The following is a 71,455-nucleotide window of genomic DNA, read 5'->3' as shown; positions in this document are numbered from 1 at the left end:
GCAAGAGGCCGGTCCTTCCCCAGGCCGCGCGTAGCTGCGGACACATCCGCCTGATTCCACTTCTCAGCGTAATCAAGCAGGTGCCCCAGCTCCTTGCCCTCGCGCTTCAGCTCCGTAATCCGGCCAAGGAGGCCGGTAGCTTTCTCCCCAGCTACGGTAGCGGCGGGACCGACGTGCAGCACCAAGGACTGCGGGCCGACAACTGCGGTGCCGGAAGCCGTTGTCTTACCCTTAAAAGGTTCCGACACGCGGAGCCTGGCGCCTTCTGGCGGCGGAGTCGCCTTAGCCGCAGAGGGCCCCTGGCTTGGCGGCAGCGTCGGCGCGGACCTGCTGGGCTTGGCGGTAGGAGCTTCTGGCGGCGGTGTTGGCGTGGCCCCAGTTGGCTCAGGAACAGGAGCCTCTGGCGGCGGCGTAGAGCTGGCTAGCGCGGAAGTGTCCGGCACAGCCTTGGAGGGGGAAGAGCGTGAGTTCTTCTTCTTTTTTCTCTTCGGAGCGGAAGGAACCAAAGGTTCCGCCCGCCCGGCAGCTTCAGTGTCAGCGCCAATGTTGCTGGCGCCGGTATTTTGTGTGTTTGGAGGGGGGACAAGATCCTCCTCCGCGCGGTGATCAGAAGTTGTAGGGGCCGCGCGCCCCACACTTGGAGTGCCTCCCAAAGGGGAGGCAGAAGGGTTGCTGGTACCTAGGTGTACCGGGCTTGAACGAGGAGGGGGCGAGGTCCTGGCCATTCCCTCGGAGCTCCCCGGCATCGTACCGGTAGCGCCCTTGGAGAGCGAGAGCGCAGGGCTAAAAAATAAAAAGAGAAAGGATAAGGAAAAACAACCAGAAGGAAAAGTTTGAGAAGCCAAGCAAACAAAGAAACAAAAAACTCACCCGGAAGAGACCGGCATCGCTTTCCCCTTGTAGCGCCTCTTGCCCACTTCCTTGCCTCCCAGGATTTCTGTCCGGGGGCGCTTGGCGGGAGGGGCTTGGGTTGATCCGGCATCTGGTGCCGGGGCCTTGTTCTTCCTGCCCTCGGAGGCGAGCTTGTCCAGGAATTCCTGGCCAACCTCGGCCTGCAGGGGAACCACGCGCTCGTGGACCTGTGGTTGGGGGCCAGTTGAGGAAGCATCTACAGAAAAAGAGTAACAATAAAGCATGAGAGGCCGGAAGAGAAAACTACCTCAAACACAGTGAGATCATCGACGGAGCCGGGAGCTTCAGACGAAAAGTTACCGGGGCGCGAGGTGTGCGTGCGGCCCATCTTGAGATCCGTCCAATGGACGTAAGGATCTGGGTCAACCTTGTCCAAGGGGCGCTTCCGGCAAGGGCCTCGCATATCTGCGAGGGAAGCGTTGCTTAGCCTGAAAAGAAACCAAAAAATAGTTAGCCACAACACAACAGTTACCGGTATATCGACCCGGGTTGCACAGTTTCTTACTTCCTCGGTTGGAGGGTTGGTAGAGCTGAGAGGAAGGAAGCCCCACTCCCAGTCATCCGGCATGTCTGTTTGGCAGATTTGCTTAGCCTTGAGGACTACATCTGCTTTACTTAGAGGGAGGCCGGTGATCTTGGTGGGATCGCCGGGACCATACATCTCGCTTAACTTATGAGCCCGGCGCTTAAGGGGAAGCACCCGGCGTGAGATGAAAGCGCAGATGATGTCGTCAGAACAGATGTTGGTCTCCTTCATTAGCTTCTCCATGAAGCGTACGACCCGGTTCGTCTCGATATGATTCGTCCCAGGGAAGTAGCCCCAGTTGACCTTGGTGGGCGGCGCCGGGTTGAAGGCCGGCAGGTTGATAAGATCCGCGGCACCGTCGTTCTTCACGTAAAAGAACATCGTTTGCCATAACCGGCATGACTCGAGGCCGGAGAACTTAAAAAAGGGGCTCCCTTGGCGGGAGCCGATAATACAAGACCCGCATTGGACGGGGGGTTTGGGCTTAGGAATGTCCCTGCCCTGGACCGAATTGATCCGGAGAGAGAAGAAGCGAGCAAAAGTCTCGCGGGTGGGGCGGATGCCGATGTAGGCCTCCATGAAAGTGGCATAGCAAGAAAGGTAAAAAACGGCGTTGCCGGGAAGATGGTGAGGCTGGAGTTGGTAAAAATCCAGGACTTGGCGGAAGAAATCGGAGGCGGGAAGGCCGAAGCCACGCTCAAAGTGAGCAAGAAAGACCACGAACTCACCGGGATTGAGTACCGGTTCGGTTTCATCGCCGGGGAGCCGGCAGGATACTCCCTCCGGTATCCTCCTAGACCGGTAGAGCCAGTCGATCTCGTGTTGCGTAACGTCAGAGCCCTCCAGGCTCCGCGTGTGATACCGGATAGATCTTTTCCGGGGGCGTGGCTAGAACTGCCGGCCTCTTGATCTTTGCCGGCGTCAGTTTCCATCCGGGCAAGATCTGCGGTTAGCCCGTTGGATGTTTTACTCTCTTGGCTACTGGAGGACGAAGCAGAGAGAGACTCTTCTCTAGACATACGGATCCGAGAGACGCCAGTATCTACCCGAAAAACAGATTTCCCAAGAACTAACCTCGCGCGAAGATCTACGAGTAATAGGAAAAGCAAAAGAAAAGAGGAAGTAAATACTCTACCGGCCCAAGATCTGGAAAACAAAGAAAAGAGAGGTAAGCGCGTTGATACGTCTCCGACGTATCGATAATTTCTTATGTTCCATGCCACATTATTGATGATATCTACATGTTTTATACACATTATATGTCGTATTTATGCATTTTCCGGCACTAACCTATTAACAAGATGCCGAAGAGCCAGTTGCTGTTTTCTACTGTTTTTAGTTTCAGAAATCCTACAAAGGAAATATTCTCGGAATTGGACGAAATCAACGCCCAGGGTCCTAGTTTTGCACGAAGCTTCCAGAAGACCGAGGGGGAAAGGAAGTGGGGCCACGAGGCGCCGCCACAACAGGGCGGCGCGGCCCAGCCCTAGGCCACGCGGCCCTGGCGTGTGGGGCCCTCGTGTGGCCCCCCGCGTTGCCCTTCCGCCTACTTAAAGCCTTCGTCGCGAAACCCCCAGTACCGAGAGCCACGATACGGAAAACCTTACTGAGACGCCGCCGCCGCCAATCCCATCTCGGGGATTTCGGAGATCGCTTCCGCACCCTCGCCGGAGAGGGGAATCATCTCCCGGAGGACTCTTCACCGCCATGGTCGCCTCCGGAGTGATGAGTGAGTAGTTCACCCCTGGACTATGGGTCCATAGCAGTAGCTAGATGGTTGTCTTCTCCTTATGTGCTTCATTGTTGGATCTTGTGAGCTGCCTAACATGATCAAGATCATCTATCTGTAATTCTATATGTTGTGTTTGTCGGGATCCAATGGATAGAGAATACTATGTTATGTTGATTATCAATCTATTACCTATGTGTTGTTTATGATCTTGCATGCTCTCCGTTATTAGTAGAGGCTCTGGCCAAGTTTTTACTCTTAACTCCAAGAGGGAGTATTTATGCTCGATAGTGGGTTCATGCCTCCATTAAATGGGACAAAGGACAGAAAGTTCTAAGGTTGTGGATGTGCTGTTGCCACTAGGGATAAAACATTGATGCTATGTCCGAGGATGTAGTTATTGATTACATTACGCACCATACTTAATGCAATTGTCTGTTGTTTTGCAACTTAATACTGGAAGGGGTTCGGATGATAACCTGAAGGTGGACTTTTTAGGCATAGATGCATGCTGGATAGCGGTCTATGTACTTTGTCGTAATGCCTAATTAAATCTCACAATACTCATCATATCATGTATGTGCATTGTTATGCCCTCTCTATTTGTCAATTGCCCGACTGTAATTTGTTCACCCAACATGCTATTTATCTTATGGGAGAGACACCTCTAGTGAACTGTGGACCCCGGTCCATTCTTTTACATCGCATACAATCTACTGCAATACTTGTTCTTTACTGTTTTCTGCAAACAATCATCTTCCACACAATACGGTTAATCCTTTGTTACAGCAAGCCGGTGAGATTGACAACCTCACTGTTTCGTTGGGGCAAAGTACTTTGGTTGTGTTGTGCAGGTTCCACGTTGGCGCCGGAATCCCTGGTGTTGCGCCGCACTACATCCCGCCACCAACAACCTTCAACGTGCTTCTTGGCTCCTCCTGGTTCGATAAACCTTGGTTTCTTTCTGAGGGAAAACTTGCTACTGTCTGCATCACACCTTCCTCTTGGGGTTCCCAACGGACGTGTGTCAACTGCACGCATCAAGCTAAATTTCTGGCGCCGTTGCCGGGGAGATCAAGACACGCTGTAAGGGGAGTCTCCACAATCCAATCTCTTTACTTTGTTTTTGTCTTGCTTTATTTTATTTACTTTCTTGTTTGCTGCATTATATCAAAACACAAAAAAATTAGTTGCTAGCTTTACTTTATTTACTGTCTTGCACTCTATATCAAAAACACAAAAAAAATTAGTTACTTATATTTGCTTACTTATTTCAACATGTTTCCTTTTAATTTTACCGTAAAAGACATACCGGTAGGACGTGGGTCTATAGTTGGGAGAAATAATATAGAAGAATTTTTCAATCATGTTAGTACCGTTGAAAATTTTGAAGATAGACACTTGGTAGAACTTGCTCCTACTTATGAAATTGCTGCTGCTGCTTTAGTTCGCATGTTGGAAACTAAATTTGTTAATCTCAATCCTATAATCCAACACATGTTTCTTACGCTCGGTGATATGGAAGAAGGGGAAAAGAAAGATTTTGTTTTAGAAACCCTTCTTAGAGAATTTGGTAGTATAGCAAGAGAGGCTAGAAAGGTCTTTATTAAATATAAGATGCTTGGTTCTTGCACCAATTTTGTTAGTATCCTTGAAAAGATGGACATGGAGAGAGTAAGGTACACTAATAATATTAATGATGGTGGGGATATCAAAGCACCAATACCATGTAAGCTCCTAGCGATGAATGAAGCGCTAGAAAATAACTATGCTTGGCTTGTTCCTGAAAATTTGTTTGATGAGAGTAGCAAGCCCAAGACTAATGAAAAAGGAAGCCGCTGAAACTTATATATCCAATATACTATGCATGGTTGAGAAAACTCCCAACACCCCTGGTAAGAATGAAGATGCATCATCTTTCGACAAAACTTGATACACACTTTCTGCGCCTAGCTGAAAGGCGTTAAAGAAAAGCGCTTATGGGAGACAACCCATGTTTTTACTACAGTATTTTTGTTTTATATTTGAGTCTTGGAAGTTGTTTACTACTGTAGCAACCTCTCCTTATCTTAGTTTTGTGTTTTGTTGTGCCAAGTAAAGTCTTTGATAGTAAGGTTCATACTAGATTTGGATTACTGCGCAGTTACAGATTTCTTTGCTGTCACGAATTATGACCTGCCTCTCTGTAGGTAGCTCATAAAAATATGCCAATTTACGTGCGTGATCCTCAGATATGTACGCAACTTTCATTCAATTTGGGCATTTTCATTTGAGCAAGTCTGGTGCCACTTTAAAATTCGTCTTTACGAACTGTTCTGTTTTGACAGATTCTGCCTTTTATTTCGCATTGCCTCTTTTGCTATGTTGGATGAATTTCTTTGATCCATTAATGTCCAGTAGCTTTATGCAATGTCCAGAAGTGTTAAGAATGATTATGTCACCTCTGAAAATGTTAATTTTTATTGTGCACTAACCATCTAATGAGTTGTTTCGAGTTTGGTGTGGAGGAAGTTTTCAAGGATCAAGAGAGGGAAATGATGCAACATGATCAAGGGGAGTGAAAGCTCTAAGCTTGGGGATGCCCCGGTGGTTCACCCCTGCATATTCTAAGAAGACTCAAGCGTCTAAGCTTGGGGATGCCCAAGGCATCCCCTTCTTCATCGACAACATCATCAGGTTCCTCCCCTGAAACTATATTTTTATTCCATCACATCTTATGTGCTTTGCTTGGAGCGTCGGTTTGTTTTTGTTTTTGTTTGAATAAAATGGATCCTAGCATTCATTGTGTGGGAGAGAGACACGCTCCGCTGTTGCATATGGACAAATATGTCCTTAGGCTTTACTTATAGTATTCATGGCGAAGGTTGAATCTTCTTCGTTAAATTGTTATATGGTTGGAATCGGGAAATGCTACATGTAGTAATTCTAAAATGTCTTGAATAATTTGATACTTGGCAATTATTGTGCTCATGTTTAAGCTCTTGCATCATGTACTTTGCACCCATTAATGAAGAAACACCTAGAGCTTGCTAAATTTGGTTTGCATATTTGGTCTCTCTAAAGTCTAGATAATTTCTAGTATTGAGTTTTGAACAACAAGGAAGACGGTGTAGAGTCTTATAATGTTTACAATATGTCTTTTATGTGAGTTTTGCTGCACCGGTTCATCCTTGTGTTTGTTTCAAATAACCTTGCTAGCCTAAACCTTGTATCGAGAGGGAATACTTCTCATGCATCCAAATCCTTGAGCCAACCACTATGCCATTTGTGTCCACCATACCTACCTACTACATGGTATTTCTCCGTCATTCCAAAGTAAATTGCTTGAGTGCTACCTTTAAATTTCCATCATTCGCCTTTGCAATATATAGCTCATGGGACAAAATAGCCTTAAAAACTATTGTGGTATTGAATATGTACTTATGCACTTTATCTCTTATTAAGTTGCTTGTTGTGCGATAACCATGCTTCTGGGGACGCCACCAACTACTCTTTGTTGAATATCATGTGAGTTGCTATGCATGTCCGTCTTGTCTGAAGTAAGAGAGATCTACCACTTTAATGGTTAGAGCATGCATATTGTTAGAGAAGAACATTGGGCCGCTAACTAAAGCCATGAATCATGGTGGAAGTTTCAGTTTTGGACATATATCCTCAATCTCATATGAGAACACTAATTGTTTCTACATGCTTATGCATTAAAGAGGAGTCCATTATTTGTTGTCCATGTTGTCCCGGTATGGATGTCTAAGTTGAGAATAATCAAAAGCGAGAAATCCAAAATGCGAGCTTTCTCCTTAGACCTTTGTACAGGCGGCATGGAGGTACCCCTTTGTGACACTTGGTTAAAACATGTGTATTGCGATGATCCCGGTAGTCCAAGCTAATTAGGACAAGGTGCAGGCACTATTAGTATACTATGCATGAGGCTTGCAACTTGTAAGATATAACTTACATAATACATATGCTTTATTACTACCGTTGACAAAATTGTTTCATGTTTTCAAAATAAAAGCTCTAGCACAAATATAGCAATCGATGCTTTCCTCTTTGAAGGACCTTTCTTTTACTTTTATGTTGAGTCAGTTCACCTATCTCTCTCCACCTCAAGAAGCAAACACTTGTGTGAACTGTGCATTGATTCCTACATACTTGCATATTGCACTTGTTATATTACTTTACATTGACAATATCCATGAGATATACATGTTATAAGTTGAAAGCAACCGCTGAAACTTAATCTTCCTTTGTGTTGCTTCAATACCTTTACTTTGATTTATTGCTTTATGAGTTAACTCTTATGCAAGACTTATTGATGCTTGTCTTGAAGTACTATTCATGAAAAGTCTTTGCTTTATGATTCATTTGTTTACTCATGTCATTACCATTGTTTTGATCGCTGCATTCATTACATATGCTTACAATAGTATGATCAAGGTTATGATGGCATGTCACTCCAGAAATTATCTTTGTTATCGTTTACCTGCTCGGGACGAGCAGGAACTAAGCTTGGGGATGCTGATACGTCTCCGACGTATCGATAATTTCTTATGTTCCATGCCACATTATTGATGATATCTACATGTTTTATACACATTATATGTCGTATTTATGCATTTTCCGACACTAACCTATTAACAAGATGCCGAAGAGCCAGTTGCTGTTTTCTACTGTTTTTGGTTTCAGAAATCCTACAAAGGAAATATTCTCGGAATTGGACGAAATCAACGCCCAGGGTCCTATTTTTGCACGAAGCTTCCAGAAGACCGAGGGGGAAAGGAAGTGGGGCCACGAGGCGCCGCCACAACAGGGCGGCGCGGCCCAGCCCTAGGCCGCGTGGCCCTGGCGTGTGGGGCCCTCGTGTGGCCCCCCGCGTTGCTCTTCCGCCTACTTAAAGCCTTCGTCGTGAAACCCCCAGTACCGAGAGCCACGATACGGAAAACCTTACTGAGACGCCGCTGATGTCTACGTTCCCCCTCCTTTCCTGTAGACAGTGTTGGGCCTCCAAGAGCAGAGGTTTGTAGAACAGCAGCAAGTTTTCCCTTAAGTGGATACCCAAGGTTTATCGAACTCAGGGAGGAAGAGGTCAAAGATATCCCTCTCATGCAACCCTGCAACCACAAAGCAAGAAGTCTCTTGTGTCCCCAACACACCTAATAGGTGCACTAGTTCGGCGAAGAGATAGTGAAATACAGGTGGTATAAATAAGTATGAGCAGTAGCAACGGTGCCAGAAAATAGCTTGCTGGCGTGTAGTTGATGGTGGTAGTATTGCAGCAGTAGTAACACAGTAAAACAGTAAACAAGCAAATGATAGCGATTTAGGAACAAGGCCTAGGGATCATACTTTCACTAGTGGACACTCTCAACATTGATCACATAACAGAATAGATAAATGCATACTCTACACTTTTGTTGGATGATGAACACATTGCGTAGGATTACACGAACCCTCAATGCCGGAGTTAACAAGCTCCACAATAATGCTCATATTTTAGTAACCTTTAGTGTAAGATAGATCAATAGACTAAACCAAGTACTAACATAGCATGCACACTGTCACCTTCATGCATATGTAGGAGGAATAGATCACATCAATATTATCATAGCAATAGTTAACTTCGCAATCTACAAGAGATCATGATCATAGCATAAACCAAGTACTAACACGGTGCACACACTGTCACCTTTACACACGTGCAGGAGGAATAGAACTACTTTAATAACTTTGCTAGAGTAGCACATAGATAAATTGTGATACAAACTCATATGAATCTCAATCATGTAAAGCAGCTCATGAGATCAATGTATTGAAGTACATGGAGAGAGATTAACCACATAGCTACCGGTACAGCCCCGAGCCTCGATGGAGAACTACTCCCTCCTCATGGGAGCAGCAGCAGTGATGAAGATGGCGGTGGAGATGGCAGCGGTGTCGATGGAGAAGCCTTCCGGGGGCACTTCCCCGCTCCGGCAGCGTGCCGGAACAGAGACTCCTGTCCCCCAGATCTTGGCCTCGCGATGGCGGCGGCTCTGGAAGGTTTCTGTGGTTTTCGTCGAACGTATCAGGGTTTTCGATCCAGGGGCTTTATATAGGCGAAGAGGCGGCGCAGAGGGTCGAAGGGGCGACGACACCATAGGGCGGCGCGGCCAGGGCCTGGGCCACGCCGGCCTATGGTCTGGGGGCCCAGTGCCCCCCCTCTGGTCCTTCCCGGGTGTTCTGGATGCTTCCGGTGAAAATAGGAACCTGGGCGTTGATTTCGTCCGATTCCGAGAATATTTCGTTACTAGGATTTCTGAAACCAAAAACAGCAGAAAACAGGAACTGGCACTTCGGCATCTTGTTAATAGGTTAGTTCCAGAAAATGCACGAATATGACATAAAGTGTGCATAAAACATGTAGATAACATCAATAATGTGGCATGGAACATAAGAAATTATCGATACGTCGGAGACGTATCAGCATCCCCAAGCTTAGTTCTGCTCGTCCCGAGCAGGTAAAACGATAACACAGATAATTTCTGGAGTGACATGCCATCATAACCTTGATCATACTATTTGTAAAGCATATGTAGTGAATGCAGCAATCCAAGACAATGGTAATGACATGAGTAAACAAGTGAATCATAAAGCAAAGACTTTTCATGAATAGCACTTCAAGACAAGCATCAATTAAGTCTTGCATAAGAGTTAACTCATAAAGCAATAATTCAAAGTAAAGGCATTGAAGCAACACAAAGGAAGATTAAGTTTCAGCGGTTGCTTTCAACTTGTAACATGTATATCTCATAGATATTGTCAACATAGAGTAATATAATAAGTGCAATAAGCAAGTATGTAGGAATCAATGCACAGTTCACACAAGTGTTTGCTTCTTGAGGTGGAGAGAAATAGGTGAACTGACTCAACATTGAAAGTAAAAGAATGGTCCTCCATAGAGGAAAAGCATCGATTGCTATATTTGTGCTAGAGCTTTGATTTTGAAAACATGAAACAATTTTGTCAATGGTAGTAATAAAGCATATGTATCATGTAAATTATATCTTACAAGTTGCAAGCCTCATGCATAGTGTACTAATAGTGCCCGCACCTTGTCCTAATTAGCTTGGACTACCGGATCATCACAATGCACATGTTTTAACCAAGTGTCACAAAGGGGTACCTCTATGCCGCCTGTACAAAGGTCTAAGGAGAAAGCTCGCATTGGATTTCTCGCTATTGATTATTCTCAACTTAGACATCCATACCGGGACAACATAGACAACAGATAATGGACTCCTCTTTTATGCATAAGCATGTAACAACAATTAATAATTTTTCTCATATGAGATTGAGGATATATGTCCAAAACTGAAACTTCCACCATGGATCATGGCTTTAGTTAGCGGCCCAATGTTCTTCTCTAACAATATGCATGCTTAACCATAAGGTGGTAGATCGCTCTTACTTCAGACAAGACGAACATGCATAGCAACTCACATGAAATTCAACAATGAATAGTTGATGGCGTCCCCAGTGAACATGGTTATCGCACAACAAGCAACTTAATAAGAGATAAAGTGCATAATTACATATTCAATACCACAATAGTTTTTAAGCTATTTGTCCCATGAGCTATATATTGCAAAGGTGAATGATGGAATTTTAAAGGTAGCACTCAAGCAATTTACTTTGGAATGGCGGAAAATACCATGTAGTAGGTAGGTATGGTGGACACAAATGGCATAGTGGTTGGCTCAAGTATTTTGGATGCATGAGAAGTATTCCCTCTCGATACAAGGTTTAGGCTAGCAAGGTTATTTGAAACAAACACAAGGATGAACCGGTGCAGCAAAACTCACATAAAAGACATATTGAAAATATTATAAGACTCTACACCGTCTTCCTTGTTGTTCAAACTCAATACTAGAAATTATCTAGACCTTAGAGAAACCAAATATGCAAACCAAATTTTAGCATGCTCTATGTATTTCTTCATTAATGGGTGCAAAGCATATGATGCAAGAGCTTAAACATGAGCACAACAATTGCCAAGTATCACATTACCCAAGACATTAATAGAAATTACTACATGTATCATTTTCCAATTCCAACCATATAACAATTTAACGAAGGAGAAACTTCGCCATGAATACTAAAAGCTAAGAACACATGTGTTCATATGCAACAGCGGAGCGTGTCTCTCTCCCACACAAGCATGATGTAATCCAATTTATTCAAACTCAAACAAAAATAAAAGCATACAGACGCTCCAAGTAAAACACATAAGATGTGACCGAATAAAAATATAGTTTCAAGAGAAGGAACCTGATAATTTGTCGATGAAGAAGGGGATGCCTTGGGCATCCCCAAGCTTAGACGCTTGAGTCTTCTTGATATATGCAGGGGTGAACCACCGGGGCATCCCCAAGCTTAGAGCTTTCACTCTTCTTGATCATAGTATATCATCCTCCTCTCTTGACCCTTGAAAACTTCCTTCACACCAAACTTCTCATAAACTTCATTAGAGGGGTTAGTACATAATCAAAAACTCACATGTTCAGAGGTGACACAATCATTCTTAACACTTCTGGACATTGCTCAAAGCTACTGGAGTTTAATGGAACAAAGAAATCCATCCCACATAGCAAAAGAAGCAATGCGAAATAAAAGGCAGAATCTGTCAAAACAGAATAGTCCGTAAAGACTAATTTCTAATAAATACTTCCGTTGCTCAGATCAGAAAACTCAAAACTAATGAAAGTTGCATACATATCTGAGGAACACGCACGTAAATTGGCATATTTTTCTGATTTTTCTACAGAGAGAAAATCCCAGATTCGTGACAGATAGAAATCTGTTTCTGTGCAGAAATCCAAATCTAGTATCAACCTTCGATTAGAGGCTTCACTTGGCACAACAAAACACAAAACTAAGATAAGGAGAGGTTGCTACAGTAGTAAACAACTTCCAAGACACAAATATAAAACAAAATACTGTAGCAAAATAACACATGGGTTATCTCCCAAGAAGTTCTTTCTTTATAGCCATTAAGATGGGCTCAGCAGTTTTAATGATGCACTCGCAAGAAATAGTATTGGAAGCAAAAGAGAGCATCAAGAGGCAAATTGAAAACATATTTAAGCCTAACATGCTTCCTATGAAAGAGAATCTTGTAAAGAAACAAGTTCATGAAGAGCAAAGTAGCAAGCATAGGAAGATAAAACAAGTTTAGCTTCAAAAATTTCAGCACATAGAGAGGTGTTTTAGCAACATGAAAATTTCTACAACCATATTTTCCTCTCTCATAATAATATCCAGTAGCATCATGAGCAAACTCAACAATATAACTATCACATAAAGCATTCTTATCATGAGTCTCATGCATAAAATAATTACTCTCCACATAGGCATAATCAATTTTATTAGTAATAGTGGGAGCAAATTCAACAAAGTAGCTATCATTATTATTCTCATCAAGTGTAGGAGGCATAGTATAATCACAACAAAATTTACTCTCCATAGTAGGTGGCACCAAAAGACCACTATCATTATAATCATCATAAATAGGAGGCAAAGTATCATCAAAGTAAATTTTCTCCTCAATGCTTGGGGGACTAAAAAGATCATGCTCATCAAAACCAGCTTCCCCAAGCTTAGAATTTTCCATATCATTAGCAACAATGGTGTTCAAAGCGTTCATACTAATATCATTGCTACTAGCATGCAAATAAGATTCCATAGGTTTTTTAATTTTCGCATTAAACCATTCATGTCTTGACTCAGGAAATAGAATAAAAAGCTCACAGATGTTTTCCATTATGCCTTACTAGTGTAAACAAGAAACAAAAAGTTGCAATTGCAGGATCTAAAGGAAATAGCTTTGAGTACTTACAACGACGGAAAATAGCTTGGTAGCCGAGGTCCGGAGTGTGAGTACCTTTTACCTTTCCTCCCCGGCAACGGCGCTTTAAAAATAGCTTGATGTCTACGTTCCCCCTCCTTTCTGAGATGTTGTTGGGCCTCCAAGAGCAGAGGTTTGTAGAACAGCAGCAAGTTTTCCCTTAAGTGGATACCCAAGGTTTATCGAACTCAGGGAGGAAGAGGTCAAAGATATCCCTCTCATGCAACCCTGCAACCACAAAGCAAGAAGTCTCTTGTGTCCCCAACACACCTAATAGGTGCACTAGTTCGGCGAAGAGATAGTGAAATACAGGTGGTATAAATAAGTATGAGCAGAGTAACGGTGCCAGAAAATAGCTTGCTGGCGTGTAGTTGATGGTGGTAGTATTGCAGCAGTAGTAACACAGTAAAACAGTAAACAAGCAGCGATAGCAGTATTTAGGAACAAGGCCTAGGGATCATACTTTCACTAGTGGACACTCTCAACATTGATCACATAACAGAATAGATAAATGCATACTCTACACTTTTGTTGGATGATGAACACATTGCGTAGGATTACACGAACCCTCAATGCCGGAGTTAACAAGCTCCACAATAATGCTCATATTTTAGTAACCTTTAGTGTAAGATAGATCAATAGACTAAACCAAGTACTAACATAGCATGCACACTGTCACCTTCATGCATATGTAGGAGGAATAGATCACATCAATATTATCATAGCAATAGTTAACTTCGCAATCTACAAGAGATCATGATCATAGCATAAACCAAGTACTAACACGGTGCACACACTGTCACCTTTACACACGTGCAGGAGGAATAGAACTACTTTAATAACTTTGCTAGAGTAGCACATAGATAAATTGTGATACAAACTCATATGAATCTCAATCATGTAAAGCAGCTCATGAGATCATTGTATTGAAGTACATGGAGAGAGATTAACCACATAGCTACCGGTACAGCCCCGAGCCTCGATGGAGAACTACTCCCTCCTCATGGGAGCAGCAGCGGTGATGAAGATGGCGGTGGAGATGGCAGCGGTGTCGATGGAGAAGCCTTCCGGGCACTTCCCCGCTCCGGCAGCGTGCCGAACAGAGACTCTGTCCCCCGGATCTTGGCCTCGCGATGGCGGCGGCTCGGAAGGTTTCTGTGGTTTTCGTCGAACGTATCGTGGTTTTCGATCCAGGGGCTTTATATAGGCGAAGAGGCGGCGCGGGAGGGTCGAAGGGCGACGACACCATAGGGCGGCGTGGCCAGGGCCTGGCCGCGCCGGCCTATGGTCCTGGGGGCCGGCTGCACCCCTCTGGTCCTTCCCGGGTGTTCTGGATGCTTCCGGTGAAAATAGGAACCTGGGCGTTGATTTCGTCCGATTCCGAGAATATTTCGTTACTAGGATTTCTGAAACCAAAAACAGCAGAAAACAGGAACTGGCACTTCGGCATCTTGTTAATAGGTTAGTTCCAGAAAATGCACGAATATGACATAAAGTGTGCATAAAACATGTAGATAACATCAATAATGTGGCATGGAACATAAGAAATTATCGATACGTCGGAGACGTATCAGCCGCCGCCGCCAATCCCATCTCGGGGGATTCTGGAGATCGCCTCCGGCACCCTGCCGGAGAGGGGAATCATCTCCCGGAGGACTCTTCACCACCATGGTCGCCTCCGGAGTGATGAGTGAGTAGTTCACCCCTGGACTATGGGTCCATAGCAGTAGCTAGATGGTTGTCTTCTCCTTATGTGCTTCATTGTTGGATCTTGTGAGCTGCCTAACATGATCAAGATCATCTATCTGTAATTCTATATGTTGTGTTTGTCGGGATCCGATGGATAGAGAATACTATGTTATGTTGATTATCAATCTATTACCTATGTGTTGTTTATGATCTTGCATGCTCTCCGTTATTAGTAGAGGCTCTGGCCAAGTTTTTACTCTTAACTCCAAGAGGGAGTATTTATGCTCGATAGTGGGTTCATGCCTCCATTAAATCTGGGACGATGTGACAAAGTTCTAAGGTTGTGGATGTGCTGTTGCCACTAGGGATAAAACATTGATGCTATGTCCGAGGATGTAGTTATTGATTACATTACGCACCATACTTAATGCAATTGTCTGTTGTTTTGCAACTTAATACTGGAAGGGGTTCGGATGATAACCTGAAGGTGGACTTTTTAGGCATAGATGCATGCTGGATAGCGGTCTATGTACTTTGTCGTAATGCCCAATTAAATCTCACAATACTCATCATATCATGTATGTGCATTGTTATGCCCTCTCTATTTGTCAATTGCCCGACTGTAATTTGTTCACCCAACATGCTATTTATCTTATGGGAGAGACACCTCTAGTGAACTGTGGACCCCGGTCCATTCTTTTACATCGCATACAATCTACTGCAATACTTGTTCTTTACTGTTTTCTGCAAACAATCATCTTCCACACAATACGGTTAATCCTTTGTTACAGCAAGCCGGTGAGATTGACAACCTCACTGTTTCGTTGGGGCAAAGTACTTTGGTTGTGTTGTGCAGGTTCCACGTTGGCGCCGGAATCCCTGGTGTTGCGCCGCACTACATCCCGCCACCAACAACCTTCAACGTGCTTCTTGGCTCCTCCTGGTTCGATAAACCTTGGTTTCTTTCTGAGGGAAAACTTGCTACTGTCTGCATCACACCTTCCTCTTGGGGTTCCCAACGGATGTGTGTCAACTGCACGCATCACGCGTATTGAGCCTAACCTGGGGCGGCGGAGACGCTCAGGGGAAAATCGCCGGAGCGGCGGCAAGCTCGCGAGGGCCGACGGAGGCTGGCGACGGAGAAGGGCGAAGTCCGCCGGAGGAAGCTCGAAGCAGCAACGGAGAAGGAACGCCGCCAAACACTCAGCGCGGTGAAAAGCTTCGGTGCAGCGGGAGCAGCGTCGCAAGCCCATCAGGAGCAGCGCTCTGGCGGCGACCGGCGGCGGCGAGGAAGCAAAGGGCGAAGGGCTCGAAGTGCTCTGGAAATGGGGGCAAGTGCGAAGAAGAAGATGAAGTGGAACCGCTCCACCCTTATATAGGAGAAGCAGTTAGTGGGCCGAAAACCACCGGGCCGCGGCGGTTCGACTCGTGGGCCGCCACGTGGCACGAAGGTACATGCGTAAAAATTAAGAGGCCACAGGGTCGCCGCACTGATCCGGAATGGCCAGAACGATCCGCTGTGGCGCATTTAATACTGGCGCAGAAGCCGAAGGGAAGTGACCCCTGACACTAGCGCGTCAGGCACATTGCGCATGTCCCTGACAGGCACTGTACCTGAGAAATGCTCGACTTTGCCGAGGAGGGATTTAATGTCAATGATACCGGAGAAAACACACCGGAAACACTTTGTAAAGAAAGGAAGATATGAATATGACATGAGATACCGGAAAAATCCGGAGAGTACCAGAAACGAGCTAAGGCAAAGAGGCCGGCAACTTTGAACAGGGTGCCGGAAAGATCAAACCGGTACCTTGTGAGATAGGAACCTGGCATAGCCCGTCGGATAAAATCCACCGGACTATACCAGCTTCGGGGACTAATGTTGGGGGGATGACCCCCGGTATGCCAAAGGCATGCCAAACCGGATGGTTTGAGCCATCAAGATACCGGCTTGATATTCATTCCGGAGAACAAGGTTAAGCATTTGGCTAAGTAAATCTATACCGGCATCCCCAAAGAGAGGCATACCGGTATGGGCTAAGAAGACACCGGCATGCCGGTAAGAAGTGCACTGTAGCACGTCGGCAGGACTGGTCAAAAGATTCTCTCAAGAGCTAGAGGACAAGGGTGACCTAAGCAAAGTAACTTTAAACGAAGCCCTGACGCCAAAGAAGAAGGTGACGCCAGAAAGCAACCGGAGGACGTAGGCCTCCCTGATTAAAGAAGATACCGGCGCCACCTATGATTAAAGTAGCTTTGTAAAGTAGTTTGTCTGTTCAAAGATGCCATTAGGGTTTCTTCCCCTGTAAGCCACCCTCTCCCCTATATAAGGAGAGGGGGCATGCTCCTTCGCGGGCACGAGGATCCCTGTGTAGAAAAACTTGTAACCTTGTTGATTATGGAATAGAGAAGATCTAGAATGGAGTTCATCCTTGTGTCTCTCTTCCTCTACCTCTGGTCTTGGCCAAGTTCTTGAGGAAAGCACCCGGAAGTTCATCCTACCTGATCCAAAACCCTCCCCCGAATCCTCTAGCGTCCAACTCGGCCCCAACTTAAGCCATCCCATGGCATCTGTCTGTTCACCACGACGACAATTGTCTTGGCCCTTTGCTCAATGGGGCCTTGATATGGTGGGAAAGTTACACAAGGCCTCGCCAGGAGGATACGAGTATATGCTCGTCGCTGTCGACAAATTCACCAAGTGGATAGAAGCAAAGCCGATAAATTCACCAGACGCAGCATCAGCAATAAAGTTCGTGAAAAGCATTGTTTTTTGATTTGGAGTACCTCATAGCATCGTCACGGACAATGGCAGTAACTTCACATCCAAGGAATTCAAGGCATACTGTGCAGAGGTGGGCATCAAATTGCACTTCGCATCAGTTGCGCATCCGCAAACAAACGGCCAAGTCGAGAAAGCCAATGGTATAATCTGCAATGGTATCAAGAAACGCTTGTTAGGACCACTGGAAAAAGCTCGACATACTTGGCCAGAGGAGCTGCCGAGTGTGTTATGGAGTATCCGAACAACACCAAATACAGCGACACAGGAGACTCCGTTTTTTCTGGTCCATGGAGCAGAGGCAATACTGCCGATAGAAATAGAGCACGACTCTCCGAGAGTCATGGAATACAATGAAGAAGCTTCCAGGAAAGCATTGGAAGACGATGTCGATGCACTCGATGAAGCTCGAGACGAAGTGTTATCACGAGTCGCTAAGTACCAGCAAGATCTGAAAAACTACCACAGTCGACGTTTGCGACCAAGGTCTTTTCAGGTTGGAGACTTAGTTCTGCGGCTCAATCAACAAAGACATGAAAAGCTCGAGTCACCGTGGCTTGGACCTTACATTGTCACAGAAGTAATCGAGGGAGGCGCATACAGGTTAAAGGACAAGAAGTCAGGAGCTGTCGAGCCAAATCCTTGGAACGTGGCACACCTCAGGCGTTTTTACGCCTAGAGTCGAAATATAGTCCTCCTTGTAAAGCTACAATGTACTGAAACGCCCGCGAGTTTTCAGACGCACTCTTTTCCTTTTTCGGGGCACCGAGTGGGGCCGGAAAAGGTTTTTAATGGGGCGGGCTCGCGGTGCTGCAATATAATAAAGATAGTGGAGATATATATCTTTTTCTTCGACAGGCTCGGGGGCTTGTGCCCAAAAGTTACAATATAGCAATCAATATTTCGCTTTGGTGCAAAACACCTCGCGAAATAAACAAAGATACAAAATAGCGATCAACAAAAAAGACCCGGGGGCTTGTACCCGCAAATATAGTATATCCAACATAACTTAGTTGCCTTGGTTTAAACCTCGCACACACAATAAAGAAATTCACCACCGAAACACTCGGGGGCTTGATGAGGAAAAATAAAGATATTTACTGGCTTCGCAATATAGAATATGTTTACAACATACAAGATACAACTCCAGAAAAATTCGACAAGCTAAACTCTCAATTGCGGCCTAGTATATCATCTATGGTCATCCGTTCATTATTTACAGTGTGAGTACTATGTTCAGCATAGCTCCCTTTGACAAAGAATTCAGAGTCCATCCGAAGAAGTTCGTCCATCATTTCTTCGGCTACAGGAGTTACAATATCATTGATTTTGTCGATGTTCCTTTTTCGTTTCGACTGCTTGGCCAGGCACTTGGAGACAATCGTCGTCAGGTCTAATTTTCGGTAGCAGATCTGTATCAAAATCATTGCGAATCTTGCTCCAACAGACAATTGAGCTCGCACAAAGTTATGGATACGAGGAGCATCCCGAAATTTTTCCATCAGACCAAGAAGAGTGTCGGGTGTCTCGTTCCGAGGAAACATTGTCTTGTAAACCAGGGACAAGGTCCTGGTGCAGAAATCAAGGAACTCGCGAACCTGACAGGCGCGGTCTTGAAACCTGACAATCTGTCGGGTACGTTCTGGAGTGGCCTAGAAAAGAGAACCATGGTCAAGAGAAAGGTTAACGAGGAGATTTGTCCTTGTGTTTACCCTTTCGTCTTCCACAGCAGCGTCGAGAAAGGAACCTATTTGGCGACATCATAAGAATTTCAAAAAAGAAACAGCGGGAAAACAGAAGGAGTTTTGGTTTGCAAAAGCATACCTGACATATCCACACTGGCTTCATTCATCAAATCAAGCATAAAATTTTCTCGAGTGGTCGCTTTTGCAGCTTCAGAAACGGCGACTTCCTTGGTAGCTATGGCTTCTTGAGCTTGTTGCAGCGCAATTTTCTCTTTTTCAGATGCCTTTCGAGATTGTTCCATCATCACAAGTGTTTGCTTCTTCGCATACTGGAGCTGCTGACGAAGTTCTTCCAAGTCTTGCGCTAAATCTTTACTCAAGGAATCTTCACCAAGCTCATTATTAATAGGCGCTTTCTTCGAAAGAGAGGAAGTGGGAAAAACATCGGAAGGAGCAGGAGTTGGAGTATAGTTATCGAATGTCAACTGAAACAAAAGGCTCGACATCAATCATCAAGCAAAATAGAATTCCATTGATTTTCAGAATATTTACAAGACATTACAATGGAGGCTGCCCTAACAAATTAGTGGGATAAGTGTCTCCAAAGCTACTTTGGTGACAGCATCAAAAGAAAAAAGAAAAAATAAAGAAAGGATGGTCTACTTGACCTCCGGCTTGGATGCGCTTGGAGCAGGAGTTGGTTTAACACCAAGGAAGGCAAGGATCGGCTTTGAGGGAGGCTTGGCAGCTCTAATTAGAGATTGCCACTTCTTTGTCTCCATCTCCCCTATGTCGCCAACGTTGGTCCAGTCAACGTTTTGCTGGCTATCAGCAATCAAAGCGATGGTGCCTTCAACACCAATCTTCAGGCCTTCTTGGCGAAGTTTAAGCCCAAGATCTTCCGGCACGATGAAGCTCTTGGCGAGAGTAGTAAAAGTGTTGGGCTCCTCTTTCTTCGGGAAGAAATATGGAAAAAGTCTCGACAGACCTGCTTCAGCGTCAGCAATACCTTCGCGTGCTTCATCCCCATGAATTTCAAGAAGGGAAAGCGCGTCGATAAGCTCATCGCCTTCAGGATCCTCCACTTCGTATTCTTGATGAGTTCTCCCTGAAAAAACGCAAAGGAAAGCAAGTCAATAAGAATGCTCGAGATATGAAGTAACCCGCACAAATGCACAAGGATTCGAGTACTTACTGACAAAACGTCGACTCTGCGACTGAAGGCGACTGAGAATTATTTTTTCTCGAGTAGCTTGCTCGGTCACTTTGTCGCTTAAAGCAGTTTCTGCGTCGAGAAGTCTCTTCCGAAGATCTTCGACCCCAGCAGCATCTGCCTTGGCCTTCTTAGCATCTGCTTCCGCCTCCTTACGAGCCTTTTCACTTTGCTCCAATTTTTGAGCAAGTGCATCAGCACGCTTGTTGGTTTCCGCAAGATTATCTGCCAAAATAGTCAAAGCCAGTCAGAATCACGACAAGACAGGAGCGATAAATCATTTGCCAGAAACAACAAAATATTACATTCAGCTTTGTTAGCGTGATCACGGTACCCGACGAATTGGGCAGCGAAGCGGATGAATTCCTTAATCAAAGGCTGACGAAGAAAGATAGAGAAAAGAAAGTGTCAATATAGTAAAAAAGCTCGACAGCACAAAGCAAAAAAGAAGTAAACAACAAAAAGTCGATAGCATCGGAAAGTACTTTGCACAAAAAGGAGAAGGGACTTACATCATCTAGAAGAGGAGTCGTGGAGCCACCTAATTGTAAGGCAGGCTCCGTGATTGATTCAACCCTTGCCCTTTTTGGCGAAGGGGCACGGGGGCTTGCAGGAGGAGTCAGCTGTTCGGTGTTTTGCTGAGGAGGCGAAGATTCTTCTCCATCAGCTTGCGCTTCAGAAACGACTAAAGTACGCGACGTACTCGTTCGAGCAGTCGCGTCAATAGGTTGCGTTTTTTCCTCGTCACCACTACAGTAAAAAGGCGACAATATAAGAAGCAAGATAGACAAAAACATCGAGAGCAAAACAACAAGAAGCCATAGAGAACTTACGAGCTGACGAGGGCATCATCGTATGGATTGAAAGCCGCCTTCCTATCTGAAGGACCAGCTTCTTCGGCCTTGGAGGTGCCGGAATCTTCGACTTCATCCCTTTTCCTTTTGTTCCTTGGAGAAACAGCAGGAGGAAGGGAGTGTGTTGAGGCAGTGGCCTTAGACTCGGCCTCTTTTTCAGAAGAAGCCGCGGATTTGTGAGAACCCGCGACTTCACTTTCAGGGCGCGAGGTACTTTGGTTGTCATCATCGGCAACGGTACGATCTTCAACTTCTCCATCCTCAGGAAGAGGAGGAAGAGAAGCGAGGACGGGGTGGTTCTGAGAAAAAGAAAGAGTGTCGATGAAAAAAGAAGATATGCACAAAAGCTAGCAAGACAGTAGTCGACAAATAATAAAACTCGAGGAGACAATATAGCAGCTAAGAGGAAAAATTACCTCGGGAAGGGGATTGGCGCCACTATATGGCGTAATACGGCAAGAGGATGGAATGGGATCCTTCTTGTTGAGCAATGAAATTTTGCGGATAAGCTTTTCAAAATCCTTCAAAGGAAGGTCTTTTGAGAGTATGTCGACATCTTTTTCACCAGCATACTTCCAGAGGGGATTTTTGCGAGCCTGGAGAGGCTGCACTCTTATCCTAAGGAAATACGCGGTGATCTCAATACCCGACAGTTCCTTGCCGCGGGTGTTTTGTAGCTCGTGGATGCGAGACATCAGCGCTTCTGTCGCCAACTTCTCAGCTTCGGTAGCTTCAGCATCCCAGGAACGGCGGCGAAGGATTTTGGCTTCTCCGTCAAAAGGGGCGATGTTGTCTTCCACTGAATTGGAGTTTTCTTCATGGACATACAGCCATTTCTTCCGCCAACCTTGGACGGAGTCGGGGAATTTGACGTCGAAATATTCGATGTCAGAACGAACACAGATCACAACGCTGCCAATGTTGTAGGCGACGTTGTGGGAGCCATTACGGCGGAGGCAGAAGATACGCTTCCACAGAGCCCAATTAGGTTGGACCCCGAGGAAGCACTCACACAGTGTGATAAAGATCGACACGTGGAGGATGGAATTGGGCGTCAATTGATGCAGTTGAAGCCCATAGACAAACAGAAGACCCCAAAGAAACTCGTGGATTGGGGGAAAAAGACCTCGGATGAGGTGGTCAACGAAACTGACCCGATACTCGATTGGAGGCGTTGGATAGCTCTCCTCCTTGGGGAAGCGGAGCGAGTTCTCCTTCTTGGTGAACCCCATTTTCTTCAGCAAGTTGATGTCTTGGGCAGAGATCTTAGATCTTTCCCACTCAGCGCTCCCCAGATCCGCCGTCGCCATCTTCGACTCCGGAGTGCTATGCCTAGTCAAACGGATGCGAGGTGGCATTAATGAGTGTGGCGGTGAAAGGTGTGAGTATGGTTGAGTGCTTGAAGCACTGGGAGTAACGGAGGATTTTGCAGAGGAGAAGCAGAGGTGCGGCGCGAGCGAAAGGACTAGAGGAGGAAGACGATGCCTTTATATAGAGGTGCGGTGAATCGACGCACCGTTGGATGAGGAGATTGCGGGACAGATGGTGTACACGTGGACAAGGGGTAAAGAGTAATTTCATTCAGACGAGAAAGAACAGGAGCTACAGTGCGTACGCCAGGAAAAGTGGAGGACGTGTGTCCCCCACTTGCACGACGTGTCAACGTGGTAAGACATTTGGGCCCACAAGGCAGAGGGAGAGAAGTTCTCGCGTTTTCCCGATACAGTGATCGTGGCTATCGTCAGCAATGATGTCACCTTGACAAGAAAAAATTTCGATTATGAAACTTCATAAGAATGGCGGCAGCAGAAGATTGTTGATTATTTCGAGAGCCTTTGATCAAATACAAGTTTTTGCGCAAATGCTCGGGGGCTACTTTGGAAAAAAGAAAAATTAGAGTATGACAAAATAGAAATGCCGAGAGCCTATGACCAAATGCAAGCATTTGTTCATAGCCTCGGGGGCTACTCCCATCGGGAGCGCTGGTCGCGCACCCGATAAATATAAAAAGTTCGAGAAAGAATAAAAATATATTGACATGAGGCAATAAAGTGTTGAGCCTACAACCAAGCACAAGTCCTTGGCTGTAGCCTCGGGGGCTACTCCCATCGGGAACGCTGTTCGCGTGCCCGATGAAATTATAAAAAAAAAGAGAAAGAAGAAAAAAGAAGAAGTGAGCATATTTTGAGTTATACAAATAACTCTACATATACTCCCATCGGGAAGGCAAAATAAGTCATACATTGACTCGATAAAATGTGCTATTCCAACAGCCGAAAAAGCACTCGACAATATATTCTCAGAGCGCCAAAGTAGCGAATAATCTCTGAATGCCGCAAAACATTGCGAAGGTAAGACCCCAGATCCGTTCTGAGCGGCGTAGCGCCGTCTCTGACATCGGTTTGCTATTTTTTTCGTATCAACAGATACGAAGAAAAATCCTAACGGACACGTTAGGTACCCGATAAAATATGACTGGGACTCGACAGAATGGTAAGACCTTAAGCGGCACCTGTCGAAGTTTACACCAGTATCCCGAGATCATGTCCAGGGATGTGATCTTGAAGTAGGTTTTTGCGGATTGCCACTAGAGCAGTTAACTAGTACCTGATCTGTCAGATGAACTAGCCCCAACTACCATTATCCCTGTACAATATAGAATTGCGTATCTAAAGATATGTGAGGAATTCGGCAGATGTATTGAATGATTAAAGTTGGAGATTTTCCCTGACTCTGCGATTCAAGCAAAATCTCGGGGGCTACTGACATAGGCATCCCCAATGGGCCTGCCGAAGATGGTACCCGGGGTTTACTGAAGGCCCACGACCCGAAAGATAAGAAGATTCGGAAGCCCAAGATGTTAATAAGGAAAGTTAGAGTTGTATTAGGAAGTATAACTTGTAATCTTGCGGGACGGGTCAGAAACCCTCCCGGACTATGTAAACTTGTGTATTACGAAATCCTCGGCTCCACCTCCTATATAAGGGGGGGTCGAGGGATAAAGAAAGGATCGAATTTACTGTCAACACAACCCTAGTTTCATATTTGTCGAGTACTTTTCGGCTGAAACCTTCGAGATCTACTTGCCCTCTACATCCAACGAAACCCTAGTCTACAATCCGTAGGCATTGACAAGTTAATATCTTGTCACCAGGACATGGTTGACGCTGAGGCGGAGAAGAGGAAGAGGCCGCGCCGCGGAGGATCAAGGCCGGGAAGAAGGAAGTCGAAGCCCCGGCAGAGGATGGAGGGGCATGCCATGCTGCACAATGACTACTTCGCCGATGATGCAACACATGCCGACAATTTTCGGCGCCGGTACAGGATGAGCAAGGGGCTGTTCATGAATATCCTCCACGGCGTTCGAGAGTTCGACCCCTACTTCAAGCTCAAGCTCGACGCTGTAGGCGTTGTCGGGTTCTCGTCCATTCAGAAGTGCACCGCCGCCATGAGGATGCTTGCATACGGAGCACCTGCCGATACACAGGACGACTACCTTCGAATGAGTGAGTCTACTGCCATTGAGTGCATGTACAAGTTTTGCCGAGGTGTGGTGGGAAAGTTTGGCAAATACTATTTGAGAGGGCCAACTGAGGAAGAGACTGGAAGGATCATGGCACAAAATGCTGCCAGAGGATTCCCTGGAATGCTTGGAAGCATCGATTGCATGCACTGGGCATGGAAGAACTGCCCGTTTGCTTGGCAATGTATATACAAAGGGCGTCATGGATATTGCAGTGTGGTGCTTGAAACTGTGGCAGATTATGACCTGTGGATTTGGCATTCTTTCTTTGGCATGGCGGGATCACACAATGACATCAACGTGTTGCAGCAGTCTCCGGTGTTCAGTAGACTAGTGGAAGGGCATGCTCCACCATGCAACTATGAGATCAATGGCCACGAATATACCAAAGGCTATTATCTAGCCGATGGTATATATCCAAAATGGGCCACTTTTGTCAAAACAATCTCGAATCCATTAGGTCTGAAGAATTCCCACTTTGCTACGCGACAGGAGGCTTGCAGGAAGGATGTCGAGCGGGCATTTGGTGTGCTTCAAGCATAATTTGTCATTGTCCGGTACCCTGCTCTAAGCTGGTCTCACGACCAAATGTGGGAGGTGATGCAGGCTTGTGTGATCATGCACAACATAATCATCGAGGATGACCGCAAGAATCATGCTAGGTCACATGTTGGTCCCTATGAGTGTGAAGGCCCTCTTGCGGAGGTTGATCATGAGTTGCCTGCAGATTTTGCTGATTTTTTCGCTATGCACGCAGAGATCCGTGACAGCAATGTTCATGAGCAACTTCAAGCTAATCTCGTTGAGCATTTGTGGAGGATCAAAGGAAATACCGTGGCACCTTGATGTAGCATCTAGCCCTATTTATTATATTTGTTTACTTATTTTATTGTTTGTTGTAATTTAATTTGAAAACAATCCTCGCAAATATTTTTATTCATATGCTATATTTGATAAATGGTTCTGTGTTACAAAGAAGTATTTTAAATGTTTGGGGGCGGCGTTTGGGGGACGCGGCTGGAGATGCTCTAACACGGGTCCAAAGTTACTACTATTTGAGGAAAAGGAAGGAAGCAACAAAATTCCAAACTTTCAGCAAGAAAACATTGTTTGGCTTGTTCACATACACGTATGTCCGTATCTACGTTTAATCGTGGCCGTACACCTGCTGTCTGGTCTGAATTCAGATGGTCCGTCGAGTAGCAGGAACGGGTCCTGCATGTTGACCAGAACTGAACAGATGACGGCACCATGGATCCGGACTGCTGTGAAAGTGTGAATGACACGCAGATTTGTGTCGCCACCTGGCCGTCGATGCGCCACGTTGTGGGGGCAAAGTTTTTGAAAACGAAGAAGTGGGGCGAATCGTTGTGCGCGCACGCACGTTTTGGAGTCCTACCTTTTTTGCGAGAAAAAAGGGCTCAACATCAACTTAGACTACAATTATAGATCCATGATTGGTTTATAAATTATAGGGGTCATGATTAATTAGATTACACCGTGGAAAGATCACTTTTGTTTACGTGTTTGAATAAATGCACTGGTTTCTTACATCACAATATGATATGGTTTAGTTCTGTTTAGGGTTCGTTTAACCCTTGTGGTTTAGCACGATGGAATGAAAGTGTGCTTTGGAAGGCATCCATGCTACATGAGCTACATTGCAAGCAGGTTAATTAAGCATGCAGACAAAAAGACTGTTTGATTCATGCATGTGTAGCATCGATCATTTTCACAGCCTGTTTGATTCAAATTATTTTCATACAACTTCAGAAGTTAGAATCCGCAAAATTAATTATGGGTTGTTGATTTTATAGGGTTGACTCTTACATTCTGTTACATCCAGTTTATTTGCGTTGAATTTCAAAATAAATTTTGCATTGAGGTCATATCTCTTGGGGAGTGTTTTACCTCCTGTTAAAAAAAATAGGAGGAAATTACCTATCCTGTGACACAATCAAATAAAGTTTCATATAATATAACTCCATTGAATGAACATGACATTGCAATATTACGTTTTGATTAATATTGCCGGCCAAAGAAGTACTGAGGTTGTGTTTTGGAAATCCCCAATCCTATTTCAAAGATACATTATTTGTGATACCTAAAATAAATCTTATCCTATGGGTTGTTAACTTATCACAAGCACCGTGATGCTTCACGCTATATATAAAATTGTGCAATTATGTGAACATAATTTTTTTGTGTTATTTCTACCTCCTCTTTTTTTTTGCGGGGATTATTTCTACCTCCTCTACCATACGGTAGATCAAATTTGGGCTTCATGCCATGTTTCTCTTGCTAAGACATGTTGTTCGTTTTGTACTATCTCCTCTCTACTAATATATGGTAGAAAAAGTTGGGCTTCGTGCCATGTTTCTACCGCAGATGGCTCGAAAACCTCATCAAATGCTACCTTTTGTGTCGTGTGCGAAAGAGAGTCGTTGGTACATGTGGTCTTCACAGATTGATCTTAAATTTTCTATTGTATAAATCAATGACACAACCATCTGCAAAGATGATTAGTTATCCTAGAAGTCTTACATTTTCAGTTTTCAAGCTGTGTGGAATACTCCCTCCGTTCCTTTTTAATTGACTCGGATTTAGTACAAACTTGTACTAAATTCGAGTCAATTAAAAAAGAACGGAGGGAGTACACATTAACCAACGGTGCTCCAATAAACTGATCTGGGACATCTAGTATGTGTTTTTACATACCCTTTCTTGGCCCTAAACAAGCATAAATGACACGTAATGATATTTACATTCCAGTTAAATGTAAACATCAAGACACATATAGCAATATCACAAAAGCATTTAGATGTATTGAGCTAATTTTGAGTGAAAGGAGTGAAACAAAGGGACCTTTTCAGCAATATCACGGTTATGAGAATGCATATACAAGCATTCATGTGACACAATTGCTCGGTAATTTATCTATTTAGTCAAGCAGATTATTTTAATAACGACACAAATGTTGAAAGACATTTGTGTAGTCTAGGACCCCTCGGATGCACACAACTACATCAAAAATAAGATTTTAGATTTCTAATAAAATCCACAATACTATTGAGCAAATTTTAATACGAACATCTTGGAACAAATGTGGTATGTACACGTGTAATCGGTTATTGTTATGTGAAGGCCTTAACTGCTCAACAGATGCCGGTATAGATACATTTGTGTCACTGTGTCAACATGTATCTAAGCACATATTTGGCAAAAACAACTGTGCAGACAGAATTTTTTATTTTTCAAAAACAAGGGCAAAATCTTTGGCCCAATCGATTAATGAACGGAAGAGTTTACAAGAAAAAAAAAAGCAAGATTGCATATGGGAGTGCTCTCCCAGTATTAAATCACTCAAACGATGTGCACCTGCAAGAACCCAAACATTTGCGTCAATTTTATCTTCGCTTGGAGTGCTAAAGTAGATATATGTTTGTTGTTAGACGTGTGTATTGCGCTCATATTCCAAATTTCCTAAGAAGCGAGGAGGGTAAGACAAGCCAAAGATTTTTTTATTTCGTCATGTTAGACCATCAAGAGTGGACCGATTGATTTGGCCATTGAGCAACGCCAGAGTGGCCAAAACCTTGATGAGGCCCCAAAATCTTATGGTGAAGCATCAACAGGCGAATAGGTGTGTAACCCATTCTGGCACTCTCTTGCAAAATGGGCACGCACGGCAATTTGCAAACCTTTCGCTCCAGACGATCGGTCGTCCAAAAAAACTTTGCTTTGAGAGTGTTCCAGATGTTCCAAACTAGTGATCTAGTATTTTTTTTGTTGTAGCACCGAAGAATTAAGCCTTGTAGGTGTACTTAGCTATATACTGGCCACTGGTGGAGAGGTCCCAACAATGTCATCGGCAACATGGGCATTGAGATGCACTTCCTTTAGTTGACTCTAAAAGTCAATATATTGGGCAATGTGCCCCATCAAGAAATCCGTGGGTATGTTGATTTTGGCGATCCATGCATTATTGAGACCCCATTTTTCCCCTTTTGGATACCTCATAGATGAGGGGGCTGATATCTTTCGGCTTCCTATCATTTAGCCTTGATGCCTATCAAAAGGAGTCATTTCCCGACCGCCCATAGTAACGGTAGAGGCACTATGAAGAAATGATAGGTAGATGTTTCCAAGAGGAAAAGAATGGAGGGTTAAGCAAGTTCTAAATAACAACGCATGGGTAGTTAAAATCAACATGTCCGCATATTTCTTGTTGGGCACATTGCCCAGTTTATTGATCTTTGGAGTCAACGAAGGCAAGTGCATTTCAGTGCCAATGTTGAGGAAGACATTTGTGTAAATCTTTATAACCGGCCGATCCCTCGCAACAAATCATGAATACTTTGCATATGCAGCAGAATGAAGAACCTCACATCTACCGCTAGACCACATATTATACGGATCCATCCACGTATATATGCAGGTGAAGAAATCATTGCATCTTTTGGGAGATAGGGAAGTTTGCGATCAGTTAGGAGAAGTGTCTATTCTTGTGACGCACACCCCCTAACAATGCTAGAGATATAAATTAGATGTGTGCAAGTCAGTATTTGGAGAGCATGCATGTTTTGGTTGTACGCCCGAAGACATGTCTTGCTTCTGCGAACTCAGTCCATCTACTAAGCAAGTGAATTAGATATAACGATGTAAGTTAACTGCATCCAAACAAAATAAGCTTCCACAACCATCTTGGAAAAATTTCCGGTTTCAACACATCATATGCACCCGTTCCCATGACCGGGTATACCTCACAAAGTTTGGAGATAGATATACACGCCAGCGCATAGCAAGCGATTTTGGCAGCGAGCCCTTATTGAAGACATATGTATAGTCTAGATATACAAGTTTCTTTTTTCGAATATATAAGTTTCTTTTTTCAACGATTTCACTGATCTATTAATAATAGTAGTACAAATAATCTAAAAATTAATATAAATTTAAATATATACTTGATCACATAGCGATAACTACAGACACTAGCAAAAGAACATACTACATGAGAGTCTTGCTTAGCTAATACAGAGATGTGCTTATGCACAATCGTCTACGTATCAAAGAAATGAGTAAAAACTAAAGGGGCTTTAAAATTGCAACACCGATATCTAAGGCACCACTGGTGATAGAGGGTCAATCCGTTGATTACGCTGTAATCCATGTTGGAAAAAAATTATCTCACCGATTGTGCAGTATATCCGTAAACAAGTCGCGATGCTCCACACGCTGTAGAGACAACCATGAATGGAACATAGTTGTGCACCGATAGATAACCTGCATCAGAAGAACTCTTTGTCATTGAAAACCTTGTCATTTCTACAAAGATGTAGCGACCAAATTACTGCAATCGCTCCTGCCGTTATAAATAACTTAAACCTATGATCCACGCCATTGAGCGAATTGCCAAAAATATTCGCAACGCTACATGGTGGGTATAAAATAGAACCTATCTTGATAACTAACCATATAATTGCTTAATAGTCTTGTCGTGATGACAGAAGACATACTTTTTTTTACATACATGTCAATTCCGTGATGCAAAGTTGTCTTTGGTGAGTATTACTTCTCGACGAAAATACTATGTAAAAATCTTAGTTTTTAGCGGAATCTTCATCTTCCAAATATTTTTATTATTATCAACTCACACGTCTGGCTGAATTAAAGCTCTCGTGAAGATTCCATCTAAACTTGTTTTTGTCCTGCATCAAACGGACCAAAGCCAAACATTGTAGCTAATCGTTTCAAGATGCTAGCCTTGGATCAACGAGATCTCGCCTGAAGGCCACATTTGGTGGGGAGGTTTCCAACACCTTAGCGGCCGCATCGCTTTTGTGACGCACAATATAGTATAGACCATGATGTTGTTCACGGAGTGTGGCGTTACCTAGCCATTTATCATGTGAGAACCTTATCTCTGACCCGTCACGAAACGGGAATGAACCATATGGAAAGAATAATTTCTCCATTGCCATAAGACCAACCTAGAAGTGTGATTCACCCGGTTTTCAAAGAACCTACGGAATCAATCTACGGAATCAGTTTACGGACACGGGGTGGGATCATGTGATTGGAAGAGACTCAGCAGTTGCCCCACGTTTTTCTCAACCAGTCGAACCATCGATTGCCACGTTTGTCCGTAGGCACAGTCCGTAACAAATTTGCCCGTAAGCCCAGCATTATTGATATCTCCGGGGGGTGCAAACTCAAACACAGTGTGCTCATACAAAATTTGAACTGCTATTGGCAAGCAACCGTCCTTGACATCCGCCCTCACTCGTGGGTCGTGGCTCTCTGCCGAGGTAGCCGTATCAAGTCCGTATGCCGTAGCAGACGCCGGAGACGTTGGAAGCCAGCTGTTGTGCACAGCACGGATGTCGATGCGTGAGTGAGTGACACCAGCAGCTGGTGCACGTACGCGCCAACAGCAGCCACTGCTCTCGCTTTTCCCCGGCTACCCCTAGCTCACGACTTCCTGCAATCCTGCTAAGCAGCACGCCGTAGTGCACCACTCGAACTCGGTAGCCAGTGTTCTTCACCGACGGCAATGAGCTCGCATCATTGCACCGGATCGTGTCGCTGGTCAGGGCGAGAGTCCATAGCATCGGTGTGGACTGTGGAGCGGTGGGGTAGTGGCAGACCATGGCACACCAATCAGAGTAGTCTGATGACTGTGTGTTTTCGATAGCGCCCCGGCGTTCGTAATTCCCAAGGCTGTCAATCCTCCCCTCGGGTGACCGTTTCGCCCCAAGTGAGTTCGTGCCAAACAATAGTTTAACTGTTAATTTTTTTTTTCTTTTGAAATGAAGGAGGTACCCGGCATTTCCATCAAAATAATGCACACAACCATTTTTATTGGTTTATTTATTCACCAAGCCTAAATATAAATATTTGTTGGGAGTCCAATTTGAACTTTTAAACTCTTATACAAAAAAACGGAGGGAAATATATAGAACCGAACGGGACGTGATGATCAATTTCTATTTTTTTTCAGAAGATGGAGACACTTGGCTTTTGTAAAAGAACTCGTTGAGCACTCACGCGAATTCTATATAAATTTCAATATATTGTTTCTACATGTAATAGACGCAAAAGACTTTTTCCCACGACCGTGTAACTTTAGGTAATCTTATAGATTAAGGTGCAAAAATATATACATCTTTTTTACTACTATTGTTTTATTTGGTCAAAAAGACCTCCATGCAATATTCATTATTATAACTACTTTATATGGAAGGAGATGGGCATGGCGATGTCGTTTCGATGCTACGTGAGCACGATGGCAATTGTTAGAACGGTTAAATCGCGAATCGACAACGAAGGGGTGCTCCCCTTCCCGCCACCGAAGTTGTAGGAAGTGTGTGTAGTTCCTTCTTGAGGACGTTTGATGTGGAAACATGTGACTTTTTGGTCACATCTTGTAATAGTTTGTCATTGTTATCCATTTTAGTACTATGCTCCTAAGTTGTTTTGGTACCGTGGTACTACATTTTATTTTAATAAATGTATGGTCATGTCATGTGGATGCAAATGCTGGGAGAACTAACTTTTCTGTCTAAAAGAATAAAACTCTAACTATACTTTTTTAAGGCAAAAGATGGGAGATTTTCATTAATACAGAAGGAGATTGTTAGATTGAATCATTGAAATCGATAAACTTTGTGTGGGGAGCAAGGGAGTTTTTTCATCAATAAAAAAGATTGCCAAGTTTGTGGTCGTCACCAAGGTGTAAGACAGGGTTGTCTGGAAACTCTTCTCGATCTTATTGTTGTTTTCAAATTAAAGACGTGCAAAGGACTTATGTGAGAAGTTTCGCATTTGTTGAAAGACCACCCATTTCTTGAAAATACAACTCTAATATAGTAGGGACTTATGTGAGAAGTTACACATTTTTTTGAAATACCACCTATTTGTCCGTTTATCGGGTTGAGCACAAATCATTAATTAGCTCTACCAAGGATTTGTCGTGGATTTCGGCACTGACTTTGCACATCCTATTTTCGACTCTTCCAAAAGCACAACGTGCATTTCCTACTAAACCAAAGTTTGTACTTCACAAATTCGATTTAGACATGGAAAAAATCCGAAAGAACTTAGATATGGAACACGGCACATGAGATTTAGCACATTATCATAAACTGGCCGTATACATGAGGAACTATTTCTGCGAAGTAATTTCAGCTTTCAACTAAATGGTATATTGGTATATTTAGTTATTCTGTAAGCTTTGCTGGTGTCTCCGTGCTACCGTGCCACGGAACCAGTCTTGGAGTGGATCTCGTTGGGGCTCGATCGAGCTGGCTAGGTATAGCACAATCCGTTTTTTTTTTTTTTTGCGAGTTAGTACAAACCGTTTCGACTCGTAGCTACGTACGTACTCTTGCAGCTAGCAGCCCCTACTGCCCGGTCGGAAATAGTTTCATGCCCCTACCTGCACGCTCTGTCCATCCGTGCACCTTCAGTACAGAGTTTGCGACGCAAATTTAACGCAGGATCGGTCGCGTACGCTACGAAGATATTTTTTCGGTCCCGTTAATAATTACTTTCACGGGGTAGCTCCTAGCTGGGAGACAAGTATCGTAGATCGGTACGTACGGACCAGCATTCCTACTGTACGTATGGAGAAGTACGTATGTCGAGCTGTTTCGCCTTCAAGACGCTGGTACTTCCGAACATAGGTTTTGGCTACGATCATCCGGCTACTGTCGTCACCCGTCAGTAAGCGGATATTCACCGCTCAAAATAAACCCGAAACTCAATTGAAGAGTTTGGATGTTTTCCACAAACTCACGTCTATACCGGTTTTGTGTGTCAATTTTTAGTTTTGAAGTGTGAGTCGAAGTAAAGGGCCGAAGAGATGAGAATTTTTGTCAAAAAGGACCACCCTCCCCAATTCATTGACAAAAAGGACCATCTATGAGTAGAATTAACAAAAAAGACCACCTCATGTGTGGCGGCAGAGCCCCCAGGCGACACGTGGAGGATGCCGCCACACCGACCGGCGGCAGGAGCCTGCCGCCACAGCCAGGGGCGGCATGTCCACATTGTCCTGATCTATGAATAGTAGCCCGTTTTGATTTTTTTTAACGTCTCAAAAAATTTGAAAAAAAAATACCTACATGTAGCTAACTCTATGCACTACAATCGTGCAAAAATTCACTGTAAAATACATTGTATTTTGGGCTCAGCAAAAAAGACAAATTCAATAAATTTTGTAGCTAACGTGCACTGTTCATTGATCAGGACACTATTCATTGATCATGGTGGACGTGCCGCCATGGGCTGTGGCGGCAGGCTCCTGCGGCGGCATCTCCACGTGTCGCTTGGGGGCTCTGCCGCCACACAGGAGGTGGTCCTTTTTGTCAATTCTACTCACAGGTGGTCCTTTTTGTCAATAAATTGGGGAGGGTGGTCCTTTTTGACAAAAAATCAAGAGATGAGAGGCTTCTTGTAAGTTCGTGTTTTTTTTTGTCAATGATGACGGATTGACGGTGGAGAACTTGTTGGGCCACGACCGAGTTTCGGCAGTAGGGAGCTAGCATGATGCAGAGGCTATAGATCTAGGGTGTGTTCGGTTCTAGAACTAGAGGGGACGGAATGGAATGGTTCCATTCTAAGGTTATGGAATGGTATTGACTCGTGTTCGATTTGCCAAAAAACGAGGAGCGAAATGGTTTCATTTTTTGTTTCGATCCCGTGTTCGGTTTAGAAAAAGAGAGGAACGGAACGGTTCCAACTGCTAAATATTTTATTGATTTAAGCCTAAGTTTAACCCTCTCTCTAAATCATGATTAATGGAGATAAATTAGAGCCAGAATCGTTCAAAATCACACGCAAAATTGTGCCTGGCCGCGCAATCGAATTCTTGGCCGCCGCACGCTCGTTCATGCCCAGCGCCGCGTGTGCCCTGCTGCAGCCGCGCGCTCGTGCCTGGCCTGGCACCGCGTGTGCCCGGCCGTAGCCGCGAGCTCATGCCTGCTCGCCGCCGAGCGTGCCTGGCCGCACGCCTGGTCCCTGGCCGCTGCACGCTCATGCCCGGTCGTGGCCGCGTGTGCCCGGCCGCCGCCGATCGTGCCTGACGGAGCCGCCGGGTCCTTGGCCACCGCGCTCGTTGCTCACGAGTCTCCCACTTTCTATCGCTAATTGTTCTCGTTAGTCAGCCGTTCCCCCAAGTCCGGCCGATTTGGTGGAATGAGCTCATTCCGCATATGTGGGAAATATTCTCTTTCCTCGAACGAGTTGGTTATGTTCCTTTGCCTAACCGAACACAAGAATGGGCTATAAGAATGGGACGGTTCCCTTCCGTTCCTCTTCATTCTCGAACCGAACACATCTGTAATTGCTTTCTTCCTAATATTAATATATTCTCTTTGCTGATAAAAAAGCTAGCATGTAAGTGTCGTGTTCAGCTGAGCAAAATCAAGATATGGTAACTTAGGCTAAATTGCTTCACAGCACCATGCCCTTCTTAGTCTGACCTCATGGATTTCCAAAGATGAACCCATTATCGAATTAAGGGGTAGTCGGTCCAAGGTTTTTTTCTTCTCGGTGTGGAAAAATACATGTAGGCACATGTATTACTAGTCTTCGTAAATACTGGAAATGCGAGTCATAATATTCGCCCTTGGCAGTCGGTCAAAGGTATGATTCCGATGCACTTTTCAGATGCCATTTCCGGCCATTCTATGCCAATTTGACTTCATATTGATGCACTGTTGGTGCCTCGCAGATTGACATCAGGCAGTCGCTCGAGAGGCTGCACATGGAATGCATTGACAACTCTTCCGACGAAAATACCGACGTGACGTCGCAACTCATGGTTGTTGCGGCCTCCATCCTCCACGAGCACCATGACAAGCAAATGCTGGTCTACCAGGAGCCGTGAATAGGATGTTCGGCGAACTGTACTTGAGAGCCCCAACTGTTGAGGACACTAGACAGTTTTGTCGATCAATGCGGCTAGAGCCTTCCTAAGCATGATCAATTGCATGCATTGGCAGTGGAACAATTGTCCATTTGCATGGCATTGTCGGTAAAACGACCATGCCGAGGGATGCACTATTATTCTTGAGCCAGTGCCATCGCAAGTTTTGTGGATTTGACACTCTTTCTTTAACATGGTCGGTTCCCACAATGACATCAATGTGCTCAACTGCTTTCTGGGGTTCAACCATCTTATGGAAAGGCACTGCTCCTAAGATGAGCTATGAGATCAATGAAAATGCATATGAGAAGCAATATTATCTTGTTGATGACATTTATCCTGACTTGACGACACCAGTGAAGACAGACCATAATCCTCAAATAGAAAAAGATAAGAGGTTTGCCAATGTGCAAGAGGCTTGTAGGAAGATGTGGAACGGGCATTTGGTGTGCTCCAAACTCGGTGGGCTATTATCCATCACCTAGCTAGAACATGATCTCTTCAGACCATGCATGAGGTGATGACATGTTGTACCATCATGCACAACATGATCATCGAAACAGAGTGTCCTGATGGCCGCAATGAACACAAATGACACTTTCAAAGTGAGTTGATTGAGCCATACCCTGGGCATGTACCTGGGAGGAGTTGCTAATATGAATTTGAAGTCTCTGACATGGACTACCCTCTATGTATTTTAATGCTTGATGCATGTAGACTTTTGCATTTATTTGGTTGTAATAATAAAGTATTGAGACACTCTATTTTCGTTATTTTGTATGGCTAAATTATTTTATATATTGCACACTTTTTTATGAAAATAAACCCTAACCCGCATCGTTAGACATAATGTGTCGAACAGCTAGAGGCATCCCTAGACGCAAATGGATAGTCGTGGCTGGACAATCATTTTCGCACGGTTATTACGAATGCACGCGGTTATTTTTGATGACCGGAAAGCATCAGTGGAGATGGCTTGACGGTACATACAACTCGATTTGGTACGGGGACGATCGTAAATGCAGAGGGGCACAGCGCGAGAGGTACACGCTTAAATAAATATCGACGGTGAGGAGATGGGGAGACATGGGCGTACTTGTGGTCAATGGTGGCGACGCAAACACAGCGCAAACGGAGCGCAAATACGTCCACGGCGCGGAGTTATTGCGGTGTGCGTGAGTTAGGTCAGTGCAGAGGGAGGCAGCGAGAGAATTGGAGCGGCGCGGGCGCAGTTAAGGAAGCTAGGGCACGATCGATGGAAACAGAAACGGCAACAATGGCGGAACGGAGGAGCCGGTCGAGGACGCGCGGTGGCCCTGTCGGTGGGCTCTCTTCTTCCACACCACACCCCTCTCTCACTCTCCCTGTCTATCTACCTCAAATCACCTTCAGTACCAGCTACTACCACCACTACCAGTAGACTCCTTCAAACCCCACTCCCTCCACCTCCACTCCCTTCCAGCTACTACCGCTCTCTCTCTCTCTCTCTCCCGTCACCTCCTCTTTTCAGATCGATGGATAGATGAGACGAGACGGCCTACATAGATAGACCTAGCTCTCTCCCTCCCAAGGAGACATTCCCCACTTTATGGATGCCATGTGGTTTCTGCGCTTCATGACACATCTGGGCGCTTAACATCACTCACTAACCATCCTTGCTTCCGTTGCTAGGCAAGCTTAGCAGAGCTCCTCCTTGCATCTTTCCCCCTTGAGGCCAACACTCCCTACCTCTCTACCACCACAAAACCTAGCTACAACTATAAGTTTACAGCTTTGAAACTCAGCCCAACAACCCCACCGCCCCACCAAAAACGTCCTAATCGCACCGCCCGGCCGGCGCACACACGCACGCACGAGCTCCCTCCGGCCCGCCGGAGCAGCCACCACCATGGAGTACAAGAGATCGTCGCATGTGGAGGAGGACGAAGAGGACCTGGAGGAGGAGGAAGAGGACGAGGACGAGGAGGAAGATGAGGATGACATGGAGGAGGAGCGGGAGGGCGAGATGAGAAGCCGTCAACATCATCACCATCACCACTTCGCAACGGCACCGGCGCCGGCCATGGGCGCGCCGCAGCAGCAGCACCTGCATGGATCCCAGCAGGTTCTTGCCCCGTCTGCTGCTGCTGCTGCGCCGTCCCCCAGCTCCTTGGCGGACATGGCCGCCTTCTCCAGGCCCCTCCTGCCTCCCAACTCCTCCCTCGTCTCCTCGCCGCCGCCCGGCTTCCTCTCGCCCCCTGCGCACCTCCACCCGCTCCAGCAGCACGCCCACCGGAGGATGGTGGAGCGGGAGCGGGGCAGGACGGTGGAGGCGCCACCGCCACGGGAGCCCGAGCGCCAGCATCAGCAGCAGCACCACCATCCTCACCAGCAGCAGCGTCATCAAGAACCGGCAAGAAACGGCGTTCTTCCTGCTGCTGGCACCGGCGCCACGCCTCCCCAGGCGCCTGCGCTAGCCCTCGCCACAGGTGGTGCGGCAAGGGAGCACGCTGCCGCCACGGGTCCGCCGGCCGCGCCGGAGCCGCTGCCGTGGAGGTACAGGGAGTGCCTGCGGAACCACGCCGCGCGGATGGGCGCGCACGTGCTCGACGGCTGCGGCGAGTTCATGCCGTCCCAGGGCGAGTCCCCGGCCGCCGCGCTGCTCTGCGCCGCGTGCGGCTGCCACCGCAGCTTCCACCGCCGCGAGCCGGTGCTGGTCGCCTCGCCCACGCCGTCGCCCGCATCCGCCGTCGTCTCCCCCTCCGCCGCGGCGGCGGCCCCCAGCTCCCGGCCCATGCCGCTGCTCCTCGCCCCGCCGCACATGCACAAGCCGCGCCAGCACGTCGCCCCGCTCACGTCCCCGATGTCCGCGCACGTACCGGCCTCCCCGAAGTCGGCCCCCGCCGCGCTGGCCGAGTCGTCCAGCGAGGAGCTGCGCCCGCACCCGCCCCCGCCGCCGCCCCCTCCGCCCTACCCGCAGGCGGCCGTCGGTGCGGGCGGGTCGGCCTCCGCGCCGCCGGCGCCGGGCAAGAAGCGGTTCCGCACCAAGTTCACGCCGGAGCAGAAGGAGCGCATGCTGGACTTCGCGCACCGCGTGGGGTGGCGCGTCCAGAAGCCCGACGGCGGGGCCGTGGACGCCTTCTGCGCGCAGGTCGGCGTGCCGCGCCGGGTGCTCAAGGTGTGGATGCACAACAACAAGCACCTCGCCAAGACCCCGCCCACCACGCCCTCGCAGCCTTTGCCGCCGCAGCCTCACCACCACCACCACGACCCTCCTCCTCCTCCACACCACCAGCACCACCACCCGCACCCAGCGCAGCCGCAGCACAACCACCACCACCATCAGCAGCAGCATGATCCATGAGCGAGCAGCACATTGCGAGAGTGAGAGGATGAGGATGCATTAGCCATTAGCCTTTCTTCTTCTACTAGCCTCTTTTTTTGTTGTTCTCCCATGTAATTCCAGTGACCTCCTTGTTGTTAAGTGTTAACTCGCGCGCGCGTCGGCAGGTAATTAGGGTTGGAGCAGAGACCAGTAATCCGAGGAGGCATGCATGCCCTTCTTCCTCATTGCACATTGCTCTCCTTGATAATAACATGATGATTAGGTTAGCAGCTTAGCTTGGTCAACAGCCAAACTCTTCTTCCTGCTTAGTTCTGCATTGTAGTGCCTTTTCTCTCTCTCCATGCTAGGGAGTGCATGCGTGCCCGTGCCTGTGTGTATGTATGCAGTTGCAGGCTTGTGCCCCGCAGAGGCATTTCTTGAGGCAATGCCATGCTGCCAATGCCAATGCCACTCTCCTTGGCCTGGGGGCACTCCTCGCTTTTTTGACCTCGCCTTTCGGGCTTGTTGGATTCCCTTTGGCAGTGCTGTGCATTGTGCATGCGTTGGGACCCTCAGCTGGGGATGTACTTAGGCATGGGGCTTTGTCATTTGGTGTGCAAAAGTACGATTAGGAGGGAGGGTTTGCTCCTGCCTTCTTAAGCTTCTTCTGTGCGAGCTTTCTGACTTGATTGGGTGGGCCTCATCTCCTCGTAACCCACTTTCTTAAGTGTTTCTCGCAGCTTTGTTGGGACAGCGATTTTGTTTCACCAGCTGCTGCTTCCTTCCATGACCTTCTGCCAAAGCTCTGTAGCACTATTTTTTTCCCTCTCTCTCTCTCCCTCCCTGATTTCCGGTGGTGGTGGTGGTGTCAAGTTGTTGGACTTTGGCCAGAAGGCAGGCGCATGTGAGAGTGGACTGTGTGTGTGTCAGACGCTGATCAAAGAGAGAAGAAAGAAAGACCTGTTGTTGGTTTGAGTGTTGTGTCTTGGTCTTGGGTGGATGGCAGCTCAATGTGAATCATGATATGTGCATTGTCGGCAACTCAATTTCAAAGCCTTCCTTCCTTGCGTTACAGCCATCTCTAGCTTTGCATTTGGTCTGCGTTTTCTTCCGGTAATGACATTTCATCTCCTTCTTTGTTTTCTTTTGTGGTCACCACTCACCAGCATGATGATGCATCTAGGTAAGTACTTCTGTTCCCATCTCCCCAGTGTCCTTCTAACCAGAGATTATCTCATGTTTTCGAGTGTCTTTCACAAGGGAAAATGATTGATCACGAACTGAATTATTGCACAAATGTTTGACGCGGTGTCTAAAACATCACTCTGGATCTTGAATTTTGATGATACCGTCGGAAGATTTTGCCTTGCGCCATGACAACGACCTGCTCAAACTTAAATACGACCCCTAGATCTACAGGCGCTCTGTACTTGGCTATAGTTCGGCTTTGATGGTTGCAAATGAGAATTACGGAACAATAGTATGCTACGCTAGACGAGAACAATAGTATGTACCTGCCTAAACATGTGAAGATGAGACTGGAAACGGAAACTACATCATTTATATGGTCATCATTGATACTATGGGACCAGACTCTGGTGGCACTGTTGTGTCCTGTTCTCGTCTCCGTAGCTTTGAATTTCTTCCCAGTTACATACAGCTATCAAGTTAATAGTACACCATTTCAAACACAAGTATTACAAAATAAAAAGATGAAAGAGACAATTGCATTGTAGACACCTTCGAAATAAGATGATTCCAGATAAGAAAACGGAAAATACATGCGAGACATAGATGTTACTAAAACAATAAACAATCTGGCAGGTCAACTGCTCATCCAAGTTTTAACCATTAGCACCCATATATCATCTGTAATAACTAGTATTCCCTCCCGGTTATACTAAATCAGCGACACTTACTCAGAGGGAGTAGCACAAACAAGCGTACAGATTTTATTGCCAAGGCTAGCTGAACAATGAGGATACGATATGAGCGGCTGAACAACTGTTTTTGGAAAAAGCTCTTCGGCCTACTATTGACCTGTTAGAAGGTCTGAAGGACAAGTCGATCTAAGTTCACCTCAGGCAAGCACATCGAACAAAATTGACAGAACAAACCTGTGACATACAGGATTTTTCTGTCTCCAGTTTGAACCAAAATACCAGCTGCTAACAGAGCAAGTGTGAGGCGATTGTATATCTCAGGACCATACCTCATCATTCCGAGTTCATGCGACTTTCAGATAAAATCTACAACACTGCTCAAGTTGCAGCCTCCGAAGCAAGCTTCATGCGCTGATGATGCTCAGCGACCTTGTATCCGACAACCTCGTTAAACAACTGGGGATTCAATATACAGTCAGGACTGCCGTAGACAGCAGCCTGCACACTGGCCATCAGCTTAGTAATCTCTCTTCCAGAGAAGCCATCAATCTTGCGGGCAGCGTCCCTGAGTAGATCATCAGTTATGTCCTTTACCTGTATCTTCTGTGGCTGCTTCTTCAGGAGTGAACGCCAAGAAGAACGCTTGGCATCTTCCTTAAACATATAGGTTTTCAAGTATAACTTGAGCAACTTAAACCGTTCCTCTTCCCCAGGTAGGGGAAACTCGATAACCTCATCCATGCGGTCAGTAATAGCAGCATCAAGATCACCTGGACGGTTTGTTGCAAGGACAAGAACGATATCCCTTGATTGGTCACCCGTTCGAAACAACAGCGCATTGAGAGCACTCCGCTGAGCTTCACTCATCTGTGTACTGTTACGCCTAGTAAATTGAAAGGAAAATGAACAAATAGATTAACTGGGATAGATAGACAAAACTTGATGTATCTATGTTACTGCACCCCTACCAAATGAGGTGAATAAATTTCCAGTTGAAAGGTGCTATTTGGTCCTAACTGTACGTACCAAAAAATATGCTTTGTTTAGATTCAGTAACTAAAAACCTGGTAAGAAGAGTTTGAATTCGCTTTTGTGCACAAAATTACTTCATTAAAAGCTTGAGGCCGACAAAAATTACTCAATATCAGCTTATCTATATAATTACATTCATATTAAAATTAACTTGTAGTTATAAAAGTAAAAATTGATTGAGTTGTAAACTTACTCGCACAAGAATGCATCAGCCTCGTCAATGAAAAGAAGCATCCCTTTTCGGGACTTCTTAGACCAATCAAAGATTTCATGGATTTTCGTGACAGCCACTGATCCTAAGGGTACAACATCTCCTCCTGTCATCATTGCATAATCAAGTCCCTGTGATGAAGTACACGACAGTGTGAGTATTAGGGGATACAGGGAAAACTTTTCATGCTTAAAACATCTTCAGTGTGAAATGGAATTCCCACCGATCTCTTTTCGAAAACAAAATTATCCCCGTAGTAAAATAAATTAATAGCTCCTGGGACTTCATCAATATTACTCAGCCTTAGAAATTCAATAGGAAAATGAAAGTGTAGTTGCATACATAGTATTCAATAGCATGTATTCAGAACAAATAAGCTGTAATGGATGGGGAAATTTTTCATCAGTGAAATAAACATCATAGATAAATTTACAAAAGTTACACACTGTAGACTGGTTTTTGAATTACTAACTGTCCCACCAACAAACAAGGTTGATTGCAAATGAATCCTAATTGATAGTGTGATGTAGAACTTAAATGTATTGAAAACTTACAGATTTGCGAGCCATCTCCTTGGCTACTAAAGTTTTGCCAGTTCCAGGATGTCCATAGAACAACATATTGCGGAATGGTGCATCATGAGATTTTGTATTTGCAGTTGCCCGTGCAAGATGTTCAATCCTCCGTTTGAGCGCAGGGTGAAGAATAACATTCTCAAAGCCTGCCCCTTCCGACAGAGATGCCGAGCTAGATTTAATAGCTTTAAGTCCTGGCAATGGGAACTTTCGCATTGAAGATTCACGAATCAGTGAAGGCTGACCCAAAATTCTATTGACATAACCCCATGTAACCCTGGCTCCTTCCCTGAATAAAAATCAAATGAAACCATCACATGTCTATATCATTGTTTTTTTTACAACGAAAATGATATGATATCCAGACAAACCTAGTAGTATAAACTCCAGCCGCCAATGCAGTGACTCCTGCAACACCCATTACTAGTTTACTCCTATCCGTCAATAATGTTCTTAACCCACCTGCACTTGCACATGAGAAAGTAGTATCAAAAGAACTGCAAAATTGGAAATCTTAAGTAGGAATCTAATTAGAACCAGAAAGCCAAATCCATATATGAAATCTAAAGCACACATAAGAGAGGAAAAGTGCTAACTTTTATTTGTAAAAGTATGTGTCATGTAATAACATTTTCAAATTGTTGCATGCACTCAATAAGTACCAACAGGGAGGGGCAGGAGGTCACAGCTGGAACAACCTACCTATTTTGTGGTTTTTGTGGTGAGACTAGAAAGAGATGGAATGGTGTAATGTAGAAACAAGACGTTAAGTCAATGAGTCTTATTTATTTAAAGTACAAGAAACACTCAACACATGGATGCTGATCAAATGATTGAAAATAGCACGATTGCCCAAAATAGTGATGTGACTTTCAAATGTGCAAATGAAAATATCTAAGCAGGATAACAAGGCTGGATGAGTAAATTCACAAAAAATGTTAATAGCAAGATCATCAAAACCTTCTATATGTGAAAAGGTTGTGTTTATTGCAGCAAGCCACTTCTCTTTTTCGCCATTCATGTATTCCAAAAGCATTTTTTTCTCGTATTCTTCTGTCAGCTTTTTTTCAAGAGCAACAGCTTCGGCGTCCGACATAGCATTGGCATGGATTGTCTTGCGCACAATTTCAGCCTTTTCTCTCTCGGCCTGCAGCTGCTCAGCTAAAATCTTCTGTTCTGTTTCACGCCTGGCTCGTTCTCTTTTTTCGGCAGCAATCTGTTGCATCTTCACAAGTTCAGCGTCCTGCCGCCTTAGAACTTCACGCTCTTCCTGTCAAGAGGCACTTGATTAAATCATATGTTGCCGTTCTACCTATAAACCCAAGACACCACAGGGAAGAGCACCAGCAAAAACACAGACATAAGCATTAACAAAGATAGCCAGAAGGGGAAGCGTCAGTACCTGCTTTCTTTTCCTAGCTAACTCATCCTCGTAGCGCAACCTTTGTGCCTCGACTTGCAGTTGCTGTTTCAGATTCTCTCTGTAGTCTTCACCAAATTTCCTATTCCTCTCCTGTACATCAGATAAAGATCAACACACAATTCTGAGCGGATTGGCAGCAGAAATGTAACTCGACAGCTCAACGCCTCATCGCAGCCAGACGCATATATAGAAGTATTGTCTCGCGTAACACAGAAGTTCCAGTTATTGAATGACACGAAGTTCATCCTTGCTTATTCACAAAGATGAAGGAGGTGGTGTGTGATACATTATGAATTAGACCCTAGAATGTTTCAGGCGAGAGTGGCAACGGCCCTGCTTTCTTAAGCGGGTCACTGGTTAACAAGTCCGATGCTCTTCATTCCAGAGGAACCGGCGAACTAAAAATTCTAGGAAGAGAAAGTTCAACATAGGGACTTAGATTCCAGTAGTATAGCATTGGAATTGCGTGAACAGACAAGCTCCTGGCATCGGGCAAGTGCCTACTACAATACCGAACACTAATCGCTCAAAATAAAGGAGGGGAAGAAAATTCGCAAACCACGCACAATGTCCTGGTGCTTCTGGTAGACTTCGTACTGGGCCCTCTCGGCCTCCATCTCGGCCATGCGCGACTCCTCCTGCTTCCCCATGAGCTGAAACAGCTGGAGCCAGAACCAACAAGAACAAGGGCGTCAGAAGTCAGAACGGGCGGTACTTCCTGCCGGTTAGGGCAATTGCGCGAGCAGCTTGCGTACCAGCTTGGCGTACGGCGAGGCGTTGATCTTGCGCAGCGCGTCGGCCCCGCGCTGCAGCTCCGCGGCGTCGAACCCGCCGCTGAACCCGAAGGAGTCGTCGGCGGGGGCGGCATTCGGGGCGGGGGGAGCTGCCGGAGGGGGAGGAGGAGGGGGAGGACCGGCGGGCTGGCGGCGGAAGGAGAAGACGCCGTCCGCGTACGCGACGTCGGCGAGCGACACCGCTACCGCGCCCGCGGCGGCCACGGTGGCCGCCGCTCTCGCCGGCCGGAGTAGGCGGCGCATGGTAGGCGGCGCGAGGGTTTTCTCGGGGTTTTGCGGAAGCGGCGATGGGAGGAGAGGATGAGAGAGCTCCGTGGAAGGGGCCTTTTCCGGTGACCTTCTTTCTTGCTTTCCAAGCGAGACAACTTGGTGGGCCTGGATTGGGCCTGGACGATAAATATGCTCTCGGTTTTACAGGGCTTGGGTTGTGCTGGCCCGCATATCATTTTGCATGCTTGGGTTGATTGTTCCTAAAGAGAAATCTACTTGGATTAGATTGGAGTACAAAATTATTTGTATCTTGAGGCCATGATTACAATTCAATCGATATTTTTTATAAGGTTCAAAACACATACTCTACGATTGGCAACTCTGTGATTTATACCGGACACCACGCCCTCGTGGACATGGCTTGATGTGGGTGTGACTAGGTGTTAAAGCGATGAAAGGAACTCCTCTTGCAAAGCATTTGCCAATGATAGTAAATATTCCATCTAGTATAAGACTTCACATGAATCCTAGTAACTCTTTGAGTAATTTGATGTGCCATTAACGAGCAGTTCTAGGGTTTGTCATCTGCTTCTCTTTCATCGACCGGGATTTGAACCCGGTGAAAAATCCAAGCTCTAAACTCCTCCGAGGATGCAATGCCAACAAGTAAGAAGTAGATTGCCCCTTGGCAGTTGTGCTTAATCAATTTTGATGCGGGGGTGGCTTGTACATAGGGTCCAGCCAGTGCTTTTGGTAGATTGTTTTTATGATGTGTGTCTATAGTGGTCTTAGGTGGCCTCTCCAATCCGATATCCCTAGAATCCCATGATTTCGAGATGCAACAAGGTGATGCGATTTCTTTGTCCATTGACATGTACGCATCAATGAGGTGCATGTTGTGTTTTCTTGTAAACACTACGCATGATTAAAGCCCTCCGTTCCACAAAAACAAATACAAACAACATTTGATGGCAAGGAGATCCATGTATATTCGCTTATACAAGTATGCCGTTCAATCTCTCTATCGAGACCTAATCCATCATATCCATACAAAAGAGTTGGCTAGCTTAATTGGTGCACATTGAAATCATGGAAAAAATTACTAGTATCATGAATTGATTCATTTCTGTATGGTTCCAGTCAGGTATAAACACATGAGGTGGGAGGATACGCTTTAACCAGAGCCGTCAAAAATCTTTAATTCTATTTTATAATAATTGGACATACAAACGTGTGAATCTCCCCTAATGTTGCGAGCTGTACCTAATTTGTCATATTTATCATGCAACGACAGATCATGAACACTTCTTTTACATTTACATCTATAATGTATCTATGTTTTTTCTGTGAAGACATCTACAAATATGGCGTGTTGAGAGAGTGTCCACCTTCTACTCCGCCTTGTGTGATATGATACCCAAAATGCATCCACGGAGACCAAATATGGCCATCCTCAACACCGGACTTCAAATCTAAAAATTAAAATATGCTCCCGGTAGTGCTCCCTCGACCCTCGCAATCAACTCTCAATTTTTTTGGGAATTTGACAGGGAACAAAATGACTATGATTTGACATGTGATGAGACCTGTATTTGCTGACCACGGCAACGCGCCAACGCTGAACTATAGTGAGTTGTAAGAAGCCAACATGACAAATCCGCACTCTAGAAAAATACTTGCATATATATATATATGTATTGTGCTATGAAAATCATACAAAGTCCATTAAACCAAGATCAATGACTCATAAAGTACTTCTGACAGGAAAGAATGAACCCTGTTGTTACAAAACTTCAAATGCATCAGGTACGCGGCGTTGCTGAAGGAAATTTATCGGGATAGTCAGCTTTTATTTGGTCGCCTTGTATTCGAGAATTCTCGAGGCAGGCTGTACATGGCATCGCCAGCCCCTCCGTGCGCTCCAGGAATTCAGGGTTGAACTCATTGTTTCCCGGTGACGGGCCGGGCATAGAAGGACGAGCCGCGGGCTGGCGGTGGAAGGAGAAGCCGCCATCGGTATAAGCGTAAGCGACACCAGCGAGCGACGCCGCTGCTGCTGCGACGGCGGCCACCGCCTTTGACGGCGAGCATAGGCGGAGCATGGTGGGGAGGCGTTGGTTTCTCTGGGAGGTTTTGGCAAAGCGGCTGCTGGAGAGAAATTATAGGAGGAAGAAGAGTTTTCCGGTGACCTTCTTTCTTCATTTCCAAGAGAGAGAGTCGGCCCACATAGTATTTGCATGTTCGGCCTATGATCCATCATATCGGGCTTCTTGTGTTCTGGCCCACAAAGTATTAGCACGTCCGCTTAACCTTAAGCTGGCGAATTAGCTAAAAACAAAGCTGGCGAATGTGATGGGATTGATTGCTCATAGCAATCTGTTTTTCGAGCTTACACTGCAATTTGATAACATGAATTGGAGGGTCGAGAAGTATATGAGAATCTTTAACACGTAGAGAAAAAATGTCTTCCACAATATTTTACACGCTGAAATTCATCATCAACATGATACAGACTGGGGATGGCGTCAGGGAGAACCAGGGTCAGCTCGCCCAGAGAACTAGACCTTATAAAAGTCACTTTCAAACAATAGAGTTATGTCCAGAAAACTTGTCACCGTCTAATTAACTTACTGCCACCTTATGTTACAGAACACAGACCAAATAGTACAAAGAAAGAGAGGAGAAGACGCAAAGCTCAAGCGAGCAGATGAGCTGGGAACCCAACACATTAGGCTACTCACCATTTGGGTTTGCAAGATATAACAAGGCTAAAGACAATACATAAAGAAGAATCATACGAAACTAGACGCAAACAAAAGTTAAAAGTTGCCTGAAACATGCGAGGGTTAGTAGTCATCTTCGTCATCCATGTCTGGATCGTTAGATGGACGTATTCTCTTGCCATCCCTCCCTCCAGGACGCCCTCCTTTCTTTGGTTTCCCTCTGCCAAAAATACATGAGTATTCAGAAACAGGCAAACCTGCTAAGCAATCTCTCAATTGCACCACACACTCTAATATTTACACAAAAGCTCAAGGCAAACTTCATTCACTGCGAAGATACCAGATTTAAGCAAGGGCTATCCGAAAAACTTACTGGCCATTAGCAGGAGTGCTTGCGCCCTTCGAGCGACCTGTCCCATATTCTCTTCCATCTGCTAGGGTGGCACAAGTATTGAGTTCAATTTAATTTATTAGCTGTTGCTGGTTTCAACCGAAAAGAACAAATAAAAGCTTACCTTCTCGTGCAGCTAGTTGTTCCTCAACCTGGAAATGTTTATTGAAGAATCACGTTAAACATTAGTAAATTCCACAATCTGAAATAATTAAAAAGGGAAATGAACTAATAAGTAGGAAGGCAGGTGCTTTTCAGTCACTATTACTCATACCGCTGGAGAGGTAACTGATGACAGAGAGAATAGCCGCTCATCAGGCTGAAACTTCCTGGACCGCTTGAGGCTGAAATGTGTCAGGCAGAAGACATCATGAGCATTCGATGTGAGATCTAGAGTTGAATTGCTTGAAAAAAAATGATGATAAATACACAATGATTGTCCATAATAGTGGCATCCAACCAGTCCAACATTAGCATAATTATTCTTCAGGGTTGCTCATCTCCTGGTATATATCTAGCACAACTGATTCTTGACAGAACTATAAATTGACTTATATGTACGATCAGTGGCGTACAAATACACGTCAGATCCCATAATCCAATCCATATAGCTTATGCTAGTTATAAAACAGACTTTAAACAAAATCTGAGAGCTGAGATCTCATAAATATAAATGATAATCAAAGATGGTTATAACAGAAAAGGATAAATAAACAAGGTTCTCCACACATGAGCTATGAGCTAGAGAGAGAAAGAGAGAGAAGGCCCCCATCAGTTCATCAGTTTATTAAAAAACCTAAATAACGGAAAGCTTGCTTACTTAGAAGTGTTTTTTGACGATGACAAGAATGATTCAAAACCCTTCAGCACGCTTCCAAATTGATTAGACTCTTGTAGGTAGGTGGTCTCCATATCATAAACCTGGTTGGATGTAGATATATTAACATGAGCAATAGTTGTCAGCAAGACATACATGAATAGTAAGGAATTTTGAGTTCTATGTTTGCATCAACATGCCCAGGTCCAATAGATGGGCATTCAGCTTTACTAGTGTTATAAAGGAAAACAGGGCACAGCAAAATAAATATGTTACAAGTATTTGAAATTTCCGACGTGGCCTGAAGCTGCTGGGTCGAGTCAGCAGTCAGCTACATAGAGTTGCTTGAAAATCAGAGAGAGAGAGAGAGAGAGAGAGAGAGAGACTTGGCGCTGTCTAGCAAGACAACGGATACCGTACCACGGTTAGTATTACACTGCTCTGTGATGCATGCGGCGCACCGCCACAACCCGCTTCGTACGTTTTTGTGGGAAAATCAAGTATATTTCCTTTTTGGTGCCATCAGCACAAAATGAACTGCAAGGGCCGCTTAGCGGCTTTTTGGCGCGTGACACTTGCATCCTTATCTCTAAGCTGTATTGAAAGAATTGAAATAAAACCACACATTGCTCTCTTCTCCTGTTTAGAAACACTTTCCATTCTATTTGATCAAATGTGTCTGATGGTTCAATAATCTTGGATGATAGCATGGTGGCAAGACCCCCAGTTGTGGGGTCGCCAACCAGGCTCAAACCCTGGTTCTTACAAAAAAAGGACCCTTTGCTGAGTTTGTTCCCCACGCGTGTCAGGTCACGAACTATGCCGCCGCGGTGGGTGGATCGGGCATTCGGGGGCCTTTCCTCAACCTAAAAAAAGCAATGCCTTCGGGTTTCTTCCATCAAGGGTCAAGTTTCATAATTTTTGATGAAATCACGAGCTTTAGCATTTGGAATATAAGGTCAGACAATTTTTTGGTACTATGTAACTTTAAGAAGCCTCAAGAGCGAATATACAAGATTACAGCACAAGATGTTCTTATGGCTATAGTATAAGTGGATGCACTACCTCATAAACTCGGTATTTTTATTTCTTGCAAAAACAGAGATTAACTGCAAAGCTGAGGCTTGAAAGTTAAAAATGCGAGAATTATTTGACCAGTTATTTTGAGCATCAAGTGTTTCACAAAATTGACCTTTTACAGCAATCTGCGTTCAGACGGCAAGCACACCGTGCAATTTGATCAAATGAAGTAATCGTTAAATTTTTTCCACATAAAAGACCGAACCAGCAAATTTGTTGTCACTCCCTGCATCCCAAATTTAATTATCACCGAGTTCAGTTTGATACAGCGGAGCATTTCCCAAATTGAGCTCACCATCCACCACACGGAATAACATTTTGAGGTTCATGTGTTGATTCAGAAGTCTATCGTTCAGATTTGTGTTTCCCTGGTGTCACCAATACCTGTGGCTCTAATTCTACAGCCCATCCGAAGTTTCAAACCAGACTAATGTTTCATGGAACGGAGTTCTAAACCTAAAGCAACTGAAAGTCCCCCAAGTCAATTCCAAAGAAACATAGGGATATACGAGTTCTAAGAAGAAACAGAGCAGGCCTCCAAGAAGAGACGGGGGCTGGAGGAGACCTAACCTGCCGCTCGATGGAGCGGACCTCCTCCTGGAGCTTGGCGCGCTTGCTCATCAGGGCCGAGAGCATCGCCGTGGGGTTCGGGGCCGCCGCCGCCGCCGACGGCGCGGAGCCCGACGCGGCCTTCGCTCCCCCTCCTCCGCCCGCTGAGTCCATCGTTCGCGTTTCTAGGGCTCGATGCTGTGTTTTGGAGTTTTGGGGGCTTTCGGTTTCGGCTCGCAGTTCTTTCTTTCACCGACGATCCGCAATCTGTCTACGGGTCCCCTTTTTTATTTAACGTAGGTTTCACAATTTCGCCAAACCCGAAATCATCAATTTTCTTGGGAAGAAAAAAGTATCTTTTGGGAAAAGTAAGAAAATGATACACCCACCTTGCCGTAACATGGTGCATTTTTTTTTAAAGTCAATCATCATCAACTTTGACCAGGTTTATTAAAAAAATACCTTTATCGACAATACAAAATGTATACCATATGAATCTAATTGATATTGATTTGTTATTTTGGATTTTTTTTCAGAATACTTGATCAAACATTACATCGTTTGACTTTTAAAAAAAATTATACACACTACGTCTTAGCAAGGAGAGGAAGTGTATTCCAATAAATTACGACATGGTAGACCTTAGTCACTAAATCTCTCCGGGTTTTCGTAAAAAAAAGGAACTATCTTTGTTGGTATCACCAAACTCCAATCCTAAAATAATGTAAGTGTAACTCCTATTTCCAGCACGAATTGGGAAGGAAATCCAATGATTTTGACTTTTGCTTCTTAGCTATAAACCACGTGCACCTTGATAAAAACTCAATTTCAACCTATATACAAGTGAAAAGCTTAAGTACATCCTATATAAATTTAGGAAATTCTAAGTCGCGACTCATGTGCAACTCTTATAGCAACACGAATCAAAGGTCTGCCATAGACTCTAGCGAATAAGGAAGTAGGGACCTAAGTTTGATATCAAAGATCTGCTGGGATCCGGTCGGTTTTCATGTTTGTTGGTGTGGTTTCATGATTGTCTTTTCCGATCTACGGTTGTCATCATTGGCGATGGCTGCTGCTCTGGTGCGCTGGTCCTTTGGGACCTTAGCACGACGACTTCCCGTCTGTCTACTACAACAAGCTTTACTACGACAAGCTTTGCCTGACTCCGGCGATGGAGGGGCGAGGACAGCGGCGCGCCTTCGGCTCGTGCTAGTGTTTGTAGTCGTCGCTAGGTGGTCCGAATACCAATTTATAATTTTCTTTACTTTTTGGGTTATTTGTACTACTGTTGATGATTATTAATAAATCGGTGGATTTTTCGCAAAAAAAAAAAGCCACGGTAGAGATACTCTGCTTGGCGGCTCCTTGCTACCACGAAATACTCATTCCTACAAGTCTACAACCAGCCGGCCAACACAAAAATAGTACGATGCTCATACCTTGGTTCACTTTTTGGAATACACAAATTAACAATCAGGACGTTCTCTCAAGCCATGGAAAATACAAATAATTCATAGCTGCGAATGATTTTATAAATGCATTAGTAGACTTCCATACTTCATTCAGGACAATACTTATGTTCCCACACTATGAACAACAAAAATCATTCGAGAGGAGACTTGTGTTCTTTGCAGTACCAACACGGAGAAACATGTTTGCTACCAGATTGGGAAAGAGAAAGACAACAAGCGATCGGGAGACGGCTCTAAAAGACTAAAACCCATCTAGGGTTTCGTCCCTCTCGCCGGCGACACTACCGGTCCGCTTCACCTCCGGTGGCCTTGGAGCCTTGGAGGTGTGGTGGACCGCGGCCTCTCGCCGGGGGGGGGGGGGGGGTTTTAATTCTCCGTTTAGTTTGTTTTCAGTGTGTTCTTCGGGATGGTGAGGCGGCAGCTACTCCTGAAGTTTGTATAAGGTCATTCTCATCCTATCCTCGCTCCGGTGGTGCATCTAGCACCGGCGGAGGGCGCGTGGAGTTGTGTGTCCGGCGGATCTCCCGTGATCCGGTCGTCTTTCATATTTGATTTCTGTGGTTTCAGGTCAGTCTCTTCCGATCTAAGGTTGTCATTGGCGATGATTGCTGCTCTGGTGCGCTGGTCCTTTGGGGTCTTAGCACGACGACTTCCCGTCTGTGATCTGTCTACTACAACAAGTTGTACTACGCCAAGCTTTGCCTGGCTCCGGGGATGGATGGGCGAGGACGGCGGCGCGCCTTCGGCTCGCACTATTGTTTGTAGTCGTCGCTAGGTGGTCCAATGATCTATTTGTAATTTTTATTACATTTGGGTATCTTTGTACTGTTGTTGATGATTATTAATAGATCGGTGAAATTTTCGCAAAGAAAAGGAGTAACATGTTTGAAAACATGATATAAGACTAAAAACTAACATCAGTGATGCTTCAATCATATGTACAAACTAGCAGACAAATAAGAATGTTTAAGTTGCAATATTTACAACTAAATTACCAAGATTCAGGAATTTTTAGCTCCCCAGAGAATGTCTAGCGTGAAAATTCTTGCAAAGGGTGTGAAACACACATGGTTTTCTAGCTCTCAAGATAAATGGTTGGTGTGAAACTTTTCTATCTCCATCTCTACCACCCCACTTTATGTCATGTGGCGACTGAAATTAATAATGAAAAGGAAACTATGTTAAATAAAAAAAGATACATTCATAGAATTTTTTTTGGTTTCCCGGCTAACGAACCACTGTAAAACATAAAAAAAAATTATACATCATTTAAATGGAAATAGAAAAGAATGCCAACTTAAATAATCAAGATAAGCATTCAACTAAACAATGCAACGGTCATTCTACATCCAATGATTTTCATAAGAGAATTTAAGGTGTGATAAATCCACAAGGGAATACAAACGAACACAAAACTACTGTAAGTGCCAAGCTAAGAAAACTAATGGTAATGGGAATAATGAACTCATGAGCGAGGCAGCATAAAAATACCTCACATTGGAGAAAGGTGCTATCTAGCTACACCTATTTGATGAATAAGTGGTGCCAATGGACTTGTCATTACTTCCCTAGCAGGTGCATATTCATGCTTTGTTTTTACATTGTGGCTTATATTTGCATCTTCAACATTTTGGTAAGCATGCATGGACTTTCCAATACCCAAGGAATGCCACTGACGTCTCTTACTTTGTATCAGTTTTCTGGAGAATTTACAACGTCATCTAAATGTATGACGACATCACAATGTTGATAATTGTGGTATACAAAATCATATAGAGCGCCATACACTAACTGTGATATCGATATAATTGGCCACAATCCAAGGAAATTTTGGACATGGGACAAACTAAATAAACACATTTTTATACTAAATTGTTATACTTCATGTAAACTTATGTTTATCAAATTATAGTCTTAATGAGTATAATTTTCTATAACTTTGATGCCATAATCAACCACATAACAATGATTCCAAATATTTGTTAGAATGTCCTTTGTATAGTTGTGATGCATACCATTCAAAAGCCAGTTTGTGCCAAATTTAAATTGTATGTTGTACAAGAGGGTGGATTTTGTACACCCACGCATGGGTGTGGGTGTTTCTGTTACCGTACATTGTGTTTTGCTTCTTCATTTTTTTACAATTGCATAATTTACATAGTATAAACATATGTATTTTATGTTTGTATCGTATGTATATTTAATATCCTTAACTATCTTGAAAAAAGATCTCTAAACCATATGCTCAAACAAATACATTTGCAATGGTTCTAGTGTAGTATTAGCTAATTAAGTATAATAACTATGGAAGCTTCTAGAGTATAAATTTAAGAGTTAACACATGTTTCTCGCATGTTGGATTCATATTAAATTTACAACATGTACATGATCTGCACTTTATATTTAAATAACATCACTTACAGTAACATTCATGAACATAAAGTTGTTGCATATTATACTTTTGTATATATACAACCTGATTATTTTGTATGATCATATTGACACTTGGTTTCATCAGGTGTATATAAGCGTTTTTGTTGCTCTCCCAAATAAAGATTGTGCACGAAATCATTCATGGAATCCATTTAGCATATATTTCAGTATAACATGTCGGGTGTTTATAGGAGAGATACTAGCATCCTAACTAAACTAACCATCATTGACAACATTGGTTTGTTCATATTCGATATATGCTATTGGTCCGTAAAATAAACTTGGTCATGCAAAAAGGTTTAAATTTGTTATTTAATAATTTGTTTGGATGTAAAGGATAGAAGAATAGTGGTTGCTAGTACAATTTAGAATTTCTAACCTTGGCAAAGGATGATCATGTTTGCTAGCCTGGCAGCCCTCCTACGTGCATAATGGTTCCAAAAGTTGCCTAGCTAAACAAAAAAGTAGGGTTACATCTTGTTTTTTAGAACTTTTTCATTTGAACTTTTTTCTGCAAGATTCTTTGTGCATCCAGTCTGTGTGCTCTATTTGTTTTCAAAAGGAATCAAATAGTAAGTGTGGATAATTCAACAAAAAACTAAAAAGGTTGCACGTAGATAAAAGAATGAACTATGTGTCATGAAATTCTTGTGAACAAATATGTTGATGCTGGCAAAAAAAAATGTGTATTTGACATGAAAATATAAGGATGATGAGCTAAAATGCATTTTTGGCCAACGCAAGGAGTCCGCTGGCATAAATGGGGGAAATATCAGACACCACAGGAGCCATCTGGTCCACTTAAGTGGGAAAACCTTGCACATCCGCTGCGTGTAATATTGTTTTCTATATATGCAACATCGGTTGCAACATTCTTTCATTGGCCACGAAAAGTCATGAAAACCAGATTGCAACAATTCAAATTTATCCATATAGCAAAAGACAACACATGCAACATATTCCCATTGATCACAACAAAAATGTTGGAAAAGCATATCATTTTCTGCAACAAAAAAGATAACGTATTGAACAAATGTGTCTAGCATACACAACATCACAAAAACACGTTTGGAATGTTCGAGAACATCCTTTGTAGCATACACACATAAATCATTGTAGAATTTAACCCTTGCTTGCACAACAAAATGATGCATACATGTAGCATTTTGAAGGACCTTTAGCAACATCAGAAAATTCCTCAAATAAACAGACCTCCATTGTCGACCATGGAGGCACCCCCATGGTCGATTTAAACTCGCTTGTCACAATTCGCCACGCCGGATATCCCTAGCAAGCACATCAGGTGAATCACACTCCAAAATCTGCCCACAGTCGTCATCTTCTTCTGGCACCACCTTGGTCATAACTCATAAGTAGTGCGCTCTTTTATTTATGCATAAGCAGGGATATTTGGTGGTACTTTTGCATCAGGTCTCTAGAATTTTCCAGGATAACAGCGATCACTCTGTCTAGATAACATCTACTATTCCTCATTAATCATGGACGACGCAATGAGTGTGGACTGTGTACACCAGGATCTACTTCCAAATTCCAATTCAGATTTTAGGCAGGCAGGCCCGCTCGTTCAGCTATGCTAACACACTTTTTAAAAAAAACTAGCAAAAATACCCGTGCGTAGCACCGGGTTATCAACTTCTCGACGAAAATAATCAGCACTATCTACTTTTTTTTGGAAAGTCCATTAGAATTGCAACGAGTTTAAAACAAATCAATATGTTTCAAGTATATGAGAAATATTTTTTGAAGTATATTCGGTTTTCATAAAAAAAATGTTATCTTAGATGTCCAACTATACAACAATCCTCACAACGTAATAAAAGAAAAACTCGTCACTTAGTTTCTGCGAAAAATCACTTGTTTAACATAATAAAAATACTAAATTAATATTTTTTATTAAATGGAAAAATATCGGGTCGAAGATCGAAGCCAAGCCATTGTGATACCCCATCTAAGTGTCTTGAGGTCGAGACCATGCCGCCACAACTCACATTGACAGGAGCAACTGCTGCTTTGTCGAACGTTCCCCGGATGTTGGACGATGCTCGGTGCCGGCGTGCCGCTGTGAGAACCTTTCAGGTGGAGCAGCGCAACCCCGTGCCCATTACCATGCCAATCGGCATGCTCTTAGCGAGTAGTCTTCCTTGTCTTTCTGGTTTTCGTTTCTCCGACCCCTTTTCATGCACTCCAGTAGCTCAATGTGTTAGTCCATGTACATATGGCTAGCTTCATCTTCACCCAGATCGATTCAAAGAACTTCGCACCCAAGGAACTCGGCTAGCTTCAGGACGTTTTCCGCCCATCTACGCAGCTGGTAGGCCGTGGTGGTCGAACTGTTGCGCCACTTGTGCATGGTGATAATTTCTGGTGTTCACGCCCAACTTCGTCGGGGAGCTCGGCCGGCACGGCTGTTTGCACCGGATGCGGACGGCTTGTTGTATGGAACAGGTGTGAGCCTGGCCATGTGAGATCCAGGCCGGTGAAGTCCTCCCACCCCCGTGGCCCCGTCAGGCCGCCGGTAAGTGCTCTTTCACCACCACCCCTTGGCGACACAAGGCCGTCGTAAAGGTAGGAATCCGCCATGGGCATCCATGGAAACTTCGCTGGCGCAACCGATGCTAAATTCGAGCTGCGACAGAAAGTCGTGTTCTGTGATTCTACCTCCCTCCATGACCTGGATGAGCGCGTGGTGCACATGGACACGCTAACCATGACGCAAGCAGCGATGGAGTTCAGAATCACTACGATGCCGATCAACTGTCACACAATTGGTGAAAGAGCCGCTGATTCCAAGGCGCCGTCGACTCTCCGGGACTGCACAACGGAATCGATCACGCCGGCGCTCGGCAAGAGATGCAGAAGATGAAGTGCCCCCGATTGGAAGCGTCGCAGCTCGATTCCTTCGACGGGAATATGGAACTGGACGAGTATGAGATCGACGGCCGGTGGTCAGCTGTGTACGCGGGGACGGCTGTAACGATGGCGCGACGAAGAGGCCAACGGCCGGCATCCATCTCTGCACGGAAGCGGCTTGAGCACACGCATCTTTGCTTTTGTTGGCAAACCCGACATTGCCCGAGCCTCACGCTGATAGTGGTGCTTGATCTTTATCTTCCCCCTCGTCATGCAGGCACCCGTCGGCATCGTCTTGTTGTTGGCCGCTGTCTGGCTCGACCCGGCCGCTGCGTGTTCGTGTTTCAGACGTAATTTATCGATTGGCTGGGCCAGTATATATACATGATGCTTGCACGACAATCCGTAGCTAGCAAGGCTGGTCTCATACCCTATCCGGATCGTACTCGTCTAGGGCTCTAGGCTGGTCTCGATCATACTCTCATCCCGATCGTAGTCGTGAGATCAAGCGACTCGTGCGGCAGCCGGCAACGCAACGTACGATACCTAAACTCCACGTACCAAACCAAACACCACGAACCAAAACGAACCAAACCAGGGAGCAAAAGCCAACCAGGAGTCCGATGTACCCGCGCAGGAAACAAATCCTTAGGAACGTTCGGCTTTTTTTCTTCTATTGTTTATTAAGTTTTCTTAACTTATGGGTGGCACGGTGGGTAATTTTTCTCCACTTTTCGGGGTATATTTAAGTTGGACAACGACCGAGGGAGAAATCCTTTTGCTTTTATTATTAGGTATAGATTGAGATATCCATCGAGGGGAGAATGAGTATCCAGCGATTACTTACCATGTTTGGTGGTCTGCTTCCTATTTTCAAATAAAATTACCTAAACTGTTGTTCCTTGGTTATATCGGAACTAATGGGTGATCCCGATTACTGGTACAAAATAATACTATATTCCAACGATTGAGGCGCATGCAGAGGGCAGCTAATGGTGTTGATTCTTCCAATGTTTAGTGTGTGTTTGCCAGGGTGATTTGACGGTTATGATTTCTCTGACGTTTGAGGACGTATCGGTGAGTCAGCTTTAGTGATAGGAATGTTTTTGGCAAGTAATATGCGACATTGGGTAATTGGTAATAATGGACAATTTGGAAAGCGTTCATGATAATTGGAAGATATTTGGAAGGTAATTATTTGGTTATTTATTTGGCAGGTGATTGGCGTTAATGAGTTGTTGAGGAGAGCAGATCGGATGGATGGCTAGATATTAAGCGGAAATTTTGACGTAGGATCGTACGGTCTATATGCGTCTGATCTTTGACATCAAACATTTTTGATGACGTACCAACTGCAATATAATAGTAAAGAAAAGCTATGCTAACACCACTGTCTACATTCGGCAGGCTTAAGCCACACTCTATTTAGAAGTTAGAACAAAATGTGGAGCCCGATCACCGGCCAAAAACTGTGCCTGCGGATATGGTCACACGATCATACATAGTTTCCTTCCTTCGCTGCTCCCGATCATCGTTCGCCGTAGCGTAGTGGCCGCTGGGCCACTTGGCAAAGCTCTCTACCTAATCAACAGTGACATGGCAATAGCTCCTAGATAGTGCAGGATAGTGTGCATCTTTGCAACTGCTTTCAATGGACCACCCTGAACAGTCCATGTCCAAGATGGCTCATGTTCATTATCTTAAGACTGTTTATCATCGACTCAGCAAAGAGATAATGATTCAAAGATAATCGCATGAGACTGGTTACCCTAATATACAGGAGAGTTGCGATAGACAGATAATGAATGCCTAAGGCTTAGTTTGGTAGCGAAGTATCTTAAAAACCAAAGTATTCTAAAACTGCAGTTTTTAGCAGGGTGGCATAGTATACCAAAGTATTGACAGATTGAAGTATTTTGGAGTATTCAGAAATACTGTGACATGTTTGGCTAGTGTTGTAATTAGCTACGTAAACTAGCTACCATTGGGGTACATCATGTCTTTCATCTTTGTAGTGAGTCAAATTTCTCCAGAGCTTATGGCACATGGAGACCCGTTCTCTCACCATGGACACACGGCATGCACTTGCGGCTGCTGGCACCGCCGCCCGCGCTTAGTTGCCCCGGTGGCTGCTGCACTGCCCCTTCCTCCGCGTATCATCTGTCGCCGCCTACCATTCCAACGCCACTACCTCCAGCCACCGGTCGACCGCCAGCTTGTGATCGACTACATCACGTACAAGCAGCAGGCGCCAATCTCATTCTCGAACTCTAGCGCCACAACTCCTTTGTATTGATAAACCACCGTCAGGAGGAGCAGAGGAGGCACGAGGTCCTCATCGATGAAACTCTGGTGGAAGAACAGCCAGGAAGAGATCAAGCTCGCCTCGTCGACTCCATGCTGGGAGCCACAAAAAGCTTCGACAGCTCAAATCAACAGAAATAAACACGATCGAGGATAAATGCAACGCTCACCTTTCTTGTCTCGGTCGCTCTTTTTGTTTGTCCATGACTGCGCATGATCGGATCTCCCGAGTCTTGAGTAAACAGGGCGGCGACAGGTGCGAACCAACATAGCAAGTAGGGCATGTCGTTTTTCTCGCTTTCTCCATTTTAGAAAAAAGAGGTCGGGGGTTGATTTTTTAATACTTTTGAAAAAACTGCAGTATGAGGGATACTTCAGTATTTATACTGTAGTTTTTGGCCATTGCCAAACACGTTGAAGTATTGTAAACTGCAGTAATTTTAGAAACTAAAGTATTCTTGAAATACTTCAAAAATAAGTTGCTACCAAACATAGCCTAAACGGTGAAATATGTTTCAGTCATGTAGACAAGCATCATATTTTTCATCAGGTAGCAATGCCCATATCAGATATATAAGTATATCGAACGGTTGACCACCGCAGGGAGATCTCGACTAGTAACCAGATCACTACAATACTGATGACACACACAGACATACACACAATGCAAGAGCACATACGCTCAATAATATAACAACAGTAACATATATATAGTGAGACTTGGTTATGTTCTGGTTTTGCTGGAACGTGCTGCTTCATTAGATTCTGGATTAGCACCTCCTCCAAGATCACGCTCACTGTATGTTCAGGTACAGTCTCCTGGAACAAGAAACCACAATACGACATAGTTATTCGTTGGAATAAACGAAAAGGGGATGAACAAAACGTACACTGTTCTGAGAGGGATTTATTCATCATAAAGGCAAAAAACTTTAAGGTGGCGGGGTCTGTAATGATTTTCCTTTGCAAACTTTAGGAAAATATGCATGACTGTTGGCTGATTACCACTGTGCAGGGAGTGTAGGCACTGGGCTTTCCTCTCTTTGGAGTGGAATGCAAAGGGCAACTTCTGAAAAAGAATACCTTCACTGGTGCCTTTATCTTGCCTATTTCTCTCACAAGCACATGATTCTAGTGCTGAATTTTTGGATGCACACGGTGCAGCAGCAACCCAAACATACTAGCGCTAAGAAATTTTCAGAGTAATAAATACTAGATTGATCTGCTTCAATGACCAGCGAGGAATGGGCTTATCTGTTCTGCTACAAGTAGTTACTTGATCAGGTAATGTTCAGAGATTAATAACTATCTAGGAGTTTGAAATTCTAGCATGCTGTTTATTTCTGGTGCATCTTTGATTTAGTTGAAGTTGCACGTTGTTGACAGACGAATGAGATTTTAATTGTCTCGTCAAATGCAGTCTCAGTCAACAGAGAGAATAAAACAAGAGCACAAAAGTGTATCACTAGTTGGAACTTGGAGTACTCATTTTAAACAAGGCTCACGTGCTAAAACAGACTTAGTTTATCGCCAGATGGAAATGGAATACGGGAGCAACATAGATAAGTTCCGAAGGACATGTGCAGAGCTTGTCAAACTCCGTACTTTTGAGAAAAAAATGTAAGTAGCAAACTAATCAAATTAGTTATTAAAGACATAAGTCAATTCCAGCAAAACCCAGGGACAATGGATTACTTACATTTTAGATAAAACATGATACAGATAATCAAGGCCAGGCATGCCGCAAACTAGTTGTGGAAAGTAAAAAAATCATCCAGATGACCAAAAGCTTCAAAATCAAGTGAGTACGTCCAGCAAAAACAACGCAGTTTTTGAATATATACACCCAAGACTTGTTGTGAATAGCAGCATATATGAAGAAGATGATCAACGAGATTATGCATGTATGGAACATTCATCGAGAGAGAGGGGCTTCTTAATTACCTGTGGTCCTCATTGGCACCACCCGAAGAGTTGCTGTTGCTACTGCTGGCGCCAGAGGTGCTGTAGTGAGATCCTTGACTGCCTCCGTGAATGCGCTGGAGGTCCTTAAGCAGCTTTACATAGTGCTTCTTCACTTCCTCGACTGTCTTCCCATCACCGACTGCTCGTGCCACATTCTGCCAGCGGTCTGGCGTGTCCTTGTCATACGTCGCCAGTGCCCTCTCAAAGAGCTTGTTCTGTTCTTCTGTCCAAGATGAACTCATTCTCTCTCCTTTTTTCTACTGCCCTTTAACTGTCTCGCCAGCAAGGTTTTCTCGAAAAAACTGTCTCTCCAGCAAGAAGAAATCCTTCAAGAAAGGCCGGGGGACCAGTAATGGCTACTGCTTATGTCAGCTCGTGTTTCTGTGGAACAAAGAGTGAGTGAGCTGTGCTATTTATACAGAAGGGGGAGCCAGAAATGGGTTGACAAGCCTATACTTGAGGGAGGAATTGCAATCACTCAGACTTGGTGGGAGACTAGGCCCTTTTCATTTCATTTTGTCCCAGAATCTTAATAGAGACCATTTTTTTTCTGTTGTTCAAACCATGCTTTAAGGGTGCTGGTACTTACCACAACTTTTCCTAGAAGGCGCAAAAAAATACAAGACCAACAAAAGCAAACCAAAACAAAAATACAGAGCAACCTAGACTAGAAACCAAAGAAAATGAAACTAACAAAAAAGAGCAAGCCTAGTACAGAGCGCTCCAAAGAAACAAAATAGTAAGCAGGAGGAAAGTTTAGCAGGCCAAGCTAGTGGTCAGGAGGCCTAGAGTGGATACAAATCATAACTAGTTATACCTAAAATACTACAATGCACATGTGGTAAGATAATCCGTACATGGCCGTTTGTGCTTTGTAACCACCAGGATAAAAGGAAACAACATCCTTGTCGATATTATCAACTTGCAGAATGCTCTGCATAAAGGTGTTGTCCCATACCCATTTGCAGTCAGTTGATTGGCTGTACAAACTACATACAACTTGCACCATCACTTATACCAATGATTTTGAGTAGCGGATGATTTTTGGAACAGAAGCCTTGAATAAAGCAAGTACCACGCAAAGCTAGTGACTAAAGAATGTGTTGGCAACTTCCCCTCTGAAATAAGGATCTTCAAATATGTATCTATGCATGCATGTTCAGTATCATACTCATTTTGGTACTATTAGAACATTTATACTCAAAAGGATGAAAAAAACTCGATCCTTGGGGACAAAAAACCGAAGTCGCTGCTTTTTAGGTCAAGGAAAGGCCCTGAACACCAGCTCCGCACAATAAACTCAGAGAGGGGCCGGCCTTCTTTTTGTGAGAACCAGGGTTCCAGCCCTGGTTGACAGCCCCACCCCTGGAGGTCTTACCACCACATGTTCTCACACTCGAAAGGACAAGAGGATTGCAGATTTCCTTGTGCAAGCCGTATGTGGTAAGCAGTCTTCAGTCTTCACTTTTAACTTCATTTCTCGTTTATGCATCTTCATTAGAATTATTTGATGAGGATGCCACCCCAAGTTAGGACGGATTAAACACACTAAATATATGCTCATCTGGTCTTCCTGCAGTACAGGAAAAGGTGCCCTTATAAGGTCAAAAGGATTGGAGCACTTGACTCTTCCTTCATATTTCTATTGGACTAATCTGTGATGGTATATGGATTCAGATGGACGGTATCGTTGCCTATTCGACAATACCCTGGAGGAGGGATTCTCACGGAGGGGAGAAGAAGAAGGGGCCATTGGGCGGAGAGCCATCGGGACAGGGTACGCGATTTACCCAGCATCGGAACACGCTGCTGAGAAGCAAGGCCTACTGCTGCTTGTAAGGAATTATGTGGGCGCTTTCGTGTTGTTACAATGAGTTGTCATCGTCTCTAGGGCTCCCAGGATCTGCCTTATAAAGGCACCAGGATCTAGGGTTTACATGGAGAGTCCTACCTGGAATACAAGATGGCTAACTACGGAATATACATTGCCGTGCACGTCAAGGATCCACCTACTTCCTAACTTGTCGTCATAGATCCGGACACTTCATTGGCCTTCATGGATCCGACTCCTGCCGTAGGTCGGTTGGGATCTGGCTCCGCTGGACTTCCTCCATCTTCAATCAACGACAACTGGGCCACCCGGTGGGCCATATGCCGCCACCACCATCTGTGGGCCACCCGGGCTTGCCGGATCTAGACCACGTCGTTGGCATACCCATGAAGTATACCCACAACAGACGGAGAGGATGACAGGAAAATATGACGGAACTCGGGGTTACTGTAGGCCTCAGAGAAAGCACACAAACTATATCTTATCCAAAGCAGGATCCAAACAGCCTAAGGTAAGAGAACTTTACTGTGTACTAGTTCTCTGGTATAATAGAATAGAAAATTAGCACCTGCAGGCTTAACAAAGTTAGCCTTGTACAGTTTCTTACTTTCTCTCAACTTTCTTGTAGCTCTGCTACAATCTTGTAATGCTCCCGTCTTCTGATGGTTTTCTTGTAATATATAATGACACGCGCTTAGGCTTGTGTTTGAGAAAAAACATAGAATAGAAAATTATTTAAGCTCCTTGTAAAAGCTAAGCCTATGCCTCAGTTTAAAAATTGAAATCTAGTAGGTTAATACCATGTCAATGTTCTCCTAATAGCAAATGTGATTAACTTTACACAAACGTCCCATAAAATATTTATTTAACAACTCGGCTCCTAAGTTCTTAATAGTTGCATTTGCTAAAAAGAATGAATACCAGTTAGGAGCACTGCATGTAGGTATATTAAGAAGAAAGAAGAATAGAATGCTTCTGATGATTTTAAACAGCACAAAGTAATCTCCATTTTCATTTCATAACAAGTTTGAATATAAATCCTCATGCAGAAAAGAGAGCTATGCCCAAGCAAATATGATTCAGGTTTTACATAGAGGAGAAGATTATGCAATCCAAAGCATTTTCCTAACCTAGTTCACAAGAATTAGGAAGCAAATGGCAGTAAATGACGATATTTCTAATGCAATAGCTTGCCAAAATCTAGAATAAAACGCATACACCACTTCTAAAAAGGTTTAAACTGTTCTTCTGTCTCTGAATTTGTTAACAAACTTTCACACGAACATTGATTATTGTGTGAAGCTTTAGCACCAACATGTAGTTGCAGTTTTGTAGACAATTACAGTTATGTTACCTAGCAGTCTTGAGCTTGTTATCAAACTTGTACCAGAAAAGTGAAGTTCAAAAGATGCTTCTGACTTTAAGCTTGCCTCAAGTTGCTACGTCTAATCTTTACTGAGTAGAAAGTTCCTGTAGTGTTGGACACATAAGGTAAGAACAAAGCCTGTCAACTAGCACTTACTGATGAACTTAAGCAAATAATAAAGAGATAATAGTAGGAATAAAATGAATATGCAGTAGCAATTTCGTATTAAAATGATAAATAAAACTACTTACTCATTGACTGATTGGTAGAAGCATTTTTTATTCTCGCTCCTTCTTATGTTTCCTGTTTGGCTATTTACTGGAGCAATACAGCAGAAAAATGCCGCAAGCTTCAAGAGGCACTTTACATTCAGCGAGTAATAGCACATTCATCTTGGCCAGTATCCACACAGTTGACTTGGCAGGCATTGGAAGGTTTTAATAAAAGAGATTTGTGAGGAATGAAAAGGTCTAGTTCAAAAGTGGATTATCCCATGAAGGTACGGAACACCACTGCTCCTTTTTGCATAAGTCACATCAGCAAACACCTTGGTATCCTAAGGTGTGGACTGGTGGACTCGAAATGATAGAAAAGGCCCCCACCAGGCTAGTAGCTAGGATTCTCATTCAAGTGGGATACACATCTCTACCATCTCTTCTCACAAATTCAGTTTTGGTATTAAACAAAATTGAACCAAAATAACAGTTTGAACTTTCTAATGTCACACTCACCTGTATTCCTGGAAACACTGGACACCTTTTTTCAGTCTTCAAAGGAATGTCTTTGCTTCAATTATTTTCCCTTTGTATGAAAGGTGGAGAGTACTATGGAAGCCTTTGAATCTATATCTGAATGGAACATATGTTGACCGACGAATTAACAATTCACTATACCTGTCGACCTGCCGTGACATGTGATGGAGGAGAAAAAACAGTCAAAGTTTATGCTTGACCGCACCAAATTCCACAATGACGTAAATGAAGGCATTATATCATGGCAATGATTACGGATAGAAATAGAGGTCCAACACATGCTCTTTTTAGACAAAACCAATCTTAGTTAGACATAGAATAATAGTACTCCTTATGCTGAGAAATATAGGATGCATTTTACTGTCCAAAATTGATTGTTCGCTGACAGTTAATCCAACATTGTGTGGGTTGTGTGACAAAAAAAAAAAAACCTATACTGTAGGATTTGTATTGAAATATATTTTCCCGTGATTCAGGATTTGCAAGTTGCAACTATGAGCAAAGTACTGTACGAGAACCTGATCAATTTGGGAGGGCCAGTAGAGGGAGTATAAGCTGATTTCCTAATCTTCTGGCACTCATCAAGCAATAAAATAGATGAATTCACTACACACAAACATGGAATTTTTTGACGGTGATGCCATAAGAATAAAACAATCATCAAACATAGCATCTTAAAGATTGGATTCTAAAACATAGGTGTCAACTTGTTGAAAAGTAGGGAACCTCACAGAAAAAGATACCTGATAACGGATCTGTGGCCTAGGAGCTAAAGGATGATTCCTTGATAAGATGTGATAGAAAAAACATTCTGCGAAGAGGTCGGGAAGAGGAGATGAAGTAATAAAAAGACACAATAGAATAAGATCTAGCTCATCTGAAAGCTATGATATTCCATCTGCGTACAGAACATGTGGTCCGATCTTTCGTAGACAGCCAATAAGCACGTGGGTTCGTAACAATGGCAGATTTAAACAATGGACAGGAATGATCCAAAAAATTGTTTGGGAACCAATTTGGATAATATTACGCTGACGTAAGTATTTCAAATTCCAAGGATCACATCACTGACTGAACTTAGGATTCTAGAAGAAAGAAAGGCTGATAGAACTTGCAATTATACGGATAGCAATACTCCATAAACATGATCACTATGCTAATCTAAGATCACAATTACTGAAACGAATGTAAAAACGCTTGTGACGTATGCCATGAATATAGCAGTACTCCATAAACATTGCTATGTTCCAGTTAGATAGTAGACAACCATACGGGTTTCCAAATATTATCCAGACAAAAACTTGTTCTGAGATGAGTTCTATAACATGATTAAGCAGCATAAGCTCATAACATGTGGCAAACAATGAGGAAACTAAGTAGTGAAACAAGCAGGGTTGAATGTCTCCTGCCGATAAGGACAAACATTTAGCCACCATTTCATTCATATTGGTCACTACTAAGCAGATGATGCCATCGTTGGCAATGATCACAAAAAAGAAAAACTACATAGGTGGAGCTACGTACACCACGGTTTTGTGGTCCCATGAGTTCTGAATCAAAAAAAGAAAAACTACATAGGTGGAGCTACGCACGCCACGGTTTTGTGGTCCCCTGAGTTCTGAATCTAGAAAACAAACACCGGATGCGACCTAATGCATGCCCTCAAATGTATGCTGAAATTCATCAGGCCCCCGTGGTAAATCTAGCAAAGAGCTATACAACCACGCACCTCGCTCCATCCATCCCATTGTCACTGCAGTTGAACCAGTTGGCTCGGTCGCACAGTGAGCTCCCCCATGAATAAAATTTGTAGTCAAGCCATAGAGCACAAATCGTCTCATGAGGCATTCTATGGGTTTATGTGATGATAAAAAAGACCCTGAGAAGAGATCGAGAAGAGGAGATGAAGTAAAAAGACACAACAGAATAAGATCTAACTCATCTCAAAGCTATGATATTCCATCTTTTTTTAGATGGACTATGATATTCCATCTGCATACAGAATATGTGGTCCGATCTTTTGTAGACAGACGATAAGCACGTGGGTTCATAACAATGGCAGATTTAAACAATGGACAGGAATGACCCGAAAACATTAGTTTATCTGTTTGGAACAAATATGGATAATATTACCATCTTGCTGAGTTAAGTATTTCAAATTCCAAGGTTCAAGCCACTGCTTTGGATTCTAGAAGAAAAAAATGGGCTGATTGAACTTGCAACTCTATGCTAATCTAAGATCACAATTACTGAAATGAATGTAAGAACACTTGTGACATATGCCATGAATAAAATAGTACTCCATAAACATTTTTATGATCCAGTTAGGTAGTTGAAAACCATACGGGTTTCCAAATATCATCCGCACAAAAACTTGTCCTGTGATGAGTTCTATAACATGATTATGCAGCATAAACTCATAACACACGGCAACAATGAGGAAACAAAGTAGTTAAGCAAGCATGGTTCTCCTGCTGGCGAGGACATACATTTGGCCACCGTTTCATTCGTATATAGAATATTATTAAGCCGATGATGCCATCGTTGGCAACGATCACAAAAAGCAAAAACTACATAGGTGGAGCTACGTACACCACGGTTTTGTGGTCCCCCTGAGTTCTGAACCTAGAAAACAAACACTGGATGCAACCTAATGCTTACCCTCAGATGTATGTAACAATTCTGAAATCCATCAGACGCCATGGTAAATCGAGCAAGGAAATACACAACCGCACACCTTGCTCCATCCATCCCATCGTCACTGCAGTGACCCAATTGTCTAGGTCACACAGTGAATTCACCCATGAATAATACCCGCAAAAAAAAAAAAAAAAAAACTCACCCGTGAATAGAGTTTGTAGTCAAGCCATATAGCACAAATCGTCTCGTGAGGCATTCTACTGGTTTATGTGATGATAACGCCACCTCACAAATCGCAAATTTCGGGTGCAGCGGATCCTAAGTTACAGGTGGTGGGTGTCCACCGTTTGGAACGACATCACCACCCCCCAACTTACCGCATTTCTCCCCTCACAGGCGTAGAAACAAACACATAGCGTGCGTGCGTGCGTTCGAACGTTGGGGGTAGCCTCACCTCGCGGTTACATCGAACGGCCGAAGGAAATCCGGCGGAGAACGCGAGAGGGTGTCTCGCGCCTATCGGTCGGCGCCGCCGCGCCGGGGTCGCCCGTCGGTGCGCGCGCGCAGCATTTGGAGTTCGAAGAGAGAAGGACAGAGGGGTGAACGGAGAGACGTGGAGCGGAGCGCGATGCGGCGGGGAGAAGGAGTCTCCGGGAGTGTTTTTTTCCCTTCATAAATACTTTGGGCCCAACTGGACGGAATCGTTTGACGGGCCGCAAGAGCGAAAGCTTGCTCGCGCCGGCCCGTAGATGGCCCGCAAGCAGATACTTTCGTTCGGGCATTCAGCACGAGAATTCCTATTTCAGTATTTCACTAATGAGAACGTAGAGTCACAGCAAATAAAATTGCTATTTCTGTGCAAAAGTCCACAGTTTCTTAAAGATCGTGTAATCAAGTAGGTTCGGATTGTCATTTATCTTCAATTTCTTTAGTCTCACAAGAGGCTCCACATGCAACCAAATAAGTTTGTGAATGGAATCCCCTCAAGAAAAGTTAGAATGACAGTTCCCGCTCCTTGAGCAGTACCAAATAAATGATTACTCGAATCACGGTTTTAGGCATAAAGATTTCGCTAACCCGTCAAAAGGGATAGCTTTCTACTTCCAATAGCTTAATCGATGAAGCAATTGCCTTCTTGAGCCTTGGTATTAAAGGTGGTGCGATCGGCGCATAAACCATGGTCGTCAGCCCAATACTTGGGCTCAAGGGTTGTAACAGGGTGCTCAACTCGGTAGACTTGTCAGGCAAAGCACTAGCATTGATGGAGCTTTGTTGATAGGAACTCATTGTTGGTTCTTGTGAGGATATGGGTTTAGTTTCTGAGGAGCTATTGAAATAGGCTATGTTTACTTAGCAAGATGGGCCGTTGCAAAGGGTCCTCTAAAGATTGAATTTCCTAGAGTTTCTGAACATACAACAGGAAAATTGTGTGAGGTCAATGATTTTCTTGTTACCTTATGTTCATAGTCTAAGAGTTGAGTTTTCAATAAAAATAGGCTTTATGAAAGATTGGGTTAGCATTTTGGTTGCCATATTTTTTGCCTTCGTGCCAGATGAAGCCATCTTCATCTAAAATAAGTGATATTCGCCCCATCGGGGTTTGACAATGAGATATCCTTCCTAACATCAATGGTAGTGTTGATAGATTAATGTTTTATAGGTACGGTCTTTTAGATCTTACTTCGCCAGATCGGTTTTGGAAATCCTATCGAACTTGTCGACAGGAGGATGGTCCTCGTAATTTTTTTTATTCCGGATGCTACGTCTTCGATAATGGTGGTTCGTATAATCATCCCCCAGCGAGGTTGGCAAGTAAGTTTGGTTATTTCTTTCCTGAAATATTATTGATGGTTCTCATGTCGATGTTGGTTGATTGCTTTAATAGCCACGTGAGTGCACGTAGCATTGATATTGCGGCTCATAAAATTATTGGAGAACCTATGTTAGTATTTATAGGTTTGTAGTTTGTTATCTACATTCGACTACCTTTAGAAAAGTACAATGTTGTGTCATGAAAAAAAAAAGAATTTGAAGAAGTCGAAGATTTACTATTTACTATTTTCTCTTAGATTTTATTTTCTAATCAGTGAAGATAGCTCATATATCTCTACATGTACTATTTGCTACTATAAATATATGTGAAATTGATTGTCAAAAAAGGAGTACACAAGAAAAATAACATAGCTCCATGCTCACATTTTTCACTAAAAAAACTTATGCAACCATGTATGATATTAGAAAATCTTAGTTACAACAAAGATGCAACTGGAAAAAGACTCACCAGTTGCATCAACACACGTGCAACTGTAAAAACCTCAGTTGCAACCCACAACTCACATGCAACAGGAGAGTTTTCATTTACAACCCACATACAATTGAAAAAATCTCACTTGCAACCAATACAAAATGAATCATGTTGTATTCCAACGACCCAGGATATTTTGTTTATGCAAAGGACAGTAGCTCGGAGCAAACAACAAAACAAACAAAAAAAAATACAAAATGCCACATGCTACAAAGTCATGGCAACAAAGCAAAGCAAGCAGCCTACGGCAAAGCAACAGCCAACGGTAGCCCACGACAAAAACTCAGCGTGCAGCATGCTCCTCGCTAAAACAAATGGCAATCACGATGGCATCAGGGTCTTTTGATGTGTTTCATAAAAAAAAAGTTTACAAAAAGACCTTAAAAAGTTAATTCGCGTGTTTGCTGGATCAAAGTACGCGCTTGCCAAAAACCTCACTCGACTGGAGCCTACTATGTACTATGAATGTAAGAATGGAGAACCTTGGGACTTGGATCAACCTGCACCGAAAACAAACAAAGAAACGTCGGTGCCGTAGCAGATATAGTAGGAATTACATACGGAAACTATGTAAACGGTAGCGTGATGGTAATAAAATGGTAGTAACCTTGGATGAACCGACACCGGAAACGAACAAAGAAACGTCGGTGCCGCAGCAGATATAGTACTAGGAGTTACATATATAAACGGTAGCGTAAGCACGATGGATGATGTTCGGTGACGCTGCTTGCCCCGGTGGTGTGCTTTTATGTTTGTTTCGCTCCTAACCTTCCTGGCGTCCTTTATGTCTAGCGG

General features: G+C 44.2%; 4 protein-coding genes across 7 annotated transcripts; 1 reads left to right on the top strand and 3 right to left on the bottom strand.

The window, feature by feature from the left end:
• The first annotated feature begins 37,127 nt into the window (after positions 1-37,127).
• Positions 37,128-39,317, top strand: LOC127306496 (zinc-finger homeodomain protein 7-like). The gene has a single exon (XM_051337133.2). It carries the CDS (start codon positions 37,615-37,617, stop codon positions 39,067-39,069), a length of 1,455 nt encoding a protein of 484 aa, XP_051193093.1. The 5' UTR covers positions 37,128-37,614; the 3' UTR covers positions 39,070-39,317.
• Positions 39,318-40,760: 1,443 nt separating this feature from the next.
• On the bottom strand, positions 40,761-45,251 carry LOC127306495 (uncharacterized). Its single transcript, XM_051337131.2, has 8 exons — positions 44,910-45,251; positions 44,721-44,816; positions 44,134-44,244; positions 43,692-44,001; positions 43,103-43,193; positions 42,711-43,020; positions 42,139-42,287; positions 40,761-41,796 (listed from the first exon to the last, which is right to left on the bottom strand). Exons 1-8 carry the CDS (start codon positions 45,189-45,191, stop codon positions 41,292-41,294), a joined length of 1,854 nt encoding a protein of 617 aa, XP_051193091.1. The 5' UTR covers positions 45,192-45,251; the 3' UTR covers positions 40,761-41,291.
• Positions 45,252-47,690: 2,439 nt separating this feature from the next.
• On the bottom strand, positions 47,691-50,986 carry LOC127306497 (uncharacterized). Of its 2 annotated transcripts, none has more exons than XM_051337134.2 (6): positions 50,740-50,986; positions 49,093-49,193; positions 48,547-48,616; positions 48,397-48,424; positions 48,255-48,315; positions 47,691-48,101 (listed from the first exon to the last, which is right to left on the bottom strand). In XM_051337134.2, the coding sequence occupies exons 1-6, from the start codon at positions 50,890-50,892 to the stop codon at positions 48,005-48,007; spliced, it is 510 nt and encodes a 169-aa protein (XP_051193094.1). In that variant the 5' UTR covers positions 50,893-50,986; the 3' UTR covers positions 47,691-48,004. The 2 variants fall into 2 exon arrangements, with proteins under 2 accessions (XP_051193094.1, XP_051193095.1); XM_051337135.2 differs by having other exon boundaries at positions 48,255-48,312; positions 50,740-50,983.
• Positions 50,987-60,325: 9,339 nt separating this feature from the next.
• On the bottom strand, positions 60,326-68,966 carry LOC127306498 (protein RADIALIS-like 3). Of its 3 annotated transcripts, XM_051337136.2 has the most exons (5): positions 68,810-68,966; positions 65,695-65,864; positions 64,952-65,067; positions 61,746-62,147; positions 60,326-60,620 (listed from the first exon to the last, which is right to left on the bottom strand). In XM_051337136.2, the coding sequence occupies exons 4-5, from the start codon at positions 62,006-62,008 to the stop codon at positions 60,596-60,598; spliced, it is 288 nt and encodes a 95-aa protein (XP_051193096.1). In that variant the 5' UTR covers positions 62,009-62,147; positions 64,952-65,067; positions 65,695-65,864; positions 68,810-68,966; the 3' UTR covers positions 60,326-60,595. The 3 variants fall into 3 exon arrangements, with proteins under 3 accessions (XP_051193096.1, XP_051193098.1, XP_051193097.1); XM_051337138.1 differs by lacking the exons at positions 64,952-65,067; positions 65,695-65,864; XM_051337137.2 differs by lacking the exons at positions 65,695-65,864; positions 68,810-68,966 and having other exon boundaries at positions 64,952-65,129.
• Positions 68,967-71,455: the final 2,489 nt, after the last annotated feature.

The sequence above is a fragment of the Lolium perenne genome, chromosome 6 (genome assembly GCF_019359855.2).
Source record: "Lolium perenne isolate Kyuss_39 chromosome 6, Kyuss_2.0, whole genome shotgun sequence".
In the NCBI taxonomy this organism is placed as follows: domain Eukaryota; kingdom Viridiplantae; phylum Streptophyta; class Magnoliopsida; order Poales; family Poaceae; genus Lolium; species Lolium perenne.
Note: the sequence above shows the minus strand (reverse complement) of the source record. Positions and strands in the feature narration are given on the sequence as shown.

Bases quoted from the DNA above. Each gene is read 5' to 3' on its own strand.
- LOC127306495 (XM_051337131.2), bottom strand. From the start codon at position 45,191: ATGCGCCGCCTACTCCGGCCGGCGAGAGCGGCGGCCACCGTGGCCGCC. The intron at 44,002-44,133 runs GTACTGACGCTT...GCCTCTTGACAG, and splicing joins TAGCTAGGAAAAGAAAGCAG to GAAGAGCGTGAAGTTCTAAG. The intron at 42,288-42,710 runs GTAAGTTTTCAA...ACTTCATCACAG, and splicing joins AGGAGATGGCTCGCAAATCT to GGACTTGATTATGCAATGAT.
- LOC127306497 (XM_051337134.2), bottom strand. From the start codon at position 50,892: ATGGACTCAGCGGGCGGAGGAGGGGGAGCGAAGGCCGCGTCGGGCTCC. The intron at 49,194-50,739 runs GTTAGGTCTCCT...ACATCCAACCAG, and splicing joins TCCGCTCCATCGAGCGGCAG to GTTTATGATATGGAGACCAC. The intron at 48,316-48,396 runs GTAAGCTTTTAT...GTGCCACCCTAG, and splicing joins ACAACTAGCTGCACGAGAAG to CAGATGGAAGAGAATATGGG.
- LOC127306496 (XM_051337133.2), top strand. From the start codon at position 37,615: ATGGAGTACAAGAGATCGTCGCATGTGGAGGAGGACGAAGAGGACCTG.
- LOC127306498 (XM_051337136.2), bottom strand. From the start codon at position 62,008: ATGAGTTCATCTTGGACAGAAGAACAGAACAAGCTCTTTGAGAGGGCA. The intron at 60,621-61,745 runs GTAATTAAGAAG...TTCTTGTTCCAG, and splicing joins GGTGCCAATGAGGACCACAG to GAGACTGTACCTGAACATAC.